The following is a 69,942-nucleotide window of genomic DNA, read 5'->3' on the forward strand; positions in this document are numbered from 1 at the left end:
TCTTCTTGAAAGCCTCCAGTGATGAAGCTCCCACAACTTCCGAAGGCAACTTCTGTTCCATGGGTTGATTGTTCTCAGGAAATGTCTCCTTATTTCCAGGTTGAATCTCTCCTTGTTCAGTTTCCATCCATTGTTCCTTGTCTGGCCTTCAGGTGCTTTGGAAAATAGCTTGACCCCCCTCCTCCTCTCTGTGGCAGCCCCTCAAATATTGGAGCACTGCTATCCTGTCTTCCCTGGTCCTTCTCTGGCCCAGTGAAATGCATTTTCAAAATGTGCATGAACGAATGGCTTATTTGTTCTAAAGTTTTGCCTGAGTTCACTGTCAGCTGATGAGTCCATAAGTCCCAGGTCCTCCCCTCCACCTTTAAAAGCATCGAGTCTTTTCTGATCCTCTTGTACAATTTTCAACACTTGAACAGGGTTCAGGATGAAATCCACAGCCTTCCAACTTATTCATGGAGGCAAGGTGCTCCTTAGCCCTTCCTTTACTTACCCCGATATTCCAGCTGTTTATATTGCTTATGTCCACCAGAACATAGTGCTCCTTTGAAGACACAAAACCAAAGTAGGAATTGAGGAACTCGGTTAGAGGACCGTTTTCACCAATGTGGTGGCCCTGCCCTTCCTTCCACTATTCACTTAGCCACAAAACAACTTTTGTGCTATCAACGTTCCTTGCGAACGGAAGCTCCTTTGGTGTGTTTTCTCTCTTTTTATCTTGCTTTCTGCAGGCATTAATTGCTTAGCGGTCTGGTTTCTTGGCAATTCCACCCGTCTTTGTGCTTCCTACTCGTGCGCTTAACTCTCAGCAGCCAAAAACCTTCTATGCCTCCAAACATTTTCTGATATGCAGCAGTTTCCTCCTCCTCAAAATTGTACTTTTTGTTGCGTTATGGATGAAAAACTCCTGTGTTCCCTTTAATCTCACAACAGCTGTCTGTGGGATGCCACCATGAGGGGTTTTTTTTGTTTTGTTTGAAGCTTGTTTAAATTGGTGGCTCAGAAAATGAGATTTTTCAAAGAAAACCTGGCAGGGCACAGGCCTATTCAATCAAATGATCTCCACACCACGGTGAGATGCTGCCACCTTGTGGGCGATATGAAAAGGACACCAAGAATAAGACCAGGGAAGCAAACTGAACCAATGGCAAAAGTTGAGCTTGTAATTTTGATGTTGCTAGTTCGATCTTCCCCAGCTGAAGGCCTCCAGAGCAAGCACGGGGAATTCTCCTGTGGTCTGACAACAAGGTCGCAACTGGCATTTAGGGAGGACAACAGTCATTCAAAAGTCATTTGGTTTGAGAAAGGAAATTAACTGTTTTATGTAAGGCTTCTGGTGAACAGGCGTTGAAGGGACCTGGGAGGTCTTCTAGTCCAACCCCCTGCTCAAAGAGGAGACCCATGCCGTTCCAGACAAATGGCCGTCCAGTCTCTTTTTAAAAGCCTCCACGTCTTCTGAAGGCAAAGCCAAAGTCATCGGAGATTGTAAATGATTAGGGTTATCATGAAGATTTTGTATGATAATGTCATATAATCACAGGGAGGAAAAACCGAATGCCCAGAATTTGAGGAGTGGAGAGAGAGATCAGCGTTGTCTCAGGAAATCCCCCATTCTAGTTCTGAGACATAGCTAAGCTTGCCTTCGGAAGCTGTGGCAGCTTCATCCTGGACTGCCATTGGTCAGAAATGCTGTAGGGGTCCCCTGCTTGGGCAAAGGGGGGTTGGACTAGATGACCTCCAAGGTCCCTTCCAACTCTGTTAATAATACTTTGTGCATTTAGTCCATCCCTACCCTAAGCCCCACATTGGCTAAAAACACTTTCCATTCTGGATGCAAACGAGGGAAGCCAAACCTCTCCAGATGTTCAAAACACAAAGGAAGTTTTTAGCAACGGGAGGCTTTTTCTCATTTGCCCCCCCCCCCCGCCACCCCCACCCCCCAGAAGGCAGCTTGGTTAGAAGAGAGCACCAATGAGTTACATTTATTGATGTTTGGTTCTCATTAAAAACATTAGTTGAAATAAAAACACAAATCACTCAGCCGTTATATTAAGACGGTCCCAATCCCCATGCACGCACAGTATTTCCTGACCGCTACTCCCATGCCAAAATCCTACCCATCCCTGATGAGCAGCTCTCGTTAAGTCAGCCTGTATCAAGAATGTTTTTCCAACCCATTTCTAGATAAGGGGACTTCGACTCCCAGAGTTCCCCAGGCAGTGTGCTGGTTAGGGAATGCTGGGAGTTGAAGTCCCCAAATCTTAAAAACACCGGCCTCTACTTCCCATTTCCTGCCATTCTTTCTTCTTCTTTTCGTTTTAAAGATCACATGCAGAAATGCACAAAGCAGAACAGAACGGGAGGCTATCATTATATATATATATATATTCGTCATCTTCAGGCTGGTGTTTTCGGCTTCGTGCTTCTAGGAGCGATCACACACTGCGATCACACACATTGCTCCTAGAAGCACGAAGCCGAAAACACCAGCCTGAAGATGACGAATGAGACTTCGTCGAAACGTCGCCAAGACACCTCCAATTTTACGCGGGAGAAAACCCGAATAACCAAAGACCTACATATGTATATATTTGCAATAGTATTTAACCTCTTCTTGGGGGTCGTGGGGGGAAACTGGCAGACAAAACCTCTTGCTGCCTCAGCACCATGGAGCTGCCAACGACCCATTTTGGGAAAAGCTCCTCCCGTGGGAAGCACTTGCCCCAGCATACTTGGGCTCGGAAAACACACGTTAAGTGTTCCGTGCTTTACACAGGACTTAGGATCCCGGCAGCTAGAGAGCAAGGTGCACGAGGGATCCCGTCTGGTCCACTTGCCAATCGTTAAGTAAGGCACCCGTGGGAAGTTGGGACTGAAATTCAGTCCATTGGTAGAGGGGGGTCTCCAAATGTGGCAACTTTTAAGACTTGTGGACTTCGACTCCCAGAATTGGCTGGCTGGAGGAGAGGAGGGGAATTCTAGGAGTTGAAGTCCACAAGCCTTATTAAAGTTGCCGAGTGTTGGGAGACCCCTGATATTAGTACGTTTTGAGCGTGTGGTATAAAATCAACTTGAAGCAAGGGTTCACGAACTGGAGGTTATCCCAGCTTTGCTTCCCACCATCTCCGGGGTGCCAGGGTTGAAAAAGAGGCTCCAAAACCCCTTTGGAAAGGAACAGGCTTCATGGTTAACCACTTTCCTGCCCCCCCAAATGAAGCAGCTCTGTTATAGGCCGTTCCCCAGCCCCCTCCTAATCTTACACCAAAGAGGCAAAGGAGTTTTGGGAGTTCTCCCCTGTCCCGTGTATAGTTATGCCGTGCATTCTGGCACTCGTACGAATCCCCCCAAGGGGGAAAAACTGTACCCTCCCTTACTCTTTTCTTACTCTGGCCACCCAGGAAACTGGCTAGCTGGGCCTATCCCCAAGCAGGACCCTCCACCTCGCCCAACCTGGCGAAGGGACAACTCGGGTCCACACGTACGAAGACATGTTGCTTTAAACGGTTGTGCCCCCAATTCAAGAGATGGGACTGTGGCGTTAGCACTTTTTGCGGACGACAAGTAATCACATCTTGTTGAGGAAAGAAGGTGGCCAGTTCTAAAAGGGGGAGAGATTTAAAGCGGCAGGAGGACGTGGGGGCCTCTCCTTCGCTCTGCAGACAGAGACGTCACGAAAGGGGGAACAGCCTGGACCATAACGCCAAAGGGACTCTCGGCAGGTCTGCCGCCCAATTCCAGTGGCCAAAAGAGGTGCCATTCCGTTGTGCCTCGGCGGGAAAAGAAGGCACTTTGGCAGCAAAGCAGCCCCTCTGTACGCAGAGCAGAAGATTGAAGAGAGAGACGCAGACACAGGAAGCCAAAGGAGGAGCCCTGGAGCCTCCAGGAGGTTGCAGGAGCCAGCAGTGGGGCTGTAAACGGTTGGGTGGCTTGTCTCACACCAGGCTGCGGCGGCCTCCACGCGATTCATCTCTACGGGAGAGAGAAGAGGCAAGGACCAGCCTCTCTCCAAATGGCTTGCAGGGGGGTCTCCAGTATTGGGGTAGGAAGAAAGGAGACCCACCACCCAAGAACGTAGCGGTTTTTCTCCAGTAAATCCCACCGCCCACCCCAGGGTGACGAGCAAAATAAGATCACGACGCAGAAGTGGCCGCACAAAACTGTTTTTCAAGATGGCCGAGCCCGGTTTCCCCAGGGCTGACGGTGTTGCTTTCTTTCAAGGAGGAGACGTGGCAGAGAAGAAGGGGGAGGAAGAGGAAGAGGAGGAGGACAGGCGCAGGCGGAGGTGATGGAGATCCCAAAGGCATCCTTCTCCGTGGCGCGTTTTTTTTTTTTTTTCCTTTTTCTTTCTTTTTCACAGCCTGGAGCAAGAGGCGTGTGGGGCTGGCGACGTTGCAAACCAAGCCCCTCTCTCCTTTTAAGCATAGTCTATCTGAATAGGGCTGCGGGCTCCTTCATTATTATGGTCTTGGCTGGGCATGCTGGCCTTCCCTTCCCCGTTGCTCTTCTCGCCCCCGCTGTCCCAGGATTTGGAAGCGGAGATATAGTCTTTCAAAACGATTTCCATGTTCCTTGCCTTCAGCGCCGCCGAGTGCAGCTTCTCCAAGAAGTCCGGCATGCCTGGGATGGGGACAATGAAGGGGGGCGGGGGGGGGTGCGGGGTGGGAGAGACAGATTGGTGGAGAGGAAAGCATACCAGCCGGTCAACAGGAACCCAACACCTATGCACAGTCAGGGAAACCGATCCACCCTCAAAAGCACTACCGTATTTTTCGGAATATAAGATACACCTTTCCCCCCCCTAAAAGGGGGTGAAAATTTGGGTGCGTCTTATACACCAAATGTAACCCCTCCCACCCACCGGCCCCCTCCCTTTGGCCTCTACCTCCCAGCAGTTTACCTTCTTGCAGCAAGCAGCAAGAAGAAACAGCCCATTTTAGCTTCAGCACATCCTGATTAGCACAAGCAGCTGATTGTCGGTTGGATCGGCCTTCCGTCTCTCAGCTGTTTCAGGCTGCAGGGATTGCCATGGCCTATTGCTGCGTGGGCCTCTGCTGCTTGCTGCAAGGAGGCAAATTGCTGGGAGCAGATTTTTTTTGTCTTGTGCTAATCAAGCTATGCTGAAAACGAAAATGAAAGTAAAGCAGGCTGTTTGCTGCAACGAGGCAAAATCGCTGGGAGGCAGAGGCAGATTTCTTTTTCTTGTTTTCCTCACCAAAAAAGGTAGGTATGTCTTATACTCCGGAGCATCTTATACTCCGAAAAATACGGTAAGCGTTTGGAATTAAGGGGATATCCTGGTGGGCTGCAATCTCATGGGGGGGGGGGGGGAAGCTTAGGACCTCATCCATGCCTTAAAGACATCCTCGTCTCGAGATTTAAGACAGAAGAGCAATCCCACTCGCACCAATTGCTACTTGGGACACACGGAAAATCAGGACCTCTGCTCCCCTCCCAGAATGCAGCTGCTGTAGCAGGCCAAAGCCTTGGATTGCCCTCAGGAGTGAAACCTTCTAGACATCTGAACCAAAATTCTGGGGGCTTGTTCTGCTAGGGAGAAGCGGAACCCTGAAGTGGTGCCTTTTAAATCCACTAAGCGTCAATAGCCAATTTTGAATAAGTTAAAAAGGATCATCATCTTTATTTAATAATCCCATAATCCCTTGCGGGGTGGAGTCTGGGCAACTGAATGGAGCTAGCAGAGTGTTTTAATGGCCGGATAACCTTCCTGTCGCCAACACGGAGTTTTGTTCAGCAGATATATTCTCAGTGTGCCCAGAGAGAGAAATATCTGCCTCTACCCAGGATCGAACTCACAGCCTCCTGATTGTGAGGCAAGAGCTCCACCTCCAGGCCACCGCCCCACTCCAATAAGTTCAAAAAGATGCCTGTAACGAAAGGGAAGGGTTCTTCAATACCAAGCCTGATCCTGAACCTCCTAGGGCAATGAAGCCCCTATGATACAAAGCCAACTTCTTTTCACGTGGGATCGAAGGATAATTTTCAACTCGCTTCAACATAGTAAATTTTGGGATGCGAATCTGCCAAGTAGGCTTATTCACATCATCAGAGCTTCAAAATTGAAACTGATCGTTGTTGTAGATCACGCCATTCGGGGAACTGAGATCACCCAATGTTTTATAGCAACAGCAACAGCACTTAAGACTTATATACCGCTTCACAGTCCTTTGCAACCCTCTCTAAGTGGTTTACAGAGTCAGCCTCTTGCCCCCCCAACAATCTGGGTCCTCATTTGACCCACCTCGGAAGGATGGAAGGCGGAGTCAACTTGGAGCCTGGTGAGATTCGATCTGCTGAACTGCAGCTAGCAGTCAGCTGAAGTAGCTTGCAGTACTGCGCTCTAACCACTGCACCACCTCGGCTCTATGCCAACACAACCAACTCAAGAGTTCCCATTTTGCCACTTTGGTAGCCTGTTCTCTACGCTGAAGGATCGCAGTCCCCAACACTCACCACTGGAAACCATCCAGCTGACACAGTATCGAGGAAATACAGTTTGTGGGTTGTCACTGTATGTGAGCAAGTAGTCAAAGCCATTCTGCAACGAGAAACAATACTGGTTAACTACTACTCCTCGTAACAAGGAGGTCCGTACCTAACAGCACGATCCGTTAACTTACGCAATTTAACCCTTTTGCTATATAAAACAAAATCAGTGGGACGACCTCCTTCCAGAAGTCGTGAATGCTCCAGGTTTTTAAGAAGAGAATGGACAACCGTTTGTCTGAAATGCTATAGGGTTTCCTGCCTGAGCAGGGGGTTGGACTAGAAGACCTCCAAGGTCCCTTCCAACTCTGTTGTCCTATTTTCTAAAGTAGAAATGATGAGTAAACCAGTTTCTTAGAACCTTTCTGTATAAGCAGAGGACAGCAGATCGCTCCTATGTCCTCCAGGCAGCTGCTCCTCTTGAGGCTGCTGCAGGACAAGGGGTTTCTGCGGCTTCAACTTGCTCACAATTGCAACAGACACTTTTGAAGGACATTAAGTTTGCAAACCTCACTTTCTAACCACTTTCAATCATTCTGAAGTGGGGAACATGCAGCAAGAGAGAGAAAACACATTCTCAAACCTGTTTAATGTAATTTTTACAAGAACTAAAGAAAACCTAAAAGTACAAAAGTATCTGGCTTAGAAAATCTTGGCCCCACCCATTTTGTATTAGCAAAAGATGGTCATGAAAGAAAATTAAATGACCATCGCTGTTGCTGTCAATGTATAAAGACTGGCAAGGATTATGGGGATGATACATAATGCATGTCAAATGCCGAGGCCTAAAATATAATAAAATGTGTATAATAAGTCAAAAATAACAGGGGTCAGACACACATTAACAATTGTTCCTTCAGCCTCTTAAATATTTCTGCTCCCTGTAAAGAAAACCTCTTCTAAATTTCAGATTCCCTATTTTTTTAAAAAAATAAAAATAAAAATAAAGGAACTCACCTCATCAAATGATTTGTGAGGATGGATAACCATTTGTGACTCGTAGGTTCGGACACGGACAAATTCAGGATCTTCTGGGACGCCTGGGTGTTCTACCGCTCTGGCCAAAAAAAAAAAGAGGACATAATACTTCACAAAACCAATCAACAATCAGTTTAATTTTGGGACCGCAAACCTTGTGCAATTATTGTAGAGTAGGGCATGTCAAAGTTTTCAACTTTCCAATTTCCAAACATTAGCGGGCGCTCCAAAGTTGTGACCTGCCTTGGGTGTTGCAAAGGTATTTGGGTTCCTTTAATGTAATTTAGATGTGCTTGGTAAATAACTACCCTAAGTATCATAACTTTTAAACATTTTGTTTGCTTCATTTGTAGAGAATAAAGAATATTTTGACAACGATATGTAAAAATTGTTGCCTAGGCCAAAGGGGCTAAAGTATTTTTTTAAGTCCAGGTGATACGGATTGAAGCGGTTCAGGCAGACGCCTCCCTAATTCACTAGGGTATAAGAACAAGAACATAGAATAACATAGAATAAAAGGGATCTTGGAGGCTTCTAGTCCAGCCCCCTGCCCATCAGACTTCTGAGCTCCCATTATTATAGCCAATCCCAACCTAAGTAGGTTTAGCCTTCCTGCGCAGTTAATTTCTTGATCTGGTCCAGGCTGACATCCATTTTGCAACTCCGATCATACGGGACCTCCTCATCTTTCTTAAAACTACTCCAGTGAATCAGGGAGGCCTCTTGCTGAGGTGCTTCAGAATGTTACCTTGTAGTTCTGGACTTTAAAAAAAAAAATGCTTCACCCCTTTTGGCCTAGGTAATAGTTCCTGCGTACCTCTGTCAAAGTTATTTATTTATTTATTTTATTTTATTTTATTTCTATACTGCCCTTCTCCTGCGGGACTCAGGGCGGTGTACAGCCAGAATAAAACATAGCATATAAAATTTAAAAACATTTTAAAAAACAATTAAATAATTTTGGCCCGAGTTTAAAACAACCCAATTAAAACCGAATTCAATTAAAAACTTATCTTCTGAAAACTCTCTACACAATTCACATTAGCCTTATTCTGCGCCTAAAAATGCTTTCAGTGACAGGACAAAAGAAACAGAGCACAATGTAAGTTTCCAAAAGAGCTCTTTATCGCTTCGCAACATCATTCACACTATTCGTGTTTCCCCGTAAATACAACCTACCCCGAAAGTAAGTCCTAGCTTGATTTTTACACATGCACCCAATATAAGCCCTAACCTCCAAAATAAGCCCTAATTAAGACCCCACCCACTCCAGGGTGGAAGGGTAAAAATTAAGCTAGGGTGGGGAAGGGGTGGGAGCTGTCCTACTACTTACCTTTGGACAGTTGCAGCCAGGCCTCGCACAGCCCGACACCTGCCTTGCTGGTCCAATCCTTCTACGGCCGGAAAGGCTTTCCTGAAGGCCTCTGCAGCCGATAACAGAGCTCTGGATCAACCCGGAGCTCTGTTATCGGCTGCAGAGACCTTCAGGAAAGCCTTGCCGGCCGCAGAAGTAATTCCTGAAGGCCTCTGACAGTGAAAAGGAGGCCGGGGGCGACACACACAAGTGAGGGGAGTCATTTTGGGGGGATGACATCCCCCCAAAATAAGATCTGGTGCCTTTTTGGTGGCAAACAAAATAAAATACTAAAAAATTAGTATTTTTTACTAAAAAATAGTAAGGTAGGGTCTTTTTTTTCAGGGAAACAAGGTACTGTATTTTTCGGAATATAACTTTTTGTCTCCCAAAAGGGCGTGAAAATGTCTGTGCGTGTTATAGACCGAATACTGCCGAAGCCCCATCCCCCTGCCAGTTTTTTTGCCTCCACACACTCCATTTTTTTGGCCTTTTTTCCGCCAGTTTTTGAGGCTTTTTTCAGCCCATTTTTTAGGCTTTTTCGGCCCATTTTCAAGGCTTTTTTGGAATTTTTTCAAAATTTTTGGAAATTTCAATTTTTTGGGGGAAAAAACGGCCTGAAAAAAGCCTCAAAAATGGGCCCAAAAAAAGCCTAGAAAACGGCAGAAAAAAAGGCCTTGAAAATGGGCCAGAAAAAGGATAGAAAAGGCCCCAAAATGGGGCATGTGGAGGCCAAAAACTTTTTTTTTTAAATTTGATTTATATGCCGCCCTTCTCCGGAGACTCAGGGCGGCTTACAGTGCGTTAAGCAATAGCCTTCATCCTTTTGTATATTTTATACAAAGTCAGCTTATTGCCCCCACAATCTGGGTCCTCAATTTACCTACCTTAGAAAGGATGGAAGGCTGAGTCAACCTTGAGCCTTGGCGAGATTCGAACCTGCAGTAATTGCAGGCAGCTGTTCTAATAACAGGGTGCTTTAGACCACTCTACTACCAAGGCTCTTGGCTTGTTGATTTCCTCTTCTAAATTTAGGTGCGTCTTATAGCCCGAAAAATACGGTAGTTTCTCCTTCATCCTTCCAGCATTTTCCCCAAGAACTTTTCCCAAAGATTTAGAAACCCAAATCTTAGCAGATTAGCGGCTGGACAGATGGATTTGTCCATTTGACATTCAATGAAGCTGCCTCCTTACCGTGACACGAGCACCATCAGATTGTTCTCCTGGTCCACATCATACCGTCGAACGTAAACGTAATCCCGTGAATACATTGGGTACTGGAAAGGGATGGGGTGGAGGAAGAAAAGAGCAGAGCCGTTAGATTGGATGGTTAAGTGACAATGCAACTGGCAAGCAGCACCGGGCAAAGGAAGGAGGCCTTACCGGAAAGTGAGTTACCCAGTGCACCACCTCTGAGCCCGTGTCCCGATCTCTCTCAATCACTTCCAGTTTGATCACTAGGGAGTCCCATTTCTTCCGGTATTCCGTATCCAGCTAGAAGAGAAGAAGCCACTGTCGGACCCGAAATGGACATATGTGTAGCCATTTTAGTTAGCTTTATATTATACTCATTTATTCCTTTTCTTTCTCTCTGTTTTGTAAAAGGGGGGGGGGGGGTTCGGGCTCGCCACATTCTTAAGATGGGAGGAGGGAATAGATAAGTGAGCCTTGGGAATGGAGGCTGTCCTTGCTGAGAGCTAAAAAGGAGGAGTTTGATAAACCGGGCAATGTGGATTTTACTTTTATTGGGGAATGTGACTTTTGTGGGATGTTTCTAATTTTCAATATTACGTGGTGTAATTACTGTTTGTGTCAGATCCGGGATTACAATAGTCTTTGACAATTTGAACCCTACCTAAATAAAGGAAGTTGTTTTGGAAGATGAGAAATTTGCAATTTCTTTTTTTGAATGGGTTTTTCATCACTTGGAAACCTGACAGCCACAAATTCTCAAGTCAGCTACCCTAAGCTTTCCGTTTGCTAATGCAATTCTAAAAATGGACTGCAAAGTCAACGTTGGAAATCTTGAGGTTTCCTGATTTGTTTCCATCTCAAACAAGAAGTGGTGGGGGAAGCCTACATAGTTGGTCATCAGCTTGACCAAGGTAAGCAGGTTAAAAAAAGTATTTATTTTAAAAAGAAAGTGCAAAAAAAAGGCATACATTTCTCATTTCATTAGAGGAATGGAAAATTAGGAGAAAATGCATCCCAATTAAATGCTATTTTTCAATAAAAACAATGAAGCATCTCGGTGACAGTTATAGAAATATTTAGTAGTACAGTATTTAACAGAAAAAAAAAAAACCAAATCCGTAACAAAGGAAAGTGAGCGTTTAAGATTTGTTTCAAACTTCAGTAAACTACTTTCCAAAGTAGCTGAGCTCGCCACAGAATACAGTAAAAAGTTTCAGCTTGATTTTTAGATTTCCAACAATTTTTGAATATGCATTACCCATTTTAACAACCAGTACGGGAGAAATGTATTAGCAGAATATCTTACACTAATTTTGTCTTGCTTTATTTGCCCTATTTTGAACTATTTTGCTATGCTTCTCAGAGGCCCCTCACACTCCTCCTACAATAAGGACAGGACAAGCAGAACGTAGGCTGAATTAAAGATTGAAGCTGGAGGTATCCTACTGTCAATGAGAAACAGGAAGAGATGTGGGAGAACTCACCTGCACATTGAAAAACTGTCTTGGTGTCACATCTGTGTACGTTCCAAAGACTACAATAGAAAGACAAATCTCGTAGTAGAACATTAAAGCAAACACAGGTCTTGGTTAGACTTACAAATCATAGGTGGGCAACAAGGTATCTGTGGGCTCCAAAGAATCTGGACGCACCTTGCTTGGTATGTACCAGCCTCAAGTTTTAAGTTAAAGCATAAATAGTAAAAAGCAGAGCATCCTCCGCTCATATCATCTTTATTTCCTTATTTATTTCAATTACAGTAGCGGCCAAAATTGCGGAAACCTTTTGGGAAAAGTATATTTTTGAGGTTTGATGGCTAATAACACCACTTTTTTTTTTTTTTTTTTTTTGGAGTTTCAAGATAATCATATTCCACTGCTGGAATGGCCTGGGAATAGCCCAGACCTTAACCCAATTGAAAGTCTATGGAGCTGACTAAAGAAACTTGTTAGTCAGAAGCGACCCAGCAATAAAACCCAGTTAATAGAAGCCATCCTTCAATCTTGGATTCACATTAGAACAGCTGCAGAACTCAAAGACTTGGTTCACTCCATGGGAAGACGTTGTAAGGCCGTCATTCATGCTAAAGGTTACCCAACGAAGTATTAACTGACAGGGTGATCATTTTTGTATAGCTCGTTTTTTCTACGTGTTTCACTTTTCTTCTTTATATGGTAACTGCTATTCTAATAGCAAATCCTTCATAAAAATTACTGCATTACATTCTTGATTCAATTATCTTTCCCTTGATATATAATTTTATGGTACTACTCCCCGAAAAAGTGGTGTTATTAGCTATTTTTAGCAAATACACTTTTCCCAAAAGGTTTCCACAATTTTGGCCACTATACTAGTCCTGGCCCTCACTTAGGCCCTATGGAGCATTCTTAAGATAATAAAAAAGGTGGACTGGCTGAAGTTCAATGCTTCTGGCCCTCAAAAGACAACGAGAAACTGAAAAGCGGGTATTAGAATGAATATGGGAGGCAGACGGGAGAATCTCATCCGTCTGCCATCCGGTAAATGGCCAGGACTGCTGCTGGAGCCAATTTGTTGATAGTCCCAAACATCTTTGCTTCTAAGTCCCAAAAGCTGCTAATTCCCACTGCTGACAGTATGATTTGGCAAAAAGCTGAGGGCACGAGGGAGTCTGAACAGAAACATTAGGAAGGGAAAATAAAAGGGGGGGAAAAAAGAGGGGGTGAAGTTAACATTTGGAAGGCAGAGAAAGGAGGACACAGATTGGTTTAGGAGCTGGAACAGAGTCTAATAAACCAGGGGGGATTTTACTCTGCAGCCACCAGCAAATGGGTAGGTGATGTTGAATATAGCAATTTTAAATGTTGGAGGGAGCTAAAGCAGAGAGAGTTCACACAGGGCAAGGGAAGTGTGAGGTCTTTGTCTAAAGGCCGCAGCCCACACTGCTGGAGCTGTGGCCCGCTAAGTAGCACAATCACGTCTTTTGCTTAATGATGGAAATTCCCAAATAGGATTGTCACTTGAGGGCTCCCTACACAAATTTGTCATTAAAAAATGGGCTTACTACTGAGAGCCACTGGAAAACGTTAGGACTGACTTAGAAATCCCTAAATCTGGATTTTTAAGATCACCTCGGCCCGTAAATCTTGAGCATGGCTTTTAGAGGCTTTACCTTCTGGACAATAATTATTAGTGATTAATTAAATTTAAACGTTGCCCATCTCGTATCCAGAGCAAATTAACCAAAATTTGACTCAAATGTTGACGGTGGCAAAATAAGCACCATCTTTTCTGCCAGGGCAGATTATATATGTTAGTATCTTGTGTCACAGAGCTGGAAGGGGTTAGCAAGTCCTCCAGCCCAACTTGGCCAGACACCCGTGTGATCAGTGTACCAAGACAAGAGTAAATATGAAAGGGGGGAAGGGCTACCTCGATACTGGTACACATGACCTCCGCCAACTGGACGCCTCCATAGTTTGAAGTGCTTCTTGTTGACCACCATTTCCCAACTCTGATCTTCAGGATCAGACGAGACACTTTGGTAGGTGCTTGGCTCCAGCTCCTGCTCCTGGTTTTCTTCCACACTGCTCGGGAAGAACCTCGAGATTTCTTGCATGTGTTTCATTTCTTGCACAGACCTTGGGAAAACAACGTTGAAACATGTCTATCAGATAGATAGATAGATAGATAGATAGATAGATAGATAGATAGACCGACAGACAGACATGATAATGAGATAGAGATAGATGATAGATAATGATAGATAATAACAGACAGATAGGTATGATAGATGATAGAGATAGCTACATGAGAGATAGCTAATGAAATAGAGATAGTTAGTAGACAGACAGATAGACAGAATAACTTTGTCACTTTGAATGTACACTAATCAACATACATTAAAATGAAATTTCATTGCATGCAGTTCTCAAAGGGTCACCAACTCCAACATACACTACATGAACGTGACAAAATAAATACATAAACAAATAAATAATGCATATACGCACATATATGACACAGATAAAACACCACATTCTAGTTCGGATGTATACATGTACATGGCAAGAAAAATGAATCTTGACTGTCTTCCTAAACCCATCCCCCCCATGGACTTGCTTGGTAACCTTTAATCAACCTGACATATATTTGGCAAGGGAATAAGAAACTACTGAAAACAAATGCTGCCTTTTCCCCCCCCTCTAAAGCAAAGTAAAAAGTCCCTGGAGTCAAGCTCGATTGCTAATAAACTTCTTGAACCCCACTCAGGATGGAGTTTTCTTGGCAACTATAGGTAAGCAGTTTGCCAGCATTTGTTTCTTTACATGATTTTTAAAGGGATTTTCCATCTCTGGATTTTTGCGGAATTTCCATCCAAGTTCCAACCCGGTTTAACTCTACTTAGCTTTGGAAGCTAAGAACGGCTCAGTGCTGCCACCAAGAGGGCTTTTTATTTTAATTCTTTTGCCTTATCTTAACCAAATAGCCGCTCTATTTGCAGGATATGGAACAGACCAGGCTGTGCCTCTATTTCTAATCGAATATCTTAATTACAGCCCCTGCATTTTGCACTCTTATTTGGGCAGCAGGAATTCCCTGATGTTCAGGTGGGTAAATCACAAATGGCATGGGGCAAACAACAAAATGGATAGTTTGGCCTGCCTACAATATGCTCTATTGTTTCTTTTTCATTTTCTATGTTTAATTTTTTTTTATTATTATGTGCTTCTTTTCTTTCCGTGGAGAAAATCTGGAGAATTCCGTGGAGTAAATCCTGTTACTCCACAGCTTAACTTTGCAAAAATTGAATTCTCCCAGCTCACTAAACAAGCAAATGTAGGCATGGGATGGTGAGAAGATGTTTCCTGAAAAGCAAATTCTCATCTTGAATTAAGGTTCAGGTGAAGATGTTACGCCTCTAGCATCTTTTTCATCCTCTCCTCTCCTTAGTTGTGTGCAGAATATGCCAGACTGGGATAGAATGGGGGTTGGCTGGTTTGTAGTTTGAGTGTGTTTTGTTGTGTGAATGGTAGTGTGAAGGCCACCCTAGTTTTAAGCAGGTTGTATGAAATTGGCCATCATATGGTTGTGGCTGTCATTTCATACCATGGTGTGTGACCCCCACAAACTGGGCTTTGTTAATCTTGAAGGACTAGGGGTGACATGATATGAGTCTTCCAATATTTGAGGGGCTGCCACAAAGAAGAGGGGGTCAAGCTATTCTCCAAAGCCCCTGAAGGCTGGACAAGAAGCAACTGATGGAAACTTATGAAGGAGAGGAGCAACCTAGAAATAAGGAGAATTTTCCTGACAGAACAATTAATCAATGAAATGGTTTGCCTATAAAAGTTGTGGTTCTTCCATCACTGGAGGTGTTTAAAAAGAGACTGGACAACCACTTGTCTGAAATGGTGCAAGGTCTCTTGCTTGAGTGGTGGGGTTGGACTAGAAGACCTCCCAGCTCCCTTCCAACTCTGTTATTCTATTATTGGATTTAGGGTTCAACATTATATGTGACTCCAGCCATTTTCTGGTTAGCCATGAGTTAGGCTTTAACTCTAACATGTATAACAGACATTCAGTGGAAGGCCACATGTTTGAAATATGTCAAATAGCATGACTAAAGTGATTAAATGAGGGCAATAGGTAAATTGAGTCGAATCATCTACTGATCTTCCAAGAGCTGCTTTTATTAAGACAACTGTTACATAAATCTGGAAGCTTCCAGGTCAATGGAAGCTTGTCCTCAACAGACACCTCTCATTCTCTTCAACTGAGGCTTGCACAAGGGATATTCCTCCGTTTGACTTTAATTTGCACTGAAGTCAAAGTTGAAGGAAAACAATTCGTTCCGAAATGCGTGTTTATCCTTCACCCATTTAGATGCATCCTTCCTTCCACCGATTGGCCCAGATAGGCAAAGAATAAAAACTCAAAAAAGACTTGAAATTTTTAGAAGCTGCTTAGAACGTAGAAGGGGTTTTGAAAATAAAAAATAAAAAAATCACATGCATATAGAGGAGGTTGGATCGGAGGAGCTCCAAGGCTCCTTCCAGCTACTACCCCGTTTCCCTGAAAATAAGACCTCCCCTGATAATAAACCCAATTGGGCTTTTGAGTGCATGTGCTAAAATAAGTCTCCCCCTAAAAATAAGCCCTCCCTGAAAATATTTAAACGCAGATCTGGAAATCAGGTAAGACGGCAAGAGGAGCCTCATCTTGCTCCGTGTGCCCCAAAATAATAAGAACTCCCCGAAAATAAGGTCAAGCGCTTATTTCGGGGTTCAAAAAAATATAAGACAGGGTCTTATTTTCGGGGAAACACGGTACGCTTGAGTAGAGACAGTCCTTGATTTACAATCATCCATTTAGTGACTTTTTGAAGCTACGCCGTGAAAATAGTGACCGGTGAACGCTTTTCACACTCATGACTGTTACAACGTCTCCGTGGTCACATGATCCAAATTGGACGCTTGGCAACTGGCATGTATTTGTGACAGTTTTAGTGTCCCGGGGTCGTGTGAGATCCTTTTGCAGAAGTCAGTGGGGAAGCCAGATTTGCTTAACACCATTACTAACATAACAACCACAATGATTTACTTCATAATCATGGGGGGGGGGGGGAAGGTTGCAACATTGGGCAAAACTCACTTAACAACAATCTTGCTTAGCAATGGAGATTTTGGGCTCAATTTGTGGTCGTATATCGAGAACCACCTGTCCATCACTCCTGACTTTCATAAAAAGCATCTCAGGCAGTCAGGGACTTGGCCAGTGTCACTCAGAGAAGGTCACAGTGAAGTGGGAAGACTGTACCAAACCTTTTTCATCCTAGTTCAACGTTCATCACCTTCACAAAAACCCACACTGGGGGCCAGGGGATTACCGGTTAAGTGCTTGGGCAAGAGTAGCCTGGATTACACAAAGCGATCCAGCGTTTGTGCAAGATTCAGTCCTGAGCTCAGCAATACGCAAACAGCCAAAAGGTGTGTTGCGAGATCTCACCTGCTATTGGTTCAGAACAGATTTGTAACACATTGATCCATAATCCACTTTATGTTTAATGTCCTTTAAACATTAAGCTTTCTGAGGACACTTAAGTATATGAAGAGTTGCCTTTCCTGGAGTTAAAAAGTTTATTGTGAGTTTCATGGCTACTACATACCGTTTCCCCCAAAATAAGACCCTACCGGAAAATAAACCCTAGCATGGGGTTCCCCCCCCCCGGATGCTTGGAATATAAGCCCTATCCCAAAAATAAGCCCCAGTTAAGATCATCAGCCAGATGGATGCATTTAGTACCATATTCTCCCCAAAATAAGACATGACTGGAAAATAAGCCCTAAGGCATCTTTTGGAGCAAAAATTAATATAAGACCCGATCTTATTTTCTGGGAAACATGGTATTTCTCAACAGCCACCTTGCATTTATTTTTATGTTAGAAGGTTTACTAAATCTATGTTTCAAGAATTTCTGATGGTATCTTTCCTTCCTTTTCACATCCTCTAGGCCAGAGGTCCCCAACCCTTTCGGAACTGGGCCGTGCGAGTGGCAGGCAAGCGGTCACACACGCAGCTCCACTTGCATGAATGGCGGGTGAGCGCATGTGTGTGCAAAGCTCCATTTGTGCATGCATGCCCACCGTTTGTGCAAAGAGAACTACGCGTGCATGCACACTCGCTCGCCCGCAATCATCCCCTCTCCCTCCACCCACTGGTCCACAAAGCCAGAAAGGTTGGGGACTATTTTAAATAAACCCTACCTTCACCTCACTATCGATGCTTCAAGATGGGGCCCCCCAACTCCCAGTCCGCAGCTCGCCAAGAACTGGGCTCTGTAAGCCCAGTTCCCATCCATGTGTGTGCGGGATCCAGGCAGCATGCAAAACTATGCCCTCCCTCCGTTCCACGGAAAAACTGTCCTCCCGAGAACCAGTCCCTGGTGTCCAAAAGGTTGAGGGACGCTGCTTTAAGACAATTCTTTCAGCCACAGTGATCCTTTCCAGAAAGAGGGGAAAGGTTAAGTTCCTCCATGTTCCTGCAGAAGCTGGCTGGCTGATTTAGTTTTGTAAAGCAGCAAAAGCTTCTAAACTTAACACACATAAACACTGCCTCCCCACCCCATACAAGAACAAAAGTCTGCTAAACTCAGCAGCACAAAGACGACTTCAAAAAGTCTTTTAAAGCAGGCCAGTGGAAATGAGGGCTAAGCAAGCCTGCCAAGAAATTAATTTCAAAGCTTAGCAAATACCAAGTTCAGTATTGAATTTGCAAAAGACTCCAGGCACTGACGGGTATTTCTTCACGGGGAAAATGAGGCTTTTCAGGTTCTTTGGTCCCAAGCTGTTCAGGGTTGAGAAGAGAGACAGAGGAATACTGGGAGCCATTGTTGGCAGCCAACTATTTAACAATGACCTCACACATTCCCTGTGACTGGCCCCCGTTTTAGCAGAATAGATCCCTGCGGCTTTCCCTCGCTGCGTTCACTTTGTGACACGCCCTGCTCCTCCTGAATTTTTTAAATCCTGCAGGTATATGGTCTGCTAAAGTTAGGGAGTCTGGCCTCTGCCAGATGTTTGGCACTCTGGCTTTCATCGGCGGCCAGCGGAAAGCTAATCTGGAAATTATCACACAACACAACGGTGGCAGCAGGCTGCCCCACAACACACAGCAGGATCTACAGAAATCAGTGTACTTCAAAACAGGTTTGTGGTTAAAAAAAAAAAAAAGGTCCTGAAGTTCATGTAAATATTTGAAAACACATTAATAAACGCTGTTTGCTTTAACTGGGGACTACAAGTCATGCTTTCTTCCACTGTTAGATAACAACTTCCATAATGCCCAATGATCGGTGGTGAAATGTAAAATTTGTTACTACCGGTTCTGTGGGCGTGGCTTGGGGGGGTGTAATGCGACTGGGTGGGCATGGCCAACTTTTTTTTTTTTTTACTTTTAAAAGCATTTTTTCGGCCTAATTTTTTCTAACTTTTCCCATGCAATTCTGCATAGAATAGATTTCTCCCCTCCTCCCATTGGACAGGTCGCATTGTCCAATTATGAATCATCCTTTTGCTTTGAGAAGAGTTTATGTCTTGGCCAACACCTGCAGAAGTGTCCTTGGTGGGGACTTGGCTCTCACGGTTGAAGGCTGGAGCCTCCCCCAATCCATCTTCCTCTTCCCTCCCCCACAAGTTCTTTGGCAAGTTGAGAAGCGATAATAGCCACAGGAAGCATGAGCAAATTCAATCTTTTGACAATGCGCTGGCTGGGGAACTCTGGGAGTTGAAGTTCACAGGTTTCCTAACAATTAGAACAATTAACCAGTGGAATAACTTGCCTCCTGAAATTGTGAATTCTCCAACACTGGAGGTTTTTAAGAAGAGATTCCTCAGCCATTTGTCTGAAGTGGTATAGGGCCGTGATGGCGAACCTATGGCACATGTGCCACAAGTGGCACGTGGAGCCATATCTGTGGGCACGCGAGCGTTGGCCTAGCTCAGCTCCAGTGCACGTGTGCGCCAGCCAGCTGATTTTCGGGCCTTCCGGGCCCACCTAAAGTTGGGAAATGGGCCATTTCTGGCCTCTTTGGGGGGGGGCGTTTTCGCCCTCCCCAGGCTCCAAGGAAGCCTCTGGAGCCTGGGGAGGGCGAAAAATGGGCCTACCGGGCCCACCTGTAACCTTTTTGCCGTCGCGTGCCAAAAGTGGGGGGGAGCACGGAGAGCATTGAATTATGAGTCTCGGCACGCGACACCCCCCCACGTTCCCTCCTGCTTTTGGCACATGACGGCAAAAAGGTTAGCCATCACTGGTATAGGGTTTCCTGCCTAAGCAGGGGGTTGGATTAGAAGACTTCTAAGGTCCCTTCAAACTCTGTTATTCTGTTCTGTTTTCTGTTCTGTTTTCTGTTCTGTTTTCTGTTCTGTTCTGTTCTGTTCTGTTCTGTTCTGTTCTGTTCTATTCTATTCTATTCTATTCTATTCTATTCTATTCTATTCTATTCTATTCTATTCTATTCTATTCTATTCTATTCTATTCTATACTATACTATACTATACTATACTATTCTATACTATACTATACTATACTATACTATACTATACTATACTATACTATACTATACTATACTATACTATTCTTATTCTATCCCTATCCAAGTTGTCAAGGTTGGACAGTCCTGCTCTACAACAATGGTCGGCTTGCCTGGTAATTATGGCACCAAAGAGAAATCTGGGTCAAGGCACCTGCTGGATGTACGAGAGCTAACAGAAAATGTTCCCTCCAAGTGATAATCCTGCCCCGGCCACCGAGGAATTAAAAGGAAATTGGGTCACGATGTGCCCTGTTACCAACACAGAAGGAGCTCTGTCCACCTGCAACGCCGCCACCCCCACCCCCACCCCCGAGCCTTAGAAGAAAGGGGAGAAAACCTACCTCTTCAGCTCTTCTTCTTTGATCCTCTCCTCTTCCCACAGGAACACTCCGGTGAGGGCTGCCATCAGCTTGCAGGCGTTGGCATGATGACCCTGGAACCGACGCCACAAGGAAGAGAAGAGATTCTTGCGCGCCCTCTCGGAGTAAATGTTACTGTACAGCTGAGCGATTTGCTGAGCACGCCTGATCCTCTGGCTGGTCACGTAACTGCACTGATTGGCCAGCAGGGATAATAGGCTCTTCTGCCCCGGGTCTTGCTCGGAGCCTTTCCGAAGCCACGTAAGCAGCCACTGGTACTTGCCCTTCAGGAAGTCCTCGTTCCACCACACGTTCCGTGGTTTCCCTTCATAGCTGATGAAGCGGGATGAGTTCGCATAAAGGGAATAAAAGCTGGAGGGCGGCCTCCATTGAAGTGGGTGGAACATTCCTGCCACGCCTCACTGACCAGTCAATGCCCTAAAGAGGAGGAAAAAAAAGCACCACAATCACAACACAACATCAGTCACAACGTTTGATATCTTCACATTTAAGGTTCTCCTCTCTTGACTGGATAGACAGCATCACAATTGAAGGGAGCTTCGTTTTGAGTTTCAGGCAGGAACTTAAGAGCAGCTACTTCAACAACCCATGTCAGCAATCTAGCAGAGGTTTACAGACCACGTATAAATCGCAAAAACACATTATAAAACGCCTTTGTTTTGGTCAGCCTTTTTTTTTTTTTTTAAACAAAAGGGTATCTATCATGCTGGTTTAGTAAGTATGCCACACAGAAAGCAGTGTTAAAGAATTATTCTGCTATGCCGTTGCCTTATTCTCTGTTCTTTTGCTTAATGTTGCTATTGCTTTGGTTTTATTTATTCTAAAATGATTTATTTTATCTTCTTCCATAGGATACAACTAAATACGTGAAAAGACTGGCAGATGTATCATTTAACTGGTTGATGTTAAGAAAGGTTTAATAGGCCATATATTGCCTGAATTTGATTTTTTTCCCAATCCGATCCAAAAGTCAAAGTATAAAACGGAATGAAATTAATATCCTGCATTTCTCAAGTGCAGAGATAAAATATCCAGATTCCTAAATTCCGCTATAAATGGTGGTTTACAAATACATGAGCTTCATATGATATGACAGATCAAAAACAAACATAGCATTGAAAGTCCAGCGCACAGCATGAAACAACATGAAATCGCTATAAAAATACCCCGATATAGACGGATGGCTGGAACTAAAAAGAAAGTAAGCTTTTATGGAATTTAAACTTAGGTCTAGCATTCAAACAAACGAGTGTATCCAGGTCAGCCACATCACATTTTCTTCACAAGCAGAACCCCTTGTCTCACTATTCAACCTTTCCAGCATGGAAACGTTCTCTCTTGGAGAAGCAAGGGTCCGAAGTAAGAAGCGTGCTTCCTCTACGGCTATTCTCAGCATCCTATTATAGGCCTCAAAAGCAGCTACAGTAATTGGTATTAGCAACAAGATCAGCTTGCTTGGTAGCCTAAAAATAGTAACCTAAAAATGACCCCAGGGCAGGAATGCTTATAGCATACCTTTGTACAGTAGTTCATCCAAAAGGGGACTGGTGCAAGGGTCTTTTTTTTACAGTAAGAGATTTCTGCAGCAGCTGCCAAGTAAGACCCTCTCGCCCAAAGACTCTTCCAACTCTCAACAGTATCAAGTAACAGAGAAATAGCCCCGAGGCACTTCTGCTGTATCAAGAATATGTGCTCATCAACCTGCCCGCTCTACCCACAGATTAACTTCTAGTCAGAACTGAGTTTGTGAAAAGGAGTAGGAAGATCTCGCAAGCCTGGTTGCATCTGTTGGATCAAACGTTTGAGGTTGCCAAATGCCGAGGTGGAAGATGCAAAATGTAATTAAACTTCCTTTGATTAAAAGAACAGCAACTCTTCAAATGTGAAAGTCTAATACTCTATTCCAATTTAAAAGGATCCATAAATATCTGCAATCTATTTCAGAATCAGAAATATTTAATTAAAAACAAAAGAAAAAAAAAAGAAACCCTTCATGGTTGCACAATAAGATAAATATTAAGTAATGAGACTCATCTTTAACTTTACAAACGACAGAATTAATCTGATGCTAGCTCATAATCTTTATTGTACCTTGATTCCTTGAGCTTTAAGTAAATATTATTAGAGGACCAAGTACTGTATTGAAAAGACTATGAGCCAGGAAGGTAGCATACAAATATAAACTCAGATACCTGCTTTTTGTCAATTACAAAATAGAGAAAATGCCACCCTCTTTTTTTCAGATCTGTTGCAATAATATGCCAATACAATATCACTGCAATAATCTGGCCAAACCTCCCCCCCATACTTTCCAAATCGATTATTCATTACTGCCACATTCTGCCTCAATCTTTCCTAAGTGGTCTGTCCATAAACATTATGGATTAACTGTCATAATCCCTCATAAAGCACAGCCAACAATAATACAGGTAGGAGATTACAGAATTAAAACAGTTCTGAATGGGAAGTGTGTCCTACACCAGCGTTTCTACACCTTGGCAACTTTTAAGATATGGGGATTCCTAGAATTCCCCATATCTTAAACATTGCTGTAGTTGAAAAACACTGTCCTACACTGTTACCCATCTTGTGACTCAATACAGAACAAACCCTACAAAACAATTTTCCCCATCAGCAATCTCAGGTTTTTAAAAAAACACCCAAGCCTGTACAGTAGAGTTGTGAAGGTATGTTTAAAAGTTACGCAGGACAAATTTTAGATTAGAACGATTTCTACTAAGCTCTTGGAAGATAAGGAGAGTTACAAAATGGTGCAGAATTTCTATTACTCAACAGCACGGTTATTCACAATGTGCACAAATTAACTTGCATTATCCCTAGCAGTTTGCAGGGAAACGTTTTAATTTTTAGCGTGTGCCCAACTGCTTACATCAGAAGATAGCAAATTATAGATTTGAGCCAAAATACATCCATCTGAAAGCTGAAAGGTATTTGCTCTTCCCTTTGCACATGGCCTCAGCTACAGAAATACATAGATAAAATTCAGTCAGATGACTTTAATGCCATGTGAAATCTAGAACAACAATTTCTCACTCCCCTAAAAACCATCTGACTGGCAAATACAGCAAGACACTGAAATGCATTAAATGTCTGCCATGTATCATTGGTGGTAATTATAAAGCAGTGTCCATTGCTAATCTGTTCCTGTATTATGGTTTTCTGATAATTTCTAGAGTCAGTTTGGTTTAGTGGTAAAAATGCTGGCTTAGAAAGTAGGTGACTGAGAGGTTTAGGCCTTCCTTAGGCATGAAATCCGGCTGGGTGACTTTAAAGGGCCAGTCTCACTTTATCAGCCCCCCTCACATATCGTTGTCATTGTGGGAAGAATAGGAGGCAGGAGTATTAGATATGTTTGCCATTGTGACTTGTATATAAAAATGGCAGGATTAAAAATATAATAACAAGAAGATCTGCAAATAGAAGAACTGTGGCAAAAAAAGGAAAAATAGGCACCTTGGGTGCAATTCCAGAACATCGGGGCACCATTGGAAGACTGTCAATTTGCAAAAGGCACCTTTACTTAGAAACAGCTTAACATTATGTGACAATATTATTAAATCACATCTACCTACACCAGGTCCTTGGGAAGGACTCAATAGGCGGACAAAAATGCCAAATCCAGTCTAAACCTGTTGCTGAGCTGTTTATGCTGAACCCAACCATAAATAACACTTTAATTTCGTGGCTCATTTCTTTCTCCTAGGCCAGGGATGGGTAATTGTGGCTCTTTTACAACCTGTGGACTTCAACTCCCAGAATTCCTGAGACAGCTTGGTTTTAGATAGATAGATAGATAGATAGATAGATAGATAGATAGATAGATAGATAGATAGATAGATAGATAGATGTCAGAAAACAAATATATATATATAGATAGATAGATATGTTTTCTTTTCTTTTCGTAAGCCTTTATGTGTATTTCTCTTTAGCCAGGTTCTTTCTACGTAAACCAAGATTTTTATGCAGCCCTAGTTCAGTGAAATCCCAATCCACTAGTTTCTAGGCTCTTTTTTCTGGCAGCCAGCAAACACTCTGCTGCCTATTGGGAGACTAAAGAGACTAAGATAGATCTATTTCGTACTTATAAATCCTCATCAGTTAGCCACACCTTCATCCCATGTATCCTCCCTATAAAGGTACAATATTTGTTTTCTTTTTGTAGGCCTTTATGTGTATTACTCTTTAGCCAGGTTCTTCCTACGTAAACCAAGATTTTTATGCAGCCCTCGTTCAGTGAAATCCCAATCCACCAGTTTCTAGGCTTTTTTTTTCCTTCAGGCAGCCAGCAAGCACTCTGCTGCCCAACACTCTTAGTCTCCCAATGGGCAAAAGAGTGCTTGCTGGCTGCCTGAAGAAAAAAAGCCTAGAAACTAATGGATTGTGATTTCACTGAACTAGGGCTGCATAAAAATCTTGGTTTACGTAGGAAGAAACCCCCCCCCTCTCTCTCTATATATATATATGTCTCATATATATATATATATATATGAATGTAGGTAGGTCTTTGGTTATTAGGGTTTTCTCCCGCGTAAAATTGGAGGTGTCTTGGCAACGTTTCAACGAAGTCTCATTCATCATCTTCAGGCTGGTGTTTTCGGCTTTGTGCTTCTAGGAGCAATGTGTGTGATCGCAGCTGTTTCTTCCTTTTAACTGCCAATGGGGCAGTTAAACCTGCCCCGAGTTTTCTAAACTTTTCTAAACCTTAGAAAACATATATATGTATGTATGTATGTATTTCTCTTTAGCCAGGTTCTTCCTATGTAATATATATGTAATATATATATATATATATATATATATAGCCAATATATGGGTGTCCCATATATATATCGATTCCCTTTGTGCACCGACCACCCCGCGGTCTCTCAAGAGGCCCAAGAAAGACCCCCAAACGCCCCCACCCACTCAATTTCTGGCCGCTTTACGGGGCTTCCCGACGGCGGCTGGCAGCCTTTCTCCTCACCCCCTCCGCCCCACACGCCCCCTTCGACCCCAAAGGCCCGAAAGAAGCCGGCCGAGGCTGCGGCCACGACGCCCCTTCCATGCCCTGAGGCGATTTGGCGCCATTTTCCCAGCATGCACTGCGCAGGCGCCAAATGGCCGCTCTCCCCTCACCGAGGGACCCTCAGTTCCCCCCCCCCTCAGGCAGCGGAGACTACAATTCCCAGAGGCCTTTTAGAAAGAAGGGGCCGTTGATGGGGGGGGGACTCTTACCTGACGAAGCCTCTCTCTCCCCGCGAACCCTCCAGCCGGTGGCGCGGCCCGAGCGGAGGGTTTTTTTGGGGGGGAGGGGCGGCCTAGCTCTGTTGCGGCGCCTTCTCCTCGCTTTCCCCTCCTCGAAGCCCTCAGAAAGCGAGCTCTGCTGGCTAGGCCGCGCCCCGCGCCGCCAGCGCCGCGCCTTATTGGACGGCTCTTAGGCAGCCCCGCCTTCCGATTGGAGGAAAGACACGTCCATCTTCTTCTCCCCCCCCCCCCCCACTTCTGCGACCTCGCGGCCGGCGCGCTGACTTTCCTTCGAATCGCCGCCCACCGAGCCTCGAAGCTCCGCCTTGTGACCCACTCAAGGGCGCCTTGGAGACAGGAGGACCCCCGGCGGGGCTGCCCTTGGATGGCGCCTGCGTGGAAAGCCAGGCGCTTCTAAGGACGGCCTTGAGGGGGGCTTTACCGGCCAGCAAAGGACGATGGGAGATGCAGTCCAGGGGGAGATGGAGTTTGGATTCTCCCTGTTGTATCTTTGAAAAAGGGGAAAAAAATCCCTTTTCTGGGAATTTCCATTAGGGAAGCAGGCGTTACTGGGGCCTGGTCTCCTCCAGAGGCGAGCGGGCCCAAGTACCACAATCCCCAGCCTCTGGATACTGTCAGGGAACTCTGGGAATTGTAGTTCAATGCAGCATTTTGTCAATCTCAGCCCACGGAAGAGCTGTGGACTTCAACTCCCAGAATGCCCTGGGCCGCCACTTCCTGACCCTGCTATAAAGCTTGTCCTCAACTAACAACACCTCGTTTAGTGACCGTTCAAAGTTATGGCGGCGCTGGAAAAAGTGCCCTGGGGCTGTTTTTCACAGTTGACACCCATTATGGCCTCTCCAAAGTCATGTGATCAAAATTAGGATACAACTGACTCACATTTATGACGGTTGCAGTATATGGGGACATGGGATCCTCTTTTGCGACCTTCTGACAAGCCAAGACAATGGGGAAGCCAGATTCACTTAACAACCGTGCTGCACTGGAAAAAAATTAACTTGTGACCATTTTTCACACTTATGACCATTGCAGCATCTCCCGTGGTCACATGATTTATATTCAGATGCTTGATGACTCACATTTATGACAGTCATAGTGTCCCGGGGTCTTTTGCAACCTACTGAAACCAGCAAAGGCAAAGGAGAAACCAGATTCGCTTAACAACTTTGTTACTATCCCAAAGGTGTTTTTTTTTTCAAGAGGCAACTGGATTTTCTGGTTTTCCTTTGAAGACGTTTCGCTTCTCATCCGAGAAGCTTCTTCAGCTCTGACTGGGTTGGTGGGGAACGGAAGGATTTAATTTACAATTTATAAATCCGTCCATTCTCCACCATCCAGTCAGAGCTGAAGAAGCTTCTCGGATGAGAAGCGAAACGTCTTCAAAGAAAAGCCAGACAATCCAACTGCCTCCTGAAAAAGCATCTTTGGGATCTGGATAACAGAGAAATCTCCATAACTATGTTACTAGTTTAACCCACTGCAGTGGTTCGGTTAAGAAATGCGGCAAGAAAAGTCATAAAATAGGGCAAAACTCAGTTAACACATTGCTCAACTTAGCAACATCAATTTTGGGGTCAATTGTGGTCGTAACTCCAGGGCTCCCTATGCAGAATTCCATGTAGCTTTTGATTTGCTGGAAACTGCCACCTAGTGGAGAAAAAGCAGAGGAACTCTCCCTCAAGCAAGCATCCCAACAGAACCCACACTTAATACTGCTCCACTTAAAAAGAAATTTCTTTGAGTTCATTAGAAAAAGGCAGTGATTCCTAATGGCAATAGCACTTAGACTTATATACCGCTTCATAGCGCTTTACAGCCCTGTCTAAGCGGTTTACAGAGTCAGCCTCTTGCCCCCAACAACCTGGGTCCTCATTTTACCCACCTTGGAAGGATGGAAGGAGGATCAAACTCCTGGCTGTGGGCAGTTAGCTTATAATACTGCATTTTAACCACAGGAAGGAAGGAAGGAAGGGAAGGAAGGGAAGGAAGGAAGGAAGGAAGGAAGGAAGGAAGGAAGGAAGGAAGGAAGGAAGGAAGGAAGGGAAATAGATTTATATGCCTCTTCACAATGCTTTGCAGCCCTCTCTAAGCGGTTTACAGAGTCAGCCTCTGGCCCCCAACAATCTGGGTCCTCATTTGACCCACCTCGGAAGGATGGATGGCTGAGTCAACCTTGAGCCGGTCAGAATCGAACTGCTGGCAACGGTTAGCCTGAAATGCTACATTCTAACCCACTGTGCACCATGGAAGGAAGGAAGGAAGGAGGAATGAAAGGAAGGAAGGAAGGAAGGAAGGAAGGAAGGAAGGAAGGAAGGAAGGAAGGAAGGAAGGAAGGAATAGCAGTTATATACTGCTTCACAGTGCTCTTACAACCCTCTCTAAGCAGTTTAGAGTCAGCCTCTCACCCCCAACAATATGGATCCTCACTTTATCCACCTTGGAAGGATGGGAGGTTGATGCTTCTAACAGCTGCTCATAATGACCGGCGTTCCTGAGAATATCCACAAAACAAGATCAATTCCTCCATTAAAATATCCTCCTTCCTTTCTGAAGCCACTCTCAAGTTATCTACAGTTATTCTTTGGATTTGCCCTAAAGAGCACTGAAAAACAACTGCAGCACATATTCTAACCCTTGAACTTTCTATGCTGCAAATATATTTTAAATAATTTCTGGACGCTGGTTTTTTTGCACTCGAGAGCAACCGCTTCCTCGTGATTGCCCAAAAAAATCCTGAACCCAATTTGAAGGCGGCTTTAACCCTTTTCCCCCTCCTGCTATTCCAAGGAAAAATCTGCACGGCTTCGACATTTAAAAGATTTTGAAGAATCGCGTAAAGTATGTGGGCAGCTTTTATTTTAAAACACGAACCTGTTTCGGAACGGTTTCTCTTCCACAGGCTCCTCAAAACACCTTGGTGGAGGTGTCGACGTTACCTCGATTAAGAACGGAGCCTCCGGTGAGGAAACCATCATAAGTAGCTGCTACTCAGAATGCAAATTGGGAGTTGCACAATAGGCTGCGATCACCAGAGTCCCATTTTCTGCATGGGTACAATCCCATTTACAAAAGGACAGTGATGAGAATAAGGAGGGATAATTACAAAAAAAGTGCCAGATATTGTTAAAATGCGAGATGTCGTCACCTTTTCTCTGACAGACACTTGGGTTTGCCCCCTTCCTGATGAAAGCACGCAAGCACTCTCTAATCCTGGGATCATTTGTTCCTTTACAAGCTGCACTTCCAATTATTGGCCAAGAGGCAATTTACGTCGTTTTTATTTTGGGTAGAAAAAGGAATCCAGATTTTAACCGATGGGAGTTAATCAACAGTGCTCGGTGAACCATGCGCTGGGTCTAAAAATGATCACAGGCAGATTATGTGGAGATTGGTTTTTAATCAAGTCCCGCTATGGAAAAAGAAGGCAGACTGGGGCCACCAGTTTATTCTGAAGATGAATCAAGATGAATGAAGCTGCCCTTGGCAGGTGGAGGTGCTGCCTTCCCGGCCTTGAGCCAGAAAAGGGGAAAGAGAGCGAACACGGCATTTTCCCGTTACTCACTTCAAGATCCAAATAGCAATAAGCACTTAGATTTATATACCGCTTCACAGTGCTTTTACAGCCCTCTCTAAGCGGTTTACAGAGTCAGCCTCTTGCCCCCAACAATCTGGGTCCTCATTTGACCCCCCCTCGGAAGGATGGAAGGCTGAGTCAACATTGAGCTGGCCAGGATTGAACTCCTGGCAGTGGAAATGCAGAATCGGCCTGCAATAATGCCTTCTAATCCCTGCGCCACCAGGGCTCAAATCTGGAGTAAAATGCTACCGGTTCAGACCGGTTCGCCCGAACCGGTAGTAATAGAAGTTTCGGGTGAACCGGTAGTAAAAAAAATACTACCAGTTTGGACGAACCGGTATTTCCAACGATCAGCTGTGCCGCGTGATTTATATAAGAAATTCTGCTTTCTAGAGAATCTAAATCACGCGGCACAACTGTTCCCCCCCCTCACTGTTCTACTTACCTTAGAAAAGTCTTAATCCTCCTTTTTCAGCGCTGCGCAGTAGTGCCTGTACATTTGGTGCGTACCACACATGCATGCGCAAAGAGCAAAGCAAACCGGTAGCAGACTTTGGAGCATTTCACCCCTGGCTCAAATCCAAGAGACCAGGTGGAAAATAGTAAGAGTGTGCACAACATTTAAAGCCAAATTTGGCAGGAAGCAATCTGAAAGGAGCAAAAGATCTCGCTGGCATCGCTACCAGCTGTTTTGTGAGTTGGGCGGAAAGCACAAAAGTGAGATTGGGACACCCAATTGAACTGCCTTTTTTTAAAAAAAAATAAAATAAAAAGATCAGATTTCTTCTACCGCGTTTCCCCGAAAATAAGACCCTGTCTGATATTTTTTTGAACCCTGAAATAAGCGCTTGGCCTTTTGCCATGCACTCAAAAACCCGACTGGGCTTATTATCAGGGGATAATGTCTTATTTTGGGAGAAACAGAGTACATTCCTTAACTGTCTCCTTCTCAGCTTTTAAAAGATGGAAGTCTTTAGAGCCTAATGAAAAATTCTGTCCCAGTTTTTCTCCCCTGCAATTAAGAGGACAGGGAAAGGGTCTCCTTCCCGCCACTTCCAACCCTGTATTGATACCGGTGGCATGTTAACAGGCTCAGGCTATAGAGCAGGGGTCTCCAATCTTGGCAAGTTTAAGACTTGTGGACTTCAACTCCCAGAATTCCTCAGCCAGCGAAGCTTCGCTGGCTGAGGAATTCTGGGAGTTGAAGTCCACAAGTCTTAAACTTGCCAAGATTGGAGACCCCTGCTATAGAGACTATCATGCGCTCTGCATCAACTGGGCACATACAAGAGAAGGATTAAAGTCCTCTCTAATTTTAAAAGCCCAAATCCCTCCCTTCAGCATCAAGATCGTGGCAAACCCCCTTCGACCTTCTCAGGCGCCTTTCGCTGCGTTATCTTTTCATCTCGTTGAACAGGAACAAACTTCCATCAAGCCAAACCGGTTTTACTTTGTTTTACAGTCTCGATCTTCTTTTAAAACACACACAAACTTACACAAACACTCCTTGACAAGGCTGCTCACTCATTCCCTCCCTCCCACTGTCAGTAAAAGCATGTTTTAGTGCAGAGGTCTTCAATCTTGGCGGCGTTAAGACTTGTGGACTTCAACTCCCAGAATTCTCCAGCCAGCTATGGCTATGCTGGCTGAGGAATTCTGGGAGCTGAAGTCCGCAAGTCTTAAAGCTGCCAAGTTTGAAGGCTTCTGGTTTAGTGAATACAAACAAACAAACAAAAAAGAAATGCTGGCTTATTCGAAGCGGGTTTACCTCCACGCAGAGCGAGAAAAACAAAATAAAACAAGGAAAAGGTTAACTTATCATTCTCTTTGTACAGAAAGCCAGCTGTGAAATGCTCTTTCGGTTACTACCCGCAGCTAACAGGAGGACTTCTGTCTGTGAAACGCCAGCGGGACGGAAAGATCGGGGCCAGTGGCTACATGGAGACGGTTTTGAGATTACAAAGGTGGAATCGGTGGGGAGGGGGGGACAGGGGAGCGGGGAGCGGGGACGAAAGACATACCGAAAAGGTTTAACTGTGGAAATCGAGCTTGGAATCAGTATTTGCATATCATTTGGTTGCATTGGTGGTGGTGGTGGTGAGAGCGGGGGAAGAACGTGGTTCTGATACGTTTCCTTACGTGGAGGGGTTGAAGGCCTGGCAGTTGTGCAGAGCAGGAGCGCCAGATGGAAGGAGAGACCCCGCGAGTCCCTTGCCAGAGACAACAGCCCCCCCCCCAGGGAGAAAACTCAGTAGTCGCGATATCCTCTTGGGAGGGCGCCACGTTTCGTGGGCCCTCCCCCCCCACATACACACGCAACCCCGTCAGGGAAAGAGGAGGCCGCGAGAAGAAAGAGCAGAGCAAAGTGCAAAAAAACGCTTCCGCCGAGTCGCAGAAGGCGAGAGTGGATGAAACGAAGGTGGGAGGAAACGTTAACCCTGCTTTTTTTTTCAGGAAGCACGAGGGTCGACCGAACGGGGTCGCCTCTCACAAACCAGTGCATAGAGGAAGAGTCCCATATCTTTCGGGGTGCTGGAGGCCAAGCCTGTTGGCCCGAGGGGGTGAACGTCAGAGGAGCGTCCCCTTCCGTTCTTCCTCCCCACCCCCCCCCAAAGGAGAGGAGTTCTGCGGGTGGCGGGACAGGACGGCTGAATTCTCCGCTGCCCGCCAGTGCGAAACGTCTTAGCGCAATGCCAAAAATGGTGGCACCCCTTCCCCCCGCCCACCCACCCCTCCCCCACCCCCTCCCCCACCCAATCAAGCTGTCTACACGCCTTCCTTTTCGCTTCCTTCTCCTGAAGCAGCTCTCCTTTTCCTTTCTTTCTCTCTCTCTCTCTCTCTGGAGCCCCCAAACTCTGCCGCTCTTGGCAGCTGAAAAAGTCAGGAAAACTTCCAGTGGCAACACCACCCCCCTCCCCGCCGAATGCCTGAGGTTCAAACCCCGCCCCAATGGTCACCCCATTGCTTCAGAATACGCCTGCTTCAGAGGTCACTGCATGAGCAAGTCTTCGGCTCGGGCTCCTGTCCTCTCTCCAGACAGGAAATGGTAAAAGGGAGCAGATCCACGGAGAGGAAGGAAAGGAGAAACACCTACAAGAGGAGGTTCCAGGAAGAGAAGGGAACGCGTTCCCAAAGCAATTGTGTGCAGGTTGACTTTCGGGACGGGCTGGAAGAAGCTCCCTCCCCCCTTTGCCCCAGCCGTCATCCGGGGAAGCGTTACGGCGTGTAAGCCGGCGGTGGCTGGAACTGGTTGATGCCTTCGTACTCGGCGGGGTAAGGTTCATTCTCCTCCATCTCGGACAGGAGCTCCAAGGCCTGCTCCTCTTCTTCAGTGGGGTAGTGGCGCAGCAGGTTGGCAGCCGTGGCCAGGATGGATGCCCCGCCGGCTCCGGCCACCAGGTAAAAACTGACGGCGAATGTAACGTAGACCTGCGAGCCGTGGTACTTCTTGTGCTGCTGTTGCTGGGCGAGAATCAGCTCCGATGCCCAGTAGCAAAACCCGATCACCGTGGCGCACTGCAGCACTGCGGGCAGAAGGAAAAGACGCATGGATGGAAACATGGGGAATGAGGACATGGGCAATGACCCTTTCTCAGGCTAATACATACACACTGAGAAAGAGAGAGAGAGAGAGAGAGAGAGAGAGAGAGAGAGAGAGAGAGAGAGAGAGGCAGAGGGAGACACAGAAAGTGAAAGAGAGACTCAGAGAGACAGTGGCAGAGGCAGAGAGACACAGAGAGAGAGAGAGAGAGAGAGAAAGAAAGAGAGAGAGACAGAGAGAGAGAGACAGACAGACAGAGAGAGAGAGGGGCAGAGAGAGAGAGACAGAGGGAGACACAGAAAGTGAGAGAAAGAGAGACTCAGAGAGACAGAGACAGAGAGAGAGAGAGAGACAGAGAGAGAGAGACAAGACACAGAAAGTGAGAGAAAGAGACTCAGAGAGACAGTGGCAGAGGCAGAGAGACACACACACACACAGAGAGACAGAGAGAGAGAGGCAGAGGGAGAGAGAGAGACAGAGAGACAGAGAAAGTGAGAGAAAGAGCGAGAGAGACAGTTGGCGAGGAGCCAATGGGTTGCATTATCTCAGTTATCTGCCAAATGTACTTTTTTTTTGCTTTTTGAACACTTACGGTCTTTTTAAGATGAAAGTGTGAGATGGGGAGAGATTTGATCTTTTGGGATTTGAAGTTTATTTATTTATTTATTTATTTATTTTATTCAATTTGTAGCCCGCCCTTCTCCTGGTGGACTCAGGGCGGTGCACAGCCAGAACTAAAACACATACCAGTTGAATGTACATGCTGGACTGGTTTGTGTCATGGAGAACCGACTCGACAAAAAGATGCTTTATGACTTATTTTTCACTCAAACACGGGGTAGAAACCAAATGCACTGCAAAAAGTGGTTGAATGCCTTCCCCATAATTTTGTTCGGCCCCTCCATGATGTCATTTTGAGATGATTTTGTGGCCAAACCAAGGGCCAAAGACAGAGTTGCACCTACAGGAGAAAGCCTTCTCCTGGTACCTTCTCTTGTCCCAAAACTGCTTTTTCAAGAGGCAACTGGACTTTTTTGGTCCAGTTACACCAAAGTAACTCCAGTTGCCTCTTGAAAAAGCACCTTTGAGACAACCATGACTTGGATGACCGAGAAGCTCCGTAAGTGCTTCCTCTTGTTAGCCCAACTAATTGTGCCTTCAGTGCAGAAGGGGACTAGGTAGGTAGAGCAATAGTGGCACGTGAGCTCTAAAAATTTCCCGAGGGGAAAAACTTAACACCGTAGGAACACGCAATAGGGTGCGTTCGAGGTTCGAGATAAAGCACGCATGGAGAAAAATGAAAGTACCGTACTTTTCGGAGTATAAGACACATTTTGTTCCCCCCTAAAAGAGGGTGGAAATGTTGGTGCGTCTTATACACCGAATATAGCCATTTTTGGCCTCCCGAAACCCCGCCCCGCGCCTATCGTCTTCGCCAAAAACAGGCCCTTTTTTCGCAAAAATGGGATGCGCAGAGGATTTGGGAGGCCTGCAGTACGCCTGAGAGCTGGGGAGGGCAAAAATAGGGCCCTTTTTCACAAAAAGAGGACGCACAGAGGGTTTGGGAATCCTGCAGAGTGCTCCTAGGGGCCGGGGAAGGCAAAAAAAATTGTTTTTCTTGTTAACCTCTTCGAAATCTTGGTGCGTCTTATACTCCGGTGCGTCTTATAGTCCAAAAAATACGGTATTCGGTGGACAAGTTAAGAGGGATGGGAGGTTCTGGAAGGCCCACAGGAGCCCCACAAGAGCCTTCGCCCCCCCCACACACAAAGGAACCCAAAGCCTAATGTAAAATCAAGGCTCCCCAGCTACCTGTGAGGATGTGAGCAAAGGCGTAACGGCGCGTAATCTTCAGTGCGGCATGCTTGGGCCCGAAGACGTCGAGAAGGAAAGCTGAAAGGCTACAGATGATGCCCAAGAAGCAGAAGGCAGCAATGACCCGAAGCAGTAACACCGTCTGGGGGTTCATGCAGTAGTCTGGAAGGAGGGAGACAGAATCAAAAAGGCATTTCCGTTAAGTGGCATCACTTCTGAGCGGAAATTCTTCCTCATTTCACAGGTTCAGCCCTCCGGTTTACAACCCAGGAGGTCTACAGCACATTGCAATGTTATTTATTTATTTATGTATTTATGTATTTATGTATTTATGTATTTATGTATTTATGTATTTATGTATTTATGTATTTATGTATGTATGTATGTATGTATGTATGTATGTATGTATGTATGTATGTATTTATTTATTTATTATATTTCTATACCGCCTTTCTCCTGTAGGACTCAAGGCGGTGTACAGTCAAGAAAAATATAGATACACAAACATCGTAACATTGCTAATTAAAATTATTATTATAACATAGTTTGGCCCAATTAAATAGAACCTAAAAGTAGATAACAATTTATATCCTGAATGTTCTGGTGTTCGATAAAGCCTTGTGTTTACTGGGATATTCTTCAGATAGGGATAATTTGTCTCTTCAGAATTGCCCAGGAATTTAAAAAAATTAAATATTAAAATTAAAGAAATGTAAGAATTGCCTCTTAAATCAGGATTCTGAAAAACTCGCGTATCTCGAGGAGTCCGAGTTCCAGAAGGCTGAGGTGGGTGGAAGGAAAACACCTCAAACTATAGAGAAAAGTGATGTTTAATGGATCGAAGTGAATTATTGTGAAGGCTACCCTGAAGACAAAAAAATAAAAATGTTTTTAAGAGTTGCTTAGACAAACGGCAAAGTCCTTTCTTTGTTCTCCGTCATCCAGGTCATGGTTGTCTCAAATTTCGCTTTTTCAAGAGGCAGCTGGACTTTCTGGTTTTTCCCGAAGACGCTTCTGGGATGAGAAGGGAAACATCTTCGAAGAGGAACCAGAAAGTGAAAAATTTGGGATTTCAAGTAAATTATATTTCAGGGTGGCCCATGAGCGCTACGGGCCATGGGTGCTATTTCCAGCTGTTTGCAATAATAATAATAATAATTACAAAAAACCACCTCACTCGGAACAGCTTACATCCTCCGACGATACCTTAACAGTTCCTAGGTCCTTGGTTAGGACTCGAGCTGCTGAGCTATTAACCAGCCTCAAAGGCTGTGAATCTCACTAAAGATTAAATAATAATAATAATAATAATAATAATAATAATAATAATAATAATAATGTACTTGGTTGATCCCTAGGACGCTGGCAGCAACCCGTATCAACCATTAGCACCAATCAATTGTATTTGTGATGCATTTTTGAATGTTCAGTTGACTGAGTTTCATGTTTAATGAATAAAGTAAATAATAATAATAATGCAAGTGTCTTAAGATTATTTCACTGGTCGCTGATACTGAATTTTTTTTTTTTGCTCAACTGCCAATCTTCTTATGATCAGATTGTTTTGAATGCCTTTGAGCAGGATGCTTGACTCAATTTCCGTCAAGAGTTTCGTCTTTTGTTTTTGATAATGCTGTTGGGCTCAGATTTCAACCGCTTGCTCAGATCAACTGTCGTTTCCCTCAAGGACCTTTTCACCTACTTTAAATGTGCTTCAGTGGCTTATCCTGAGGCCCTTGCCCTGGCAACAAGCAGAACCATAAAATAAAATAAAAAAATCTCATTAAACAAGATAAGGAACCGGTTTGATCTCGTGATTTAAGCGCCACTTCATAAAGCGGGGGAGACAGCGAGTTCTAGTCTTGCCTTAGGCATGAAAACCAGCTAAAGTTTAAGTGGGATTTCCCCCCCCCCCCCCCAATGTTTAATGTTGGATGTTTGGGTCATTCTTTTTCTTTTTTCCCTTTTGTATAGATTTTTTTTTTTGCCTTTTTTTTCGTTGTTGTTACTGTTGGATGTATTTTTTTTTCCCCCAGGGTTTTTTTTGTTTTGTATTTTATTCCCATCGAGAAAACATAATAAACATAATAAATGCATATTTTTTAAAAAAGAAACTTCTTTTAATTCAGATCCATAACTGCTGGTGCACATGACCACGTGGCAGGTGGATTAATACAAGTGTTCATTGTTTATTCACTTTGGTGGAAAAAAGGCTGATTTATGTGTTCCATCTTGTCAAAGGCCGGGGCTATGAATTACCGTATTTTTCGGAGTATAAAGACACCCTCCCTCCCCCCCCTCCTCCCCGCAAAAGAGGGTGGAAATCTTGGTGTGTCTTATACACCGGTGTGTCTTATAGTCCGAAAAATACTGTAGTGACTTTTACTATTTCCTGAAGCAATTCGGTGGGTTTAGAGCTCATTAATTTTTTTTTAAAAAGAAATGCTCTTACATTTGATTTATATATATATATATTTAACTCTCACAGTTTTCCTCTCTCCAAAATCAACTTTGGGAGAACAAGAAACAAGGATGCTGGCAGTTTTAAACAAGAACGGCTTGACACTGTTCCCAATCTGTTGCACGCAGATCCTCCCCGATTCAAGACACTGAAAATCCCATTTTAATGCCAGTTTACCATGGTTACAAGTAACAATAACAACAACAAAAAAAGAGAGATCCAAAATGTGCTCCGTTTTAAGATGTTTCACATGGAGCAAATGCCACTGTTGTAATCAGAATAATACATCAGCATTTGATATACAGTAGTGGCCAAAATTGTGGAAACTTTTTGGGAAAAGTGTGTTTTTGAGGTTTGATGGCTAATAACACCCCTTTTTTGGGGAGTTTCAAGATAATCCTATTCCACTGCTAGAATGGCCTGGGAATAGCCCAAACCTTCACCCAATTGAAAATCTATGGAGCCGACTAAAGAAACTGGTTAGTCAGAAGCAACTCAGCAATAAAACCCAGTTAATAGAAGCCATCATTCAATCTTGGTTTCACATTAGAACAGCTGCAGAACTCAAAGACTTGGTTCACCCCATGGGAAGACGTTGTAAGGCCGTAATTCATGCTAAAGGTTACCCAACGAAGGATTAACTGACACGGGGATCATTTTTGTATATCTCATTTTTTCTATGGTGGTAATTTTTGTATATCTCGTTTTTTCTACGTGTTTTACTTTTTCTTCTTTCTACTGTAACTGCTATTCTAATAGCAAATCCTTCCTAAAAGTTATTGCATTACATTCTTGATTAAATTATCTTTCCATTGATATATAATTTTATGGTACCGCTCCAAAAAAAGTGGTGTTATTAGCTATTTTTTTTTAGAAAATAGACTTTTCCCAAAAGGTTTCCACAATGGTGGCCACTACTGTATACACAAGACAAGATGAATTGCCTTAGCTTCAACCTCCATTTCAGTAGGAAAAAACCTGAACTGAATGTGAGATTTTTGGCAGGGTGCGATGTACACAAAAGGAACAAACGAACCCGGGCTTGTGACCAAAATAATCCACTTTTAAAATGGAGATTGCGGAAAAACAGGTGAGGATGGAGGAGAGTGAAACAAGCAGTGAGAATTTGAAATTCCTGGTTGATTTCTCTAGTCTTCACTTGGGTTCAGGATACTGTAGGTAGAGCAGACCAAGAAATCAACTTCACCAGAAGGCTTAAACTATCTTTACTGAAACTGATTATTTATTTTATTTATTTTCTTTGATTTGTATACTGCCCTTCTCCAGCAGGGCGGTGAACAGCCAAGATAAAACAGAGCATACAAAATTTAAAAAAACAATTTAAAAGGTAATTAAATAATTTCGGCCCACGATTTAAAACAACCCAATTAAAACCAATTTCAAATTATAACAGAATCTTGCACGTCTGATTGTGTATTTACCTTCTCACCCTTCTTATGCTCAGTCATGAGTCAGTGTAGCATAACGACAACAGTAAGACTAACAATAATGTGTGAAACTTAGTGCCACCTGACTCTCAATGTCTCACGACAAGGAAATTAAAATAAAATTAATGCAGTTAGTTAAATTAAACAGTGGCTTTCAAAGGTTTTGTTATCTCCCTTAAAAAAATGTTCCAGCCGCTCTTAGACCTTAGAATAACTTTGTTGTTACTTTAAATGTATAGTAATCGGCGTACATTTAAATGAAACTTCATTGCATACAGCCCTCAAAGGACCACCTGCGATATACACTACATGAGCATGACAAAATAAATAAATAAATAGAAACAAAATTATGCAAATACCCACATATATTGTGTGACACAGAGAAAACAACACAGTCTAGTTCGGATGTATACGTGTACATGGTGAGAAAAATGAATCTTGCGAATTTATTAGACGGATGGCGTAGAGAACAAAGCTGTAGTAGTCCTACTATTAATAGTTTGAAACCTCCTCGCAGAGGGGAACGACAGAAACAGACCGTGGAATGGGTGTGTGGGGTCTCTAACAATGCTTTGAGCTCTAAGCACACAGCGCTTAGAAGCAGCATCCTGAATCACTGGAAGCAAGCTTCCTATAATCTTCTCCACTGTCCTCACCACTCTCTGTAGGGACTTTCTATCTGAGGCGCTGCTGCCACCGAAGCAAACAGGGATGCAGTTTTTTAAAACTCTCTCCATCGTGCCTTTGTAGAAAGTGGCCAGGACAGAAGGAGAAAGATGTGCTCTCTTCATCCGACGCAAGAAATGCAGATGCTGGTTTGCACGCTTCACTAAGGATGACGTGTGGAGAGACCAGTTCGGATTGTTAGTGATCTGCACCCCCAGATACTTAATACTGTTAATCACCCCTATACCTGCATCCTTGATACTGAGTGGAGTATGACTATGCCGGCTCTTTCTAAACTCTACAATGATCTCCTTTGTTTTATTAACACTGAGAACATTTAGAATACTTGCCTAGATAATCGTTCTTATTTATTTCTATCAAGGTTATTTTCCTTCCTGTTTACATCTCGGGAGCTACAGGGTAAAACCCGAGAATTCATGGGAATCATTGCTTCTTCTTCTTCTTCTTTTTTTTTTTTTTTTCCAGAGGGGAAAAAAGTGACCTTTATGCAAGCGTCTGAGATTTTCAGGAACAGAAACCAAAAAAGGCCCCGAATTATTTGTTCATGTCTTGGTAGAACAGGAAGACCTGAAATATTTTGCAGAAGCGTTCAAGGGCAGGACTTTAAGGCAGACCGCTAAAAAACCCACAGATAATCAGCCAGGGGTACAGCTGAAAATTAAGCATTTAACCCAGAGCTCAAGTTTATCTTGACTATTTGTTTATTGGTGGTGTCCACCCCCCATCACAATTTATATTTTGCATCATATTTAACAAGTTAAGTTGTGCTTTACACCTAGGGGGGTCTCCAGCCTTGGCAATTTTACAACTTTTGGGCTTTGACTCCCAGAATTGAGGAATTCTGGGAGCCGAAGTCCACACACATCTGGAGGCCCCTGGCTTTACAGGATGCCAGCAACAGGATGCCAGCTGAATTAAGAAAACAAAAACGACAGGGCAGAAGGGGTGTGGGGAAGGAGGGTGGAAGCGCTAAGTTCTTGAACTAGAACAACAGTTGTGCACTTTGTTCCCTGTGCAATAATGGCACACCTGCCAGTTATGATTTGTTGGCATTCTAAATATCACCTTACGAAAAGAGGAGGGGATACACGTCCCAAGACTTGAACCGGACGCCTGATCTTCCCCAGGTGACTCACCTTGGCTACAACCCTACTTACTGGAAAGTAGGCTCTTCCAGAGGTTGAATCTCGGGGTAAGCATGAATAATAAATTTGCAGTTTGATAGAGTCAAGACATGAGTCCGTTCAAACCTTAGTTTACTAAATAAACCAAGTTTTTACAACAACGGCTGTTAATTAACTGCATTAACAGCCGCCAAGAATTCAAAGAATAACAACTGAAAGCTTACTGTGGTTGGCAGAATGCCCAGAAGCAATTTGCAGGAAGCTGATAAGATAAGCAAGACAAGACACGAAGATATGTGAACGAAGTTGTTCCCTGCAAATTGCTTCAGTCGGTGTTCCTCCTTAAATAGGCTAAGGGAGTGGTCAATTAGCCCCAAGCCTTACTCTCCAGGAGATCTCCTCCTGAGGAGCCACTCCTGACTTTTGGCAGCTCTGCGCGCCCGTGCATCGAGAAGAGGCTCCTCCTCTTCATCCTCTTCACTTAAAGGAGCTTCTGGAGGTTCTGAAGGCCCTGGCTGAATCCCCGCCTCTGACACCACATCCTCTCCAGCCTCCTCATTGTCTGACTCAAGTGCCAGCTGCACAGGCTGCTGCCACAGCACCACACCAGCCTCCTCGCTGTCGGAATCAGCTACTAGCTGCACAGACCGCTGACCGGCCACAACAAGATGGCGGGGAACCACAATTCTGTATATCACAAGCTCTGTTATAGTTCTCGATCTACAGCCAATAGTTTAGCCAATCGCGCGCTCACATTTGCAAACCGGTAGTGAAGGTAAGTGAATACCGCTCCTGCACTAGGTCAATCTATAGTTATCTTTAAGATCACCTGTTTGCTTCTCACCTTTAAGCAGATCCGGATCAATGTATCCCAGCACATCAGCAACCCCCAGCTCCTGGCGAGAACAAGTGCCCCCGTGTATCCGTAGCCAGGCGGGCTCTGCCAAGGCAGTACACAGGGCAGTTATGGAGAGGGCCCCAGGCAGGGCAGATGCCAAGCTCCTTTCGGGTTGCTTGGGCAAGGCACTCCCATCTTGCCCTCTTCGCCTTCGGCCACCGGGCAACACTGAACCACTTGGGGTATACATGGATCTCCCTTGGGATGTTCAGCCAAATAAATCCAAGGCAACAACGAACGAAGGCTGAGACCCTTGGGATCTTCAGAGGTAGGCACTGCCAGTGCCGCTGGAGACGTAGCCAGGAGGCAGCAGGTCAACAAAAGGCCTATGGGCAGGACAAAACATCAGAGGAAGAAGGGTGGACTCTCTGGACTCTGTTGAGGAAGCGAAAAGAGACAATTGATGATGACATGCAGATACAAAGACGGGACAAGAAACTATTGTTTTTAATTGACCGCGTTATGGAGGCATGAAAGTTCCTTTCTAGATAAAGGTAAAGGTTCCCCTCGCACGTATGTGCTAGTCGTTCCTGACTCTAGGGGGCGGTGCTCATCTCCGTTTCAAAGCTGAAGAGCCAGCGCTGTCCGAAGACGTCTCCGTGGTCATGTGGCCGGCATGACTCAACGCCAAAGGCGCACGGAACGCTGTTCCCTTCCCACCAAAGGTGCTCCCTATTTTTCTACTTGCATTTTTTACGTGTTTTCGAGCGGCTAGGTTGGCAGAAGCTGGGACAAGGAACGGGAGCTCACCCCATTATGCGGCACTAAGGAGTCGAACCATTGAAGTGCCGACCTTTTGATCGACAAGCTCAGCGTCTTAGCCACTGAGCCACCGCATCCCTTCCTTTCTAGCTACCAGAGTTTAATTGTTGGGCTGGAAAACGTTGTCGACATTTGCCATGGTCAAGCAGAAGGGGAACCCCCCCCCCCAGCAATATTGGATCCCTCCCTTAAAGGCACGTGAAGATGCTTGGAATCTGGGTTGGGAAAAATTATAAAGGATTACAATAATTCTCAGACCAAAGGAAGGGATTAAGCCCAATAGTCAACTAGAAGGATATTGTCATTAAAGCAATGGGGGATCTGACAACAGTTCATATTTTCATAAAACATCCCTTTGTCTTTCGTTTCGAGGCCACTAACATATAAAAACAACTCGACAAAGACCACACATGTCTCCACCATTACTGACAGCAATATGTGTAATACTCAAGAGAATCAGTGAATCACTAACTGCGAGTCTGAGGAATATAAACAGGATGGGAGCTTACTCTCAAGGCCACTGTATATTCACACACTCTTTCCTTTGAAAAGTCTATTCTATTCAGTGTATAAGACACACACAGACATTTTCACCCCCTTTGGGAGACAAAAAAGTGCGTCTTATAGTCTGAAAAATACGGTAGGTTATTGAATTCAATCCATGATCAGGACAGGAATCCAAACTGTAGCATGGGTAGTCCTCCATTTATGTCCACAATTGAGCCCGACAGTTCCGCTGCTAAGCAAGACCGCTCTTAAGTGAATTCTGCCCCATGTATGACTTTTCTCGCTGACGTTGTTGAGTGAATCACAACAATTGTTGAGTTAGGTAACACGATTAAGTGAAGCTGGCTTCCCCGCTGAATTTACTTGTCAGAAGAGCGCAAAAGGGGATGATCACATGACCCTGGGACACTGTGACCGTCATAAGTAGGAGTCAGTTGCCTAGCATCCGAATTCTGATCATGTCACCATGGGGACACTACAACGGTCATACATATGAACCGGCTGTCAAGCATCCAATGTAAATCACATGACCATGGGAATGCTGGAAACAGTCATAAATGTGAAAAATGGCCGTAAGTCACTTTTTCCAGCGCAACTTAGAACTAAGGAGAAATTTCCTGTGAGAACAATTAATCAGTGGAACTGCTTGCCTCCAGAAGTTGTGGATGCTCCAACACTGGAAGTTTTTAAGAAGAGTTTGGATAACCATTAGTCTGAAGTGGTGCAGGGTTTCCTGCCTAAGCAGGGGGTTGGACTAGAAGACCTCCAAGGTCCCTTCCAACTCTGTTATTCTATTCTATTCTAAATCCAAACTGCATAACTCTATAGTGAAGCCTTTGAGAGGACCAGAAAAGAATCTCTGTCTTTCCCACACTCAAATTTCTTTTTTTCCAGCATTCTCTGACCATGTAATTTTTTTCTGTCTCCCATTTTCTCTGGCTGCCCTAGGGTGCAATCCAAGTGTTGACCAAAGCAGAGAAGTGACTCTTGAGTTACAGGTAACTTTTACTGCCTCCAATAACATAAAGGATGGGTGTTTATGACCCTGCAGTGATAGCAAGGGTTCTTTTCTTTCTTTCTTTTATTCTCTTTTTAAAAATTTGGTTCCTGGTATTTTCTTTCCCGAGTGGTTAGATTTCATTTGAACTGGTCCTGTTTACTATTATCTGTTTTACTTGTTTTAGTAAGTCATATGTCAGAGTCAAAGGGTGACCAGGGAGGCATCTCAAATTAGCCGACTAGAAACTTTTGTGATGGGTGTGTATGGGTGTGCGTCCGTATACATACACAAGTATGTATAGATTAGATTAGATTAGATTAGATGGATGGATGGACGCAGAGACAAACATAGAGTTTAGTGATAAGTCATAGGATGAATAGATTGAGATAAACTAGAGGGAGAGAGAGAGAGAGATAGATAGATAGATCGATATGGATGGATACATAGATGATAGATAGATAGATAGATAGATAGATAGATAGATAGATAGATAGATAGATAGATAGATATGGATGGATACATAGATGATAGATAGATAGATAGATAGATAGATAGATAGATAGATAGATAGATAGATAGATAGATAGATAGATATGGATGGATACATAGATGATAGATAGATAGATAGATACATAGATGATAGATAGATAGATAGATAGATAGATAGATAGATAGATAGATATGGATGGATACATAGATGATAGATAGATAGATAGATACATAGATGATAGATAGATAGATAGATAGATAGATAGATAGATAGATAGATAGATATGGATGGATACATAGATGATAGATAGATAGATAGATATGGATGGATACATAGATGATAGATAGATAGATAGATAGATAGATAGATAGATAGATAGATAGATAGATATGGATGGATACATAGATGATAGATAGATAGATAGATACATAGATGATAGATAGATAGATAGATAGATAGATAGATAGATAGATAGATAGATAGATAGATAGATATGGATGGATACATAGATGATAGATAGATAGATTGATACATAGATGATAGATAGATAGATAGATAGATAGATAGATAGATAGATAGATAGATATGGATGGATACATAGATGATAGATAGATAGATAGATACATAGATGATAGATAGATACATAGATGATAGATAGATAGATAGATAGATAGATAGATGATAGATAGATAGATAGATAGATGATAGATAGATAGATAGATAGATAGATGATAGATAGATAGATAGATGATAGATAGATAGATTGATACATAGATGATAGATAGATAGATAGATAGATAGATAGATAGATAGATAGATATGGATGGATACATAGATGATAGATAGATAGATTGATACATAGATGATAGATAGATACATAGATGATAGATAGATAGATAGATAGATAGATAGATAGATAGATAGATGATAGATAGATAGATAGATAGATAGATGATAGATAGATAGATATGGATGGATACATAGATGATAGATAGATAGATAGATACATAGATGATAGATAGATAGATAGATAGATAGATAGATAGAATGAGAGATAGATAGATAGATGATAGATAGATAGATATGGATGGATACATAGATGATAGATAGATAGATAGATGATAGATAGATAGATTGATACATAGATGATAGATAGATAGATAGATAGATAGATAGATAGATAGATATGGATGGATACATAGATGATAGATAGATAGATTGATACATAGATGATAGATAGATACATAGATGATAGATAGATAGATAGATAGATAGATAGATAGATAGATAGATGATAGATAGATAGATAGATAGATAGATGATAGATAGATAGATATGGATGGATACATAGATGATAGATAGATAGATAGATACATAGATGATAGATAGATAGATAGATAGATAGATAGATAGATAGATAGAATGAGAGATAGATAGATAGATGATAGATAGATAGATATGGATGGATACATAGATGATAGATAGATAGATAGATACATAGATGATAGATAGATAGATAGATAGATAGAATGAGAGATAGATAGATAGATAGATATGGATACATAGATGATATAGAAAGCTAGATAGACTCACATACAGACAGACAGATATTGTGAACTATCCTAAAAATCCTCCAGGCTTAAAGCGGCCAAGGTTGGAGAGCCCTGCTCTAAACGGCCCCCCCTCCATTTCACTCCTCCCCCCCCTCCCCCCCATCATCATCATCATCATCCTGGAGGGTCTCCACCACATCAGCGCCCCAATTTCTCTTCTCCAGGATCCCCCAACGCGCCCAACCCCAAAATCCGGGTGGGCGAATCCCCAGAACCCCCCCCTCCCCCCTCCCATAACCAGGAAACCCTCCCTTCCCCTCCCCCATTCCAGGGGCGGGACGTCCTCCCGTCAATCACCGATTCGCTCTGGGGCCCCCCTCCCCACAACCCAATCACCCCCCCCCCAGCGGGCCCTTCCTTCCTTCCTCCTCACCGCTGCCGCTCCCGAGGCCTGAGCCGCGGCGGGCCTCCGTGTGGGGGCTGCCCTCGCGACCGAGCTGAGGGGGCCGCCGAGCGCTGACAAAAAACCGCCGCCGCTCCCTCAGCTTCCCGGCCGCCGCCGCCGCCGCGCTTCCGCTTCCGCCCCCTCGAGGCGACGTCACGGCGCCGCGTCGCTTTCCCTGCGAGACGTCACGGAGTTTACGTCACTTCCCTGCGAGACGTCACGGCGATTATGTCGCGTCTCGCGTGACGTCACGGCGCCGCGTCGCTTTCCCCCCCCTCCCCGAGGGGACGTCGCGGCGTTTAGGTCGCTGCCCGCGTGACGTCACGGCGTCGTCACGGCGGCCGCCTCAGAAAACCCAACCGCCATTACTGTCTTGGCCTACCACATAGAAACGCACACAAAACACACAGCGGGCCGAAAATGGGTCGAGAAACAACTCATGAAACGGGAAGGCCTTGGTTCTCCGCGCCCTCCCCCCCTCCCGTGTCGCCTTGGGGGGGGGAGGTCCGAGGAATATCCCCTCCCCCCCCAGGTCTTGGGAGCCTGGGCCTACTTCGGCGGTGCTGAAAAGGAAACAAAGGGGGGGGCGGAAGGGGAGAAAGACTACGAATCCCAGCAGCCTTTGCGCTGGAGGAGACTTCCGGTGCTGCCCGTTCAAAGGGGCTTCCGCGCTGATAAACAAGGAAGGGCAGGAGGCCCCTGCAGCGGCGTACTACACAGCCCATCCTTCCCAGCCAGGGGCCGCCTTGGGCTGAATCTCAGGTGGGTGCTGAGGCCTTCAGTCCCGCGGGAGCGAGAAGCGGGGCTGTTTCTTTTCCCCCCCGAGAGAGAACAAGGCCAGGTAGTCCTCGACTTACGACCACAGGGGAGCCAGAATTTCCGTTGCTAAGCGAGACGGTTGTTAAACCTCGAACGGTCACCAAAACGGGACTGTTGCAAATCGAGGACTATCTAATACCGTTAAGTCCTCGGATGGGAAATTGCAGGGAGTCCTCGACTTACGACCACAAGGGAGCCCAACACCTCTGTTGCTAAGTGAGACGGTCGTTAAGTGAGTTTTGCCCCCATTTTTACGACCTCTCTTGCCACCGTTGTTAAGTGAATCCCTGCGGCAGTGAAGTTAGGAACCCGGCCGTTGAGTGGTTGGCTTGCCAGGAGGTTGCCAAAGGGGATCACTGCGACGGTCATAAATAGGAGCCAGTTTCCAAGCCCCTGAATTTTGACCCGGTGACCATGAGGATGTCACAATGTCGTAACATGTGCAAAATGGTCATAAGCCACTTTTTTTCAGTGCTATGCTAACTTATTTAATTAATTAATTAATTAATTAATTAATGTATTTATATGCCGCCTTTCTCCTGAAGGACTCAAGGCGGCGAACACAAGTTAAAAAGCATGCAACAATAAAATCCCCTTAAAACCAAATAAGCAATAAATAATAAAATATTAAAACCCAGAATCATAGTCAGCCCATTTGTTTGAACAGCCAAGTCTTCAGGTCACGACGGAAGGAGCGGAGATCAGGAGCCATACGGAGCTCGGTAGGTAACTCATTCCAAAGTGTGGGAGAAACTTGAAAGAGTCAAACAAATAAATGGTTATAAGTCAAAGATTCCCTGTGGTTCATTACATTTTTATGCTGCCCAACTCTCAACAATTTTGGATGGCTTCTCAGCCTCTTTTTTGTTTCACTCCCCCTTTCCCAGCATTAAGAGCCTTCTCCAGAAGGCTGCGTCTTTACATAGTCCAAAGTTGTATAATTTGAACCTTGATCATTTGTGCCTGTGGTGAAAATGATTTGTTTGACAGTCCATTGGCTTTTTTTTCTCCTTTGTCCACAGCATTCTCAGGCATCGACTCCCAAGACCACCGTTCAAAGGCATCAGTAATCTTCCTATCGGTCCAATTTTGGCTTGTTGGATTCTTTCCTTACAACCTTTATCGGATTGTGGTCTGCCCAAACCTTGGGTTCTATTTCTATCTCTTGTACACATGTTTTTGGTTCTAATGACATCCATACCATTTCTATTCTAGACCAGGATTTATGCCTATTTGAATAGAATGAATACTGATTTTCCTTAGGGTGCGTTACTCTCCATACATCTTGAGTTCCTATTTCTTCCATCATTTTGAAAAGAAGTTTTAGGGAGCGTTTTCCTGGCTTTTTTACCCATTTTACTACTCTTCTAGTCTAGTTCTGTGTCTACAATTGCGTTAAAGTCTCCTACCACACAGATATTTTCATATTCCATTCTGTGGGATTCTTGAATTACAGCATGGAAGCCCTTGTTAAAATCAGGAATACAAAAAAAACCCCATTCTGACCTGCGATTTAAATGAAGCTCTTCTGCTGAAATAAAACTTATTTTTATTTGCAGGGTTTTTAGGTTCGGTTCTGTCGTGACCACTTGGTGTTCCAATGAAGGACTCCTTGACCCTCCTGTCCCGCATCCAGGCACACCCGGACTCCCGATGCTGGTTCCTCGCCTGGAATCCTAAAGGGACGCTGCTGGCTTCCTGTGGTGGAGACCGTAGCATCCGCATCTGGGGGAAAGAAGGTAGGCTCAGGTGGTCAGCTTCGTGTTGACATTTCCAGGAAGGGAGAATGCAGAGAGTGCGTGTGTCAGGGTTCCAAGTAACACCGCCAACGAAAGAAGACTCTGATGCTTGAGTTTCCTCAAAGTTCCGTTTTATGTGTCATATTGGCACATCTGGGAAAACCCGAATCTGAAAGTTTCCAGGTTTTCCCCACCCAAGTGAAAGTTCAACTCCCTGCCCAGCACCCACATGTCCATCACATGGTCCAATCATCCACCGTCCAAATTGGAGATACCTCCCAGTCATTCGACTCCAGGTGCCAGGGCAAGACGTCCTTGACTCTCTGAGAAAGGAATGTTATTTTGACTACACATATCACCCATACTCTATGCAATCCCCCCTCCCATTTTCCCATAACAGAAAAGGTGGCAAATGTAAAAGATGGCTTCCAGGTCTGACAGGATGGTGTTCAGATTTGAAAAAGAAAAAGGGATTTGGATCATGTGAAGGCACACGCTGATATTGTCACCAACTCCTTAAAAGAAGCTCGCTCTTCCTTACCTCGAACAGCAGCATGTTTGATTTGAGGAGTAAGGATAAGAGGAGGAGCAACCTGTGGGCCCACCCACGTTTTGAATCACCTTTTCCTATTTGAATCCAGATCTCAGGAATCCCCTAATGAACAAACAAAAGGGAAGCTACCGTAGATACTTGATTAATACAGTTAGTCTTGGGGTGCAAGATCAGGCAAGGATGTTGCCAACCTACATTGCCAGGTGCTTTCTCTCTCGTCAGGCGAGGCCTGGGTGTGCAAGTCCATTCTGGATGAAGGGCATCAAAGGACCATCCGTAAGGTAGCCTGGTCCCCCTGTGGGAACTACTTGGCTTCAGCCAGCTTTGATGCGACCACCTGCATTTGGAAGAAGAACCAGGACAATTTCGAGGTACAGCAGCATCCTTTGTGGCTTCGAATTCAGATTTGCTCAGTGGAAAAATAATATGTTTAAATTGCAAGATTTGATGATTAACCAGGGGAAAGAATTAAGGCATCTTGAATCCTTTGTTACGCGGTGCTCTTGCAGAATCATTTGGTTTCAATGTTCTCCATTTCAAGTTTTTTATTTTATATTGCTTATACATATCAATGCGTGAATAGTGTGATCTCTGGGTATCATACATTTCAGTACAACAAACAATGTTATTACTCCTAGTTATTACATTTCATTTTCATAGTTTCACATACTCATATATTTTACTATTACCCTTCAATTCTAAACCATCCTATTTGTTCCTTTATATACCTTTGTGTCAATATATCTATATCTATATATTTATTATTATCCCCCTCTTATTTCTACCTCAATTTTAATTTGTTTTTTTCCCTTTCCAATATTGTTACAATATTCAAAGACGTGTTGTTGTTTTTTCCCCTTCCTTTAGTTGGTTACAATGTTGTCAAACGAGCACCATGCGTAGCAAGAAAATTGTGAAAATAAAGGGGGAATGTACACAAAACATGACACTATTTGAAAATTTTACAATTCATAATAACAAATATTTACTGGGCGCAATTTATAGTACACAATTTGGAACTGAGTAATTCAAATCTTGTGTGACTACGTGGGTGCAAAATTGGAATACAGTTAAAAACATGGAACAGTGAGGATCTCAAATGTAGGGAAAAAAAATATCAAGTCACTGTAAACATTATACTTGGAGACAAATTTTCTAAGTCTTTTGTGACCTTAAATGATGTGAAGCCAGATTCACATCATTTAACCACTGCAGTGATAGAAGAAAAAGCAGTTAAAGGGGGCAAAATTCATTTAGCATCAGAAATTTTGAGCTCAGTTGTGGTCGTGAGGTCTATCTATACTAACGGTCAAGGCAAATTGGTGCCAGATATGGCACCAATTTGGATGCCATATCTGGGCAGCATAAACGGAGGGATAGAATCAAGATCACTTGAAGTGTTAATGCCTTAGTAAGGCCACACTTGGAACACGGCATCCAGTTTCAGTTGCCACGATGTAAAAAAGATGTGGAGACTCTAGAAAGAGTGCAGAGAAGAGCAACAAAGAGGATTAGGGGACTGAAGGCTAAAACATATGAAGAACAGGTGCTGGAATTGGGTAGGTCTATAATGAAGAGAAGGACTAGGGGTTACATGATAGCAGTCTTCCAATATCTCAGGGGTTGCCCCAAAGAAGAGGGAGTCAAACTATTCTTCAAAGCACCTGAGGGTAGAACAAGAAGCCACGGGTGGAAACTAATCAAGGAGAGAAGCAACTTAGAACTAAGGAGAAATTTCCTAACAGTGAGGACAATTAATCAGTAGAACAACTTGCCTTCAGAGGTTGTGAATGCTCCAACACTGGAAGTTTTTACGAAGATATTGGATAGCCATTTGTGTGAAATGGTGCCGGGTTTCCTGCCTAAGCAGGGGGTTGGACTAGAAGACCTCCAAGGTCCCTTCCAACTCTGTTATTCTATTCTAATATGAGTCAGCGGAATTCACAGGGGGCTGGAGTTAGGCCACTTGTGGGAGCGTGGCGATTCCAAATTGATGGTGCGTTTGACTCCGCCCTCGGGGCCCCTCCTGCTCATCTCCTCCACTTGTCCTGCCATCGAACATTTCTCTTCGTGGTCTCAGATTGCCGGTTGCCATTCTTCCCATTAGAAACATCTCCTCTCTTTCTCCACCCAGTGTGCAGCGACTCTGGAGGGCCACGAGAATGAGGTGAAGTCTGTAGCCTGGGCCCCATCCGGCAGCCTCCTGGCTACCTGCAGCCGAGACAAAAGTGTCTGGGTTTGGGAAGGTGAGCGAGAGCTTGGAGAATCGTGGGAGGCAGACAATCGTTTGGCGATGGTGGGTTGGCAGGAGGAGCGGTGGCATTGGAATTTTCAGAACCTGTTACGGTGCTCTCACAAAATGGCAGCCAGGATATAAGCACGGCTAATCACAACCCCACTCCCATTTGACCCCCAAAAGCGAATGAATGAACTTCTGTCATCACAGCCCCACAGAACACGGCACTGCTGCGGCTTCTGATTTTGCTATCTGGGCGTACAGAAGGGGCAGGACTGCTGTCTAAGAATATCAAAGGGCATTTGTGCAAATCGGGCTGACAGATTTTAAAACCTTTCTCTTCTTCTTCTTGTGCCATATCCGTCACCGGACGTTGGCGATCATGTTGGCGATCCTATTTTTGTCAACAGCCGTATGAAAAAGTGCTGCTGAGTTTTGTCCAAACGAGTCCCTTAGGTTTTGAAGCCACGATGTTCTTCTGCCTGGACCTCATTTGCCTTCAGTATTTCCCTGGAGAATTAAGTGAAGGATGCCGTATTTTTCTGGGTGTCGCATCACAGGTCCAAAATATTCTAACTTTCTCTTTTTGATGGCTTTGATGATTTCCCTTGGCTTTCCCAGGTGGCTTGTCACCTCCTCATTTCTGATTTTGTCAACCCGTCTTATAAATTTAACAGCAGCCTGTAAATCCACATTTCAAATGCTTCCAGTCTCTTTCAAGTGGTTTTCTGTCAGAGACCAACTCTCCACTCTGTAGAGCAGGATAGAAAAGATGTTTAACATCTGACAAGCCTCATGTTCAGTTTTAGGTTTGTCGTGACTGCAGAAGACTTTTTTTCATTTTGAAGGATGCTGTTCGAGCTTTCTCTCTCCTTGTTTTTACTTCACTGATCATGTCCCAGCTTTCATATAAATTAAGACCTCTTTAAAAGGGAAGAGCCTTGGTAGTACAGTGGTCTAAAGCACCCTGTTATTAAGACCAGCTGCCTGCAATTACTGCAGGTTCAAATCTCGCCAAGGCTCAAGGTTGACTCAGCCTTCCATCCTTTCTAAGGTAGGTGAAATGAGGACCCGGTTTGTGGGGGCAATAAGCTGACTTTGTATAAATATACAAAAGGATGAAGGCTATTGCTTAGCGCATTGTAAGCCGCCCTGAGTCTCCGGAGAAGGGCGGCATATAAATCAAATTTAAAAATAATAATAATAATAATAATAAAATTAGGGAAGCTGCCAAAAAGCAAGGAGAAGTTAACCTACGGTTCTGTCTTTCTATAATATGGAAAAATGGAACTTGTGAGTCTGTTTGTTTTTATTGTAAATCCATGGAGCGGATAGGAGAGGGAGGATGTGTTTCTGTCTTTTCACTTGGTTCACATTCTCTACCGAATTACTTTTACGGTTGATTGCACCGTCAGCCAAGATGTTCAGACCAGATTTGGCATTTTTGTCTGCTTGCCAAGGATCTGGGATAGGCAGATGTGGATGCTTGATGGTGTTGGGAGATACTGGGGCAAGATGTAAGCTGTTCTGACTAAAGCTGCCTTTCGCAATTGACCAATGGGGATTTTGTCAGTGCCAGTGATATTGTTATGGTTTGCCACGTAGTCAGCCAGATGTTCAGAGTGAACTTGGCATATTTGCCCACCTATCGAGTCCTGGAACAGGCAAGCGTGGATGTTTAATAGTGTTAAAAGTATCATCCCTGGATGTAAGCTATTCTGAGTAAAGCTGCCTTTTGCAATTGACAGATGGGGATTTTTATTATTCAGTTTTTATCAAATTCTCTCCGTTACAGTGGACGAAGAGGACGAGTACGAGTGCATGAGCGTCTTGAATTCTCACACACAGGATGTCAAGCATGTTGTCTGGCATCCTAACCAAGAGGTGAGTCCAACTTCCTTCCTTAAGGTAAGGTCGGGAGCCCTCCTTTTCTGCATTGCTGCAACCGCTAGAGCAGGGTGTCAAACACACATCGTCACAGCACATATCGGGACTTCTTTTCCCTTTGCTAAACCAGGCGTGGGCATGGCACGTGCCCAGCTCGTGACATCTGGCCCTCAGGCTGCAAGTTTGACAGCCCTGAGCTAGAAGATTGTTTTTGTGAAACAAATGCCGAGATTCTCTGGAAATGGGCATCTTTCCTGTGGCCCAGCGGGTTTGCAATTCCTTTTGGTTCTTCTGCCAATGCTGATTTGGGTTTCCCTCTTGGGGTTTTTTTTCTCTCCTCCCAGCTGCTGGCATCTGCCAGTTACGATGACACCGTCAAACTGTATCGGGAAGAGGAAGACGACTGGGTGTGCTTCAGCACCTTGGAAGGACACGAGTCCACGGTGTGGAGCTTGGCTTTTGACCAGACTGGAGAAAGGCTGGCTTCCTGTAGTGATGACAAGACGGTGCGCATTTGGCACCAGTTTAAGCCAGGCAATGAGCAAGGTGGGTGGTACAGCACAGTGCCCTGTGTTAAATCCCAGTGGATAGAACTGTTCCGTTTATTTATTAAATTTATTTGCCATCCATCTTTGCCACAAGGTGTCCCTGGGCAGCTTACAACATTACAATAAAAATACAAAATTATGATGAAAAGATGGGAGGGAAGGGAGCATGATGCACCGTGGGGAGGTGAGGTCGAAAGTCCCTACAGAGAGTGGTGAGGACAGTGGAGAAGATTATAGGAAGCTCGCTGCCTGTTATTCAGGATGCTGCTCGTAAGCGCTCAGTGCTTAGAGCTCAAAACATTGTTAGAGATCCCACACACCCACTTTACAATCTGTTTCAGTTGCTCCCCTCTGGGAGGGGGTTTCGAAGTATTTCTAGCAGGACTCTCCGATTCTGTAGCAGCTTTGTTCCCTACGCCTCCCTCTGGTAAACTCACAAGATTTGTTTTGCTCACCATGTACATACCGTATTTTTCAGAGTATACGCCGCACCTTAGTTTTTGGGGAGGGAAATAAGAAAAAAGCTGATTGGCAGGTGGATTGGCCTCCCGGAATACCCCCAATCAGCTGTTCCCAGAGGTGAATTTTAGCAACAGGTTCCTGGTTGTGAGCTCTGTGCCTTGCTTTTTTTCCTGCCTCTGAAAGCCCCTGAAACAGCTTCAGAAAAAAAAAGCCTCTGAAGCTCTGTTCGGAGGCTTTTTTTCTGAAGCCCTGTTTGGAGGCTTTTTTTCCCCTGAAGCTTCATTTCTGATGCTTTTTTTCAGCCTCTGAAACCTCCGTTTGAGAAGCTGGGCGGGGCTACATTCGGAGTATAAGATGCACCCAGATTTTTACCCTCTTTTTTGGGGGAGAAAGGTGCGTCTTATACTCCGAAAAATACGGTATATACATCCGAACTGGACTGTGTTGTTTCTCCGTGTCATATATGTGGGTATATGCATTATTTATTCGGTCATGGTTATGTAGTGCATATTGGAAGTGGTGACCCTCTTGAGAGCTGTATGTAAGGAAATTTCACTTTTATGTATACCAAAGTGACAGCAAACTTATTCTGTTCTTCTATATTAGTCCATCAACCACCTCCAGCATGGTACGCAGGTGCCACTAACTTCAACAACTGCAGTGATTCACTTAATTGTGGCAAGAAAGGTTGTAAAATGGAGCAAAATTCACTCAACAACACTGTCCCACTTAGCAATAGAAATTTTGGGCTCAATTATGGTCATTAAGTTGAGGATTATTTCTAGTAAGACTGCATGTGAATAAGGTTCTGAGCCAAAGGCAAAATCCTGGTTACCATAAAACCTAGTACTAGATCACTTAAGGGCCACCAAATCCCCCTCCTACCCACTCATATTTTCCGTTCCTAGCAGCTATTCCTCAACTCCCAAGGCTCCGTAACTGAAATCTCCCCTTTTCTCCCCGAGGCCTGAAGCCCCTGAGGCAGAGCCAAGAGGCAGCGGCTTAAGGAGCTCTCTTGTGTCTTTCAGGCGTGGCCCGTAGCGGTACTGATCCCATTTGGAAGTGCGTTTGCACCCTGTCTGGTTTCCATACGCGGACCGTCTACGACGTGGCATGGTAAGTGGAGATGCTTCCCACAGGGTCCCAGGAACAAGCCGAGATCTGTGTCAAGGATGGGTTCTGGTGGGGGTGTTTTTGCAGGTCGCGCACCATTGTGGATGAAGGAGTAGCACAACTCTTTAAGTGCTCCTCTACAGCAACCGTAAACACTCAAAGAGCCATTTGGACCCACTTTCCACAGAAAAGAAAACACCGGGAGCCACAAAAACCCTTCCCGTGCCTGACTATTTCTTGAGCGTCCACAAAACTAGCATATACAGTTGAATTAAACCTTCTGTTTTCTTCTGAAACTTTTCTTTTCTTGGATTTATCCATGGTTGGCCTACCGGGAGTTGAAAAGCTCAATAAATCACGTGCCGGCGGGTGTTGCACATTGGCGGTTGTGATGCATATTTTGAGTGACAGGGAGCCACAGCAGAGGGGTGAAAGAGCCACATGCGGCTCCAGAGCCGCAGGTTGCTGATCCCTGTTCTACAGTATAATGTAGGTTCATGAAGGCTGTTTTCCACTATAGAACATTTAAGGTTTTGCGACTGTTCCCGATTCCTACAACGAAAGCCATTTAAACTCTGCCACTTTGCAACATCTTTGGATAAAGATGGTTTAGCTACTATTTTATAGTTGGCTTAAGACACTAATTTTACCCCTTAACCTTCCCTGCCAGAGCAGAGAAAAGAATAGCTGCATTTGTAAATTTGGATTTACCCCTGCAGGGGTTTGGATTAGAAGACCTCCAAGCTCCCCTGTTTGAGTGGCATGATGGCCTAGTGATGAAGACGCTCACCTTCCCCTTGGAAGGTTGAGAGATCAATCCTGGGTAGCGGCAGATGTTTCTCTCCTAAGGCGCAAAATAATTAAAAAAAAATCTCATTTGCTGTGAACTCCACGTAGGCATCAGGAAGGGCATCCGGCCAGCAAACGCTCAGTTCCATTGTCGCCCCAAGTCCACCCTGAATTAAGGGATTACAGGATCATAAAAAGGGAGGGTTTTTTCATTGTCAGCTTCTCTTTAAAATGCCCCCGTATGTCCTGAATCCTGATCCAGAATTCCTTTTCTTTTTCCCAAATTCTTGGCAGGTGTCACCTGACAGGTGCCCTAGCCACCGCCTGCGGAGACGACGCCATCCGGGTGTTTGAGGAAGAGCCTCTCTCGGACCCTCATCAGCCCACCTTCTCCTTGACCGCCCACATGGCCCAAGCCCATTCTCAGGATGTGAACTGTGTTGCCTGGAACCCCAAGGAGCCGGGGATGCTGGCTTCGTGCAGCGATGATGGAGAAATGGCCTTCTGGAAGTACCAGCGCCCAGAGACTTGCTGAATTACCTTGTTATCTCCAGGTATCTTGGGGTTCGTGAGCAACAGATCCCCCAGAAAAAGCAACGAAACCTCCTACAAATTGACTGAACTCTGCGGTAGTTGTTTCCATCCTACAGTTCCCCAGGTGAGAACTTAACTATCTAAAAAGGAAATCACTGGATTTAATGAAGAGGGAAATCTGATGATTCTTTGGCCTGGATCCAGCCAAGGCAAGACTGCGCTGAAGGTGGATTTCCAAAGTAGGCCCGCCCGAAAGGAACCTTCTAAGCCGGCTTCAGTTAAGTGAAATAATAGGCTTGAAATGTTGGTTTCTGCTTATATAAAACCAGGAAAGGGAAAGGAGCCGTTATTTGAACATCTATAAAATGAATAAAAAGGGAAAAATTGCTGTTATTCATCTTGACTCCTTTATTAAACGACAGCTTCCCCAACCTGGTGCTCAGGTAGGCTAGGGATGCCGGGAAAAGATTTTGGGGGAAATGAAGAGAGATACGGGCTGGAGAAAGAGGAAAAGGATGGAATTTCAGAGGTCAGGACTGATAATACAAGTTTTTTGGGGTTTTTTTTTTTTTTTGCCAAGGAATGTCTTCTTCAGGATTTCTCTTTCCATTTAGGATAGGCACCTAGTTTTTCTCAACCATCTGCTTCCCATTCCATTTTTTAAGAACAATCATCTCCAATTAAATTATTTTTCACTAATGAATGACCTGATACAGGCCAACTTTTTCATCATTTCCTTCACCTTCTCATCCATGTTCTTTCTCATCCATTGAGACGTATAGTTGCCATCATCTGATTTGATTTGTTTTGTTTTGTTTTTCCCCCAAAGCATTGCTGGGACGTTGCATTTCCTGCAAACCCAGGGGTCAGCAATCTGTGGCTCTGGAGCTGCATGTGGCTCTTTCACTCCTCTGCTGCAGCTCTCTGTCACTCAAAATATGCTGTCAAGTTTCCAAAAGATGCCCTAATTAATTCATGAGCCATGATCCAAACTTCAAAGGAAATATAGTCATTTATTAGGAGCACCATTCTGGCAATACTCGGATGCAGTCAGGACTGATCCCATGTAGATTTACGTTCCCCTATGACCCTGTCTCTCCCCTCCTCTCTGGCCATGTCATAAATCACATTCTCCAATTAACCACTTTGGCTGGCTGTGAAACCTAACACCCTCCTTCTGATTGCAGTCAGGAAGAATGTATGGAATTGGCTGGCTGCTTCTTAGAGCATCTCTTTCCCCTCCTCTCTTTTGAACTCCGGACAGTGGCAAAATGTATTAGGGATAGATGCATGACTCAACGCCAAAGACGCACGGAACGCTGTTACCTTCCCACCAAAGGTTGTCCCCGTTTTTCTACTTGCATTTTTTACCTCCTTTCGAACTGCTAGGTTGGCAGAAGCTAGGACAAGTCACGGGAGCTCACCCCATTAGGCGGCACTAGGGATTAGAACCGTTGAACTGCCAACCTTTCGATCGACAAGCTCAGCGTCTTTAGCCACTGAGCTACCGCATCCCTAACCTAAGCAGTTTACAGTCTGCCTATTGCCCGCAACAATCTGGGTCCTCATTTTACCGACCTCGGAAGGACTGAGTCAACCTCGAGCCAATCGGGATCAAACTCCTGGCAGTGGGCAGAGTCTGCGTGCAACACTGGCTTCTGCACCACCACGGCTCTAACCACTACCCTTCACTTGGGACTGTTCTTCCCAAAAAGAGGGACCCGAGTTAGTTCCTGGAAGTTTTATTTTGGAAAATTAGCAGGATCTCTTAAACAATCAATTCAGCTCATTTACGGCAAACATTGTACACAAAAGCTACTGTTTGTTTTGCCGAGTTTAAAAAAAAAAAAAGAAGGGAAAACCTCAAGATGCGGGCAGGAACACAAAAAGGTGGAAGTCCGTTTCTACAGCTGCTCGCTGAGGCTTAGACGATGCAGGGAATCCAAAGACGGAGAACATCTACAAAACACCTTCCTAACCACCTATGGTGATTATCTCCTCCAAGAAAGTCCACAATGGCTTGATGAAGGCCCATCACCTTCAGCCTGTCGCTCAGTCGGAGTCGGTGTCACTCTCTGCCTCTTTTACGTCCACGCTGAACTTATATTCTTGGTCGCAGCCCATGTAGGCATCGCTCATGAAGTAGAGCGTGTAGTTGTGCGTCCCGGTGGTTGGAGCCACAAAATCCAGCTTCACCTAAAATAGCGTTAAGAATTGGGGTTTTTAGAACAAGTCAGATCAACAAGGAGACTGGGTGGTGGGGGGGTGGAGTTTGCTTGCAAAAAGCAGGAATTAGGCTCACAGTGCAAAAAACCAGCTCAAAGCAATTGACATCTTTTTGGAGAAAGCGTGAAAATACACAGATTGAATCATGGCCTGCCAGCAGAGTTGGCATGTGGCCAGCATGTGGCCCGCCAGCAGAGCTGGCAGCAGAGTCGGACAGTGAGGAGGTTGGGGAGGAACGTGGGCCAGTCCTGGAGTCTGGGGAAGGCTCGGACGAGGGCACTGTCAGAGACACAAACATAAAGGAGAAGCGAACGGGACATGAGTTTTTGCAGGGAGCAATTAGTTCATCTGGCCGATTCAAGATTTGAAAATTACGTCAACCCTCAGATGGAGAGTCAACAGCCCCCAGGTCTGGAGGTGGCTGATGAGGAGGAGGAACAGCTGGGTCCAGTGCCTGATATGTGGATTTACAGAAGGCAGAGGAGAGGAGAGCAGTGGAAATCTATGGGCCGGTCCTCGGGACGAAAGAGCCACCGCTGCTACCAAGCTCTGGGGATAAAAGGCAGGGGGCGGAGAGGAAAAGATGTGGCAGACAACTATTCATCTCCTTGCCGGACGGACTTGTTAGCCTGCATTTGAAAGGGAAACTTTGTTGCAGGGTTGCTGGCGCTCCTAATTAAAGGAATCTTTGCGTTCACTTCAGAGGGTGGGTCGGGTTTGGGGAACTGGCTCAGAACAATAATCAAGACCGACGTAGAAGTGTGAGCGTCTTACCTTGGCCTTCTGCTGCAGCGTCAGTCGCTTGATGGAAATGAGGCTGTTGGATTTGGAGTCGCCGATCACCACCCACCAGCCTTCCTCGCGTTTCTGCAGGAAAGCAGCAGCAAAGAGGATAAAGTTAGGAGCGCAACAACGGTGTAGCCTCAGTCCCAACAGGCAGGCCCTCGGCCTGGTCTGACCTAGCCTTCTCACACCGTGAGAAACCATTTACTCATGAGTAACACAAATTCATGTTATTCAAAGAGGGAAGGAACAAGTGGTGAAATCCAAATTTTTTTACTACCGGTTCTGTGGGCGTGGCTTGGTGGGCGTGGCAGGGGAAGGATACTGCAAAATCCCCATTCCCTCCCCACTCCTGGGAAAAGGATATTGCAAAATCCCCATTCCCTCCCCACTCCTGGGGGAAGGATATTGCAAAATCCCCATTCCCTCCCCACTCCTGGGGCCAGCCAGAGGTGGCATTTGCTGGTTCTCCGAACTACTCAAAATTTCCACTACCGGTTCACAGAGGACCCCGCTTACCTGTGGGAACAGCGGGGCAATCACGGGTCCGGTTACCTCCTCCTCTCGCTCCAGCTGCACCAGCACAACCACAGGTCCTCCACTGGAGAAACAAAGAAAGTGGTCAACTCACATGGAGCCAGGGCATGTCTTAGTCTGCAGCGTCTGAGTCTGTGCAGAGAAACTGAAACTAGTCTTCTGTGCTGAAATGAAACTAACTGTTCTCTCCTGCCTTGTGTTTTGCTTATAGCTGTTACTATGTTGAAGAAGAATCTGTACTGGTATTGTACATTTATCTTCATGTATTATATGTCTATAATGAATCCAGCTGCATCAGTCTGCCTGTGTGTGCTTTCTGTATTTGATTTCTGCAACAAACTGTTATTGCCTCCATCAATAAGCCGCGAGAACAGAAAGAAAGCAAAAACTGCTAACTACAAGCTGCATCGCGGAAGTCTTTCTCTTGCAACCTTCCCGGCCCCTCCTCACCTGTGAATGCTCTCCTTTTCCGCCACCTCGTAGGAGAGCTCGATGTTGGGGTATCGGTTGCAGAAGCGAGCCACATCTGCAATCTGGGCATCGGAGAGCTGAAGCAGGACGTTGCGGTCCTCGTCTTCCATCTCCATGATGTCGAACACGCTCTCCACTCCCTGCACGGAAGGACAAGCGGAGGGGAATGAGCAGGGGATGACAGCCCCCAGGGGGAAAAGCTTCCAGGTTACAGTGTCATTGAAACACACACACACACACACACACACACACACACACACACACACACATCCCATTCAGTATCAACTGACACACAGATGAGGATCAGTTGGAGGCCTCTGTTCTGACCTAGGCATCCCCCAAAAGCACGAAGCAGAATCCTCGTCCCGACAAAACCCCTTTTATTAAACGAATGTCAATTCCTCTCATTCACCTTCAGCAAAGGCCTGGCAAGCAGTCTTCCAAAAGTGGATTTATGACCACAGACCTTATCTGGCTTGGAAAGCTGCCATGTAAATATTTTCCAAACACAGGGCTGTGCAAGGAAAGACTTGGGCACAGAGTTTCTTGAGATTCACGGACAGATCTTCACACTCCTGAACCGAACGACCGAACGAATTGTTTCCTGCAAAAGCCCACTCCCCTTTCACTCCTCTTTTATTTCCTATGGGAAGGGCCATTCATCGTCCACTTGTAGCTTTACTTCCAAGTCGACCCTGATTTATTAGCTGTTCTTTTCTTCTGGCAGCTCTGCGCATGCACACACTGGGAACAGGCTCCAGCTGTTCCTCTACCTCACTGCTTTCTAGCTCTGGAGGCAGATGATAACTGACATCCAGCCTTGGCTCCCTCTCTGCCTCCGACGCAGAGCCCTCATCTGAGCCTTCCCCAGACTCCAGGACTGGCCCATGTTCCTCCCCAAACTCCTCACTGTCGGACTCTGTTGCCAGCCCTGCTGGCCGCTGGAGGGCCACAACAGCCTTGTGGTCCCACTTATGGGACCTTATGGTGGCTTTTCAAGTCCACTCCTTTTTGGCAATGGCAAACCTGGAGCAGAAAGAAGCAGGGTGAACCACCCCACAGGCAGCTGTCGCTCTGGGGGCAGTCGGGGAGTTCCTGGTTTAATAAATTCTCCAAAACTGAAAGCAGTTCACAGCACACTCTTGGATAAAGCAGGCCTCCTTCGGGAACACAGCAATTCGGATTAGGGAGATGCTCCTGTCTTTGGGAAGATCTGCTTCCAAAAACTGCCCCGAAGGAGCTCTAGGGACATGGGCCGTGGTGGCACAGTAGTTAGAGGGGGTACTGCAGGCTATGCCTGCAATTTGACAGTTCGAATCTCACCAGGCTCAAGGCTGACTCAGCCTTCCATCCTTCTGAGGTGAGTAAAATGAGGACCCACTTTGTTGGGGTCAAGAGACTGACTCTGTAAACCACTTAGAGAGGGCTGTAAAAGCACTGTGAAGCGGTATATAAGTCTAAGTGTTATTGCTGTTCCAATGATTTGGGCCCCTCCCTGGTTCTCCATTATTCCTCAGAAAAGACAAGAGGCAGCTCAAGACTTTCAGCCCTTGGAAACCCTAATCCAGAGGTCTTCAAACTTGGCAGCTTTAGGACTTGTGGACTTCAACTCCAGCATAGCTGGCTGGAGAATTCTGGGAGTCAAAGTCCATAAGTCTTAAAGCTGCCAAGTTTGAAGACCTCTGCCCTAATCACTTCCGAGCATGGTGGCTAGTTTTTCAGTATAGCCAGATAGTCACAGGGCAGCCCAGAGTTCTTATTCAAGCAGGCTGGATATAAATCTTGTAAATAAATGGCTTCCATTTAAATTTTTTTTAAAAAATTCTCATGCAATTGGGCACTCCACTCTCATTTTCTGCCGTGCCCGGTCGGGAAGGCCCGTTGTGCCCTCTTCCTGGGCTGCTCCACTGCTCTTCCTTACTGAGCCCGAGAATCAGTTCTCACCTTGTCGGTGCAACGCCTGATGTTTTCGGAGGTGAAGTGCGGCAGCTGCTTCAGGTAGGAGTCCTTCGACCACATGGCCTGCGTGACCATCTGGGCCAGCTCCATGGCTGCCAGGGCGGGGCTCAGCCAGCCGTTGCTGGAGAGGACGTCGACGCAGGCTTGGATCAGCCGGATGGCCTGGGAACGGGAAGAATCGGATTAAGGGTGCCGGGTGAAGCCCCCGCTGAGTCTCCCGATGCTCCCGCTGGACCCCGAAGAGGCAAGGCCGTGCCACATGGGCCATCCCCACCAAACCCCTCTTCTTCCCCCCACCTTGCTCAGGATCTCCTCGGTGTCTGACTGGAGCTCTGCGCTTAACTGCATCCGCGACAGATGCGCTTGCAAAAGGAGGTTGGTTTTGATGTGGGGGTCGTTGAACTTAGGGTTGTTCAGCTTGTGGGGCACTTTCTGGGCCAGCTGGAAAAGGAAGGAGGGGGTCTTCTAAGCATCAAACACGACCGTACATTGGCACAAACTGCCATCTGCTGCCCACCGAGGCCTCACTTACATTTTATCAAAGAAGGATTTAAGGATTATTCCCTTACCTGCCGCAAGAGATTGTCCTCGTGGTGCCTAATAGGAATATTCTCATATTCTGCAGCATTGGAGATAATTTCAATCAGACCTCTCACTTTCGTCTTGGCGTTCAGGGACATGCTGAAGAGTTCTAGAGCGGATGATTTGAGAAAGAAAGAGAAGCTGCATCAGATCCCGAGCTACAAGGCTGAGGCCATGGCAGCGAGGGACACGACACACACACCCCTTTCTCCCCCAGACCCATTACCGATGGTGGTGTAGTTGATGTAATAATAAGCTGCGATCATGCCCAGATTCAGAGGCGCCACGTCCATCTCATCTTCCACACTGATGCACTTGGACTGCTCCAGGTCACTCAGGGTTTGCTCCACTAACTCGGAAAGGTGATCGGAGAGATGCCGGTGGGACACACCTGGTCAGAGGAGCAGATCAAAAGTCAGAAGCTGCACATCTGGAGGGGTTGGGAAACTGTCCAGGAGCTGCCTGGAATGGGTCAGGGGGAGACAAGACAGGGAGAGGGATCCCAGAAGATTGGAACGCTGCCCCTTTTACCTTGCAGGTTGTAATAGTTGGGGTTCTGTGTCATCCTGCGGTACAGGAAGGTCCAGGTGAGGTAGTCCACCGCGTCTTGTTTGTTCTCAATTGTCTTGGTGACAATCTCGGCATTGAAGTGATCGTGCATGCAGTGGTCAAGGTGAGACTCCACCGGAAGGGGCTCGTAGAGGAACTTCTTGAAGAAATCCTGGAACGGAAGAGCCAAAATTATGTTTAGCATAAGGGGAAAATTTGTCAGAGTATATTCATCAACTCTGGAATAGGACATGGTAACAGCCAATGTATAGGCATAGCAACTAAGTCAGCCAATGAGGGCTGTTTGGGAGCTGAGACAGACTGGAGCCAAGGCGTGTCTTAGTCTGCAGCTTCTGAGTCTGTGCAGAGAAACTGAAACTAGTCTGCTCTGCTGAAATGAAACTAACTGTTCTCTCCTGCCTTGTGTTTTGCTCGTAACTGCTACTACATTGAAGAAGAATCTACAGTATATTGGTATTGTACATTTAACTTCGTGTATTATTATGTATATAAAGAGGAGTTAATGAATCCGGCTGCCTCAGTCTGCCTGTGTGTGCTTTCTGGAATTGATTTCTGCAACAAACTCTAACAAAATTGCCCGCTTATGATTAGGGTTTCAGGATTCCAGAATGGAGGAGAACCTGCTCCAAATAAATCATGCCAACACAACATGCAAAATCAATGGATTCCCCCACCCGGTGTAGGCTTGCTTCAACGGTGTAGGTTTTTGCAAGCCAGAGTTAATCAAGTAGTGATGAGTTTTCAGGCTGAATGACCAGGATCTAATTTTCTGATGTCCAGAGATTTTTCCAATGATTTAAGGGCTATTTAATCTTGAGGTGGCATAAAAAGAATCTGCGGCAACCTCACCAGACAGAATCTCTCTAGCACTATTCTGTCCCAATCGAGAATCTGATCTCTTTGGCGTTCTACGAAACAGGTCAGAAAGCTACCGACATAAAGAACCAATCAACAGCCAGGTTCAAGGACAGACCAACTGGAGAACTGATTCTCTTGGAATTTCTTCAAAACAGATCAATCCGAAGTCCATCCAGATAAGGAACTAACTTCTTTGAACTCTGGAGACAAGGATCAAATCGGAGAGCACCTTGCTACATCCAAATACAAGAGTCCAGCTAGTTCCTATTCATTGCTTTGTGAGTTGCTGAGAAGTACGTTCCTTAGCAGCTGACTCTGTCCCTGAAAAGACCAGCCAAAGTTGCTGGCAAAACATGAGGACCTCGGAAAGCTGAGATTGTGGCCACTCAGCCTGAAAGCTCTTCACTGCTAGAAGGATCCCAAATTCTAGGAGCCCCCGTTCCTAAGCAGCAGAGGAATCTACCCAGGGGATGGACTGCTGGGGTTCGGGAGAACCTCTAGCTAAGATTCTCTGCAGTTCAGGGAACCCCCAAATCCCACTCCTGGCTGGCCACGCCCACCCTGCCCTGCCCCTCCCAGGAGTCCCCACGCAGCCCGTTTCGGATGCAGGTAAGGGCAGGGCACATGCGGAGGCTCAGGGAGGGCAAAAAACGGGCCTACCGGAAGTTCAGGAAGACCGGAAATGGGCCTGTTTCCGGCCTCCAGAGGGCCTCCGGAACCTGGGGAGGCCGTTTTCGCCCTTCCGGAGACTCGAGAAAAGCCTCTGGAGCCCGGGGAGGGCAAAAACGTGCCCACTGCCATGGTGCAGGAGGCCAACTAGGCCACGCCCACCCAGCAACCGGGCAGAGAACCCGTTGCTAAAATTTTTGAAGCCCACCCCTGAATCTACCTACTTCCCATCTTGGCTCACCTTCTTGGACCCCTGGCACATAATAACACAGCGTCCTTCGTCATCCTGCAACGGGCGGTTAGCACGGCCCACCATCTGTAGGACATCATAGATAGGGTAGTCCACATACCTAGCAGAAGGAGAACGGTTCACTATTGATGTGAAGTTTCCGAAAGATGCCCTAATTAATTCATGAGCCATTAGCCAAACTTCAAACGAAATACAGTCATTTATTAGGAGCACAATTTCGGCAATATTCGGATGCAGTTAGAACTAATCCCGCATAGATTTACGTTCCCCTATGACCCTGTCTCTCCCCTCCTCCCTGGCCATGTCATAAATCACATTCTCCAATTAACCACTTTGGCTGGCTGTGAAATCCAACACCCTCCTTCTGATTGCGGTCAGGAAGAATGTATGGAATGTAGCTTCAGTTAGGGAAATCAATCAGCTCTATCAGTTCTCCCTCCCTCCTGCTCATGGCAACTTGAAAGCTTTGCAAGTTGACATACATCTATAAGATGCACAGGCATTTTCACCCCCTTTTGGGAGACAAAAAAATCCGTCCTGTAGTCCGAAAAATATGGTAAATAAAAATTTAAAAAATAATTAAAAAAAAAACAAACCACCAAAAGTCAATCCAACTCAACTCCTTTTTAATTCCCCCATCGCTCCCCAAACCGCTTAGTGGCAGTTCCGGACAACCCAACCCAGCACTCTTCACTCACGCGTGGATCTTCCCATTGTAGTATTGCGTGTCCATGATGATCACCAAGTGGGCAGCTAAGTTCATTCCCCAACAGAGGCTTCGCGAAGCCACTACCACCTGGATGGCCCCTAAAAACAAATCACAAAGGAGGAATGTTCAAGAACTGAAACAACCATCTAGGTCAAGGGTCTCCAACCTTGGCAACTTTTAAGACTTGTGGACTTCAACTCCCAGAATTCCTCAGCCAGCGAAGCGATGTTGAGGCTTTGGAAAAAGTGCAGAGAAGTGGAACTAAGAGGATCAAAGGCCTGGAGATTAAAACATAAGACGAACGGCTGCAGGATTTGGGTTTGGCCAGTCTAGAGAAAAGAAGAATTAGGGGTGACATGATAGCAGTCTTCCAGTATTTGAGGGGCTGCCCCAAAGATGAGGAGGTCAAATTATTCTCCAAAGCACCAAAGAAGGCAAGACAAGAAACAATGGGTGGAAACTACTCAAGGAGAGAAGCAACCTGGAATTAAGGAGAAACTTCCTAACAGTGAGGACAATTAATCAGTGGAACAGAAGTTGCCTCCAGAAATCGTGGGTGCTTCATCACTGGAGGTTTTTAAGAAGAGACTAGATAAGTCACTTATCTGAAATAGTATGGTTCTCCTGCTTGAGCAGGCGGCTGGACTAGTAGACCTCCAAGGTCCCTTCTAGCTCATTCTGTTCTGTTCTAATTCCATGCCACTCCACTCTTCTCTGCAAATTGTTTCTTTCTTAACTTAAAAGCGCACTCTGCTCATGGTCTTTTACTGCAATATTACTGTTTACTAGCTCACTGTCAGGTTTCAAGGTCGTCTCAAATAAATTGCATTTCAAACAAAGTCTTTGATGAAAAACTCCCATTTATTAAGCACGACATTCTAACTCTGACTCCATCGCAGCCAAGACTGACTTCCTAACCCAAAACCCTCCCTTTCCTTTCCCCACTCCTCTGCACTCATTGGCCATCTTCCAAGTCACTCTACCCCTAATCTACTGCTCCAGCTCAAAGGAATTTTCCCCCTCCCATCCCATCTCCTAGGGGATATTATCTCCAGGGAAAATAAGTAGGTGAAAAGTCAAACGTCCCTTTCCAGACACCTCCGCTTCTCCTTCTTATGTCAGCACTAGAATAAATGCAGCTTGAAGTGCTGACATTCATCTTTCCAGCAAGAAGGCATTCAACACATCAAGTTGTTTCCCTGCGAATCAGAAGTTTTTTACTTTATTTTTTTTTCAAGTCAGGCCTATTTGGGATCGATTAGCCTTGCTTTTCGTTGCTGCTTTACCTGAGCTAAACAGCTGCTCCACGACTCTTCGTTCCATTGAGGTCAGCCCCTCGTGGAGGTAGCCCACCCCGTTCACCACCGTCTCTTTCAAGGTGTTGTCATTCAGTTTGTCCAGGTAGGGAGCCACATCCTTCTCAGTGCAGTGCAGAAACCTGTCGAGACGGGAAAACCAGGCAGATCAGAACGGCCAACAAGCCAGATATTAGCCAGCTTGTCCGTCATGAAGAAGAAAGTGCCTTTTTTCCAAGGGCCAGACTCTCATCAGGAACAAGGAACAAGGAAGTAAGCAGGAACAGGAGTCGGGTTCAAAAACACTTTCAGGCATCTATTGTGGCCTGTCGGCCGCCGACCTCTCCAGCAGCCGAATCAGAGGAGGAGGAGGAGGAGGAGGCGTGGGAGTCAAGGTCAGCATCAGGGTAACCTGAGAGCTCCACTGGGGAAGAGGGAATGGAGATGGAAGAGAGAGAGACAGAGGCAGAGTCTGGGCTGTCTGTCAGCCTTCAGATGGAGATTCAACAGCCCCCAGATCTGGAGGTGGCTGATGAGGAAGAGGAGGAACAGCTGGGTCCAGTGCCTGATGTGTGGATGCACAGAAGGGAGAGGAGAGCAGTAGAAATCGATGGGCTGGTCCTTGGAAAGGAAGAGCCACTGCTAGCGAAGCCCCACCCTAACTCTGGGGATAAAAGGCAGGGGGCGGAGATGAATACAGTATTTTTCGGAATATAAGACGTACCGGAGTATAAGACTCAGCTTAGTTTTTGGGGAGGAAAATAGGGGGGGAGGGAAAAATCTGCCTAACAGGTATTGACGTGGCTACCATCCTTAGTCTGGTCAGCTTCAGCACATTAGTTTGCTAGTTTTTTATCCCCTGCTTGGGGATTAAAAAACAGCTTCTAAGGCACAGCTGAGAGGAAGCAGCAATGAGAAAAGCAGGCAAAGCTGGGAAGATCGCTTCACTCGGCTAGCACCTAGTTAGGGCTGAAAAAAAAGCTTCTAAAGCACAGCGGAGAGTTGAGGGAGCAGGCAAAGCTGGGAAGATCGCTTCACTCACTAGCGCCTCGTTAGGGCTGAAAAAAGCTTCAAAAAAGCTACATTCGGAGTATAAGACGCACCCAAATTTTCAGCCTCTTTTGGGGGGGGGGGAAAGGTGCCTCTTATACTCCAAAAAATACGGTAGATGTGGCAGACAACTATTCATCTCCTGGCTGCCTGGACTTGTTAGCCTGCTGTGAGAGAGAGAGAGAGATACTAGGAGCTGGCGCTCCTAATAAAGGGAACATTGGTTTAACTACAGAGGGTTTGCTGTATTTGGGGAGCCGGGTCAGAACAGTCTACCTGTGTCTCTGGACATCTGAAGCGCAGGTGGTGAGAATGTCGATGGCCGTGAGCCGGGTCTGCTTGCGCGAGGGAACGAACACGATGACTGGCTTCTTGGGAGAATGTTTCATGATGGCGTGGTAGACTGGCTTAGCCATGGAGAGCAGGCGTGTCTGGGTGTGGCTGATGTTGAAGCCCTGGAGAAAACGAGGGAAGGAAACAAGAGACAGAAGACGAATAGTGTCAAATCGGCTTGCTGGATAGACTGAAGGAAGAACTGCAATTAAAAGCCACTAACAACATGGAAAATGTCAAGAGTATTTACAGCGTGACTACTATTTCGAGACCACCCAGGCACAAAATACAGTACACAAAGGTTTATCTTACAAACAGTGGTTTATATACAAGACTTTTATATACAAACATACACGTGGTAGGCACATACCAGACAAGCAATCAGTCTTCTTCAACTCTACATGGAGAACTACAATGCAGATACCCGAGAGACGCCCTCTAATGGCCACTCTTATATAGACAGCTTCTTAAAGTGGCAGTAACCCTGCTGACTCATCCTCAGTTCATCACCTTGATTTACAGCCTTACAACGGCTGATCAGCTTTAAATCTGACTTTAAATCTTTAAATCTAAAGAGCCTGGTGGCGCAGCAGACTAATAGCCTGTTATTATCATCCAGCTGCCTGCAATTACTGCTAGTTCAAATCTCCCCAGGCTCAAGGTTGACTCGGCCTTCCATCCTTTCTAAGGTAGGTAAATTGAGGACCCAGTTTGTGGGGCCAATAAGCTGACTTTGTATAAATATACAAAAGGATGAAGGCTATTGCTTAACACATTGTAAGCCGCCCTGAGTCTCTGGAGAAGGGCGGCATATAAATCAAATTAAAAAAAAAAAATCTCCATTACCCTGACAGAAAACGAAGCTGAGATTTTGATTAGCTCCAGTAAAGGGACTCTGATTGGCGTAAGAAC

General features: G+C 45.2%; 4 protein-coding genes across 7 annotated transcripts in view; 1 reads left to right on the forward strand and 3 right to left on the reverse strand.

The window, feature by feature from the left end:
• Window positions 1-4,144: 4,144 nt before the first annotated feature.
• STARD7 (StAR related lipid transfer domain containing 7) lies at window positions 4,145-25,908 on the reverse strand. Its single transcript, XM_060683337.2, has 9 exons — window positions 25,718-25,908; window positions 20,444-20,899; window positions 13,442-13,650; window positions 11,515-11,564; window positions 10,220-10,330; window positions 10,031-10,113; window positions 7,462-7,561; window positions 6,472-6,556; window positions 4,145-4,617 (listed from the first exon to the last, which is right to left on the reverse strand). Exons 2-9 carry the CDS (start codon window positions 20,866-20,868, stop codon window positions 4,415-4,417), a joined length of 1,266 nt encoding a protein of 421 aa, XP_060539320.2. The 5' UTR covers window positions 20,869-20,899; window positions 25,718-25,908; the 3' UTR covers window positions 4,145-4,414.
• A 4,849-nt stretch (window positions 25,909-30,757) lies between these two features.
• TMEM127 (transmembrane protein 127) lies at window positions 30,758-46,443 on the reverse strand. The gene is made up of 4 exons (XM_087875789.1): window positions 46,047-46,443; window positions 41,248-41,676; window positions 34,681-34,845; window positions 30,758-32,851 (listed from the first exon to the last, which is right to left on the reverse strand). The coding sequence occupies exons 2-4, from the start codon at window positions 41,489-41,491 to the stop codon at window positions 32,544-32,546; spliced, it is 717 nt and encodes a 238-aa protein (XP_087731915.1). The 5' UTR covers window positions 41,492-41,676; window positions 46,047-46,443; the 3' UTR covers window positions 30,758-32,543.
• On the forward strand, window positions 46,331-57,131 carry CIAO1 (cytosolic iron-sulfur assembly component 1). 4 transcript variants are annotated; one of them, XM_087875788.1, is made up of 9 exons: window positions 46,434-46,820; window positions 47,900-48,026; window positions 48,437-48,616; window positions 49,392-49,540; window positions 51,304-51,415; window positions 53,201-53,289; window positions 53,637-53,838; window positions 55,331-55,418; window positions 56,499-57,131. In XM_087875788.1, exons 3-9 carry the CDS (start codon window positions 48,478-48,480, stop codon window positions 56,737-56,739), a joined length of 1,020 nt encoding a protein of 339 aa, XP_087731914.1. In that variant the 5' UTR covers window positions 46,434-46,820; window positions 47,900-48,026; window positions 48,437-48,477; the 3' UTR covers window positions 56,740-57,131. The 4 variants fall into 4 exon arrangements, with proteins under 4 accessions (XP_060539303.2, XP_087731914.1, XP_060539304.2 ...); XM_060683321.2 differs by having other exon boundaries at window positions 46,685-46,820; window positions 47,900-47,937; XM_060683320.2 differs by lacking the exon at window positions 47,900-48,026 and having other exon boundaries at window positions 46,331-46,820.
• Window positions 57,132-58,464: 1,333 nt separating this feature from the next.
• Window positions 58,465-69,942, reverse strand: part of SNRNP200 (small nuclear ribonucleoprotein U5 subunit 200) — a 47,738-nt gene continuing 36,260 nt past the window's right edge. The window contains exons 33-45 of the mRNA XM_060683319.2: window positions 68,974-69,152; window positions 67,639-67,790; window positions 66,342-66,450; window positions 65,635-65,743; window positions 63,828-64,017; window positions 63,523-63,687; window positions 63,284-63,405; window positions 63,012-63,155; window positions 62,700-62,876; window positions 60,735-60,895; window positions 60,267-60,348; window positions 59,739-59,831; window positions 58,465-58,934 (exon numbers count right to left, since the gene is read on the reverse strand). Of these exons, the coding sequence (XP_060539302.1) occupies window positions 58,791-58,934; window positions 59,739-59,831; window positions 60,267-60,348; window positions 60,735-60,895; window positions 62,700-62,876; window positions 63,012-63,155; window positions 63,284-63,405; window positions 63,523-63,687; window positions 63,828-64,017; window positions 65,635-65,743; window positions 66,342-66,450; window positions 67,639-67,790; window positions 68,974-69,152 (1,827 nt within the window). The 3' untranslated portion in view covers window positions 58,465-58,790. The remainder of the gene's footprint in view (window positions 58,935-59,738; window positions 59,832-60,266; window positions 60,349-60,734; window positions 60,896-62,699; window positions 62,877-63,011; window positions 63,156-63,283; window positions 63,406-63,522; window positions 63,688-63,827; window positions 64,018-65,634; window positions 65,744-66,341; window positions 66,451-67,638; window positions 67,791-68,973; window positions 69,153-69,942) is intronic.

Source organism: Pantherophis guttatus, chromosome 9 (genome assembly GCF_059756535.1).
Source record: "Pantherophis guttatus breed Tessera chromosome 9, ASM5975653v1, whole genome shotgun sequence".
Taxonomy (NCBI): domain Eukaryota; kingdom Metazoa; phylum Chordata; class Lepidosauria; order Squamata; family Colubridae; genus Pantherophis; species Pantherophis guttatus.

Bases quoted from the DNA above. Each gene is read 5' to 3' on its own strand.
- STARD7 (XM_060683337.2), bottom strand. From the start codon at position 20,868: ATGTTCCACCCACTTCAATGGAGGCCGCCCTCCAGCTTTTATTCCCTT. The intron at 13,651-20,443 runs GTAGGTTTTCTC...TGTTTTCCCAAG, and splicing joins AAAGAAGAAGAGCTGAAGAG to GTCTGTGCAAGAAATGAAAC. The intron at 10,331-11,514 runs GTGAGTTCTCCC...CTTCTCTTCTAG, and splicing joins GACAGTTTTTCAATGTGCAG to CTGGATACGGAATACCGGAA.
- TMEM127 (XM_087875789.1), bottom strand. From the start codon at position 41,491: ATGTATACCCCAAGTGGTTCAGTGTTGCCCGGTGGCCGAAGGCGAAGA. The intron at 34,846-41,247 runs GTGAGAAGCAAA...CCCTCCTTCCAG, and splicing joins TGATCCGGATCTGCTTAAAG to ACTACTGCATGAACCCCCAG. The intron at 32,852-34,680 runs GTAGCTGGGGAG...TTCTGCCCGCAG, and splicing joins CTTTGCTCACATCCTCACAG to TGCTGCAGTGCGCCACGGTG.
- CIAO1 (XM_060683320.2), top strand. From the start codon at position 48,478: ATGAAGGACTCCTTGACCCTCCTGTCCCGCATCCAGGCACACCCGGAC. The intron at 48,617-49,391 runs GTAGGCTCAGGT...CTCTCTCGTCAG, and splicing joins CCGCATCTGGGGGAAAGAAG to GCGAGGCCTGGGTGTGCAAG. The intron at 53,839-55,330 runs GTGGGTGGTACA...TGTGTCTTTCAG, and splicing joins TAAGCCAGGCAATGAGCAAG to GCGTGGCCCGTAGCGGTACT.